This window comes from Monomorium pharaonis, chromosome 8, assembly GCF_013373865.1.
Source record: "Monomorium pharaonis isolate MP-MQ-018 chromosome 8, ASM1337386v2, whole genome shotgun sequence".
Lineage (NCBI taxonomy): Eukaryota > Metazoa > Arthropoda > Insecta > Hymenoptera > Formicidae > Monomorium > Monomorium pharaonis.
Genome location: NC_050474.1, coordinates 14,775,935 through 14,848,023, shown reverse-complemented (window position 1 = coordinate 14,848,023; position 72,089 = coordinate 14,775,935). Strand labels below are relative to the sequence as shown.

General features: G+C 32.5%; 2 protein-coding genes and 2 long non-coding RNA genes across 5 annotated transcripts; all 4 read left to right on the top strand.

The window, feature by feature from the left end:
- Window positions 1-9,190: 9,190 nt before the first annotated feature.
- Window positions 9,191-34,633, top strand: LOC105832840 (activin receptor type-1). Of its 2 annotated transcripts, XM_036291271.1 has the most exons (8): window positions 9,191-9,731; window positions 9,884-9,979; window positions 15,482-16,715; window positions 19,608-19,845; window positions 26,536-26,801; window positions 27,598-28,238; window positions 28,301-28,535; window positions 32,481-32,618. In XM_036291271.1, exons 3-8 carry the CDS (start codon window positions 16,710-16,712, stop codon window positions 32,616-32,618), a joined length of 1,524 nt encoding a protein of 507 aa, XP_036147164.1. In that variant the 5' UTR covers window positions 9,191-9,731; window positions 9,884-9,979; window positions 15,482-16,709. The 2 variants fall into 2 exon arrangements, with proteins under 2 accessions (XP_036147164.1, XP_036147163.1); XM_036291270.1 differs by lacking the exon at window positions 9,884-9,979 and having other exon boundaries at window positions 9,196-9,731; window positions 15,482-15,657; window positions 32,481-34,633.
- On the top strand, window positions 11,801-15,049 carry LOC114255622. The gene is made up of 2 exons (XR_003626849.2): window positions 11,801-13,194; window positions 13,641-15,049. It is a non-coding gene; the product is annotated as an uncharacterized LOC114255622 (long non-coding RNA).
- A 9,486-nt stretch (window positions 34,634-44,119) lies between the features above and the next one.
- Window positions 44,120-48,143, top strand: LOC118647076. The gene is made up of 3 exons (XR_004964384.1): window positions 44,120-44,505; window positions 47,327-47,694; window positions 47,820-48,143. It is a non-coding gene; the product is annotated as an uncharacterized LOC118647076 (long non-coding RNA).
- Window positions 48,144-48,277: 134 nt separating this feature from the next.
- LOC105829611 (transposon Tf2-1 polyprotein) lies at window positions 48,278-51,126 on the top strand. Its single transcript, XM_036290885.1, is given in 5 exon segments — window positions 48,278-48,343; window positions 49,261-49,402; window positions 49,448-49,786; window positions 50,201-50,945; window positions 50,947-51,126. Coding segments are annotated over 5 exon segments (1,452 nt in total). The 3' UTR covers window positions 51,107-51,126.
- Window positions 51,127-72,089: the final 20,963 nt, after the last annotated feature.

The window sequence follows — 72,089 nt, the reverse complement described above, 5'->3', positions numbered from 1 at the left end:
TTACATCGAATACGGTACAAGTATCAGTGGCCCCGAATGAAGGAAGATGTACTAGCATATATACGGGAATGCCGGGAATGTCAATTGAAGAAATTAGTGCGCCTGAAAACGCGTCAGCCGATGGTTTTAACTGACACGCCGGGGTCAGCTTTCGAAAAGGTCTCGATGGATGTAATGGGACCCCTCCCCACGACAAAAAACTTACACACGCACATCCTGACCATTCAAGACCTCTTGACCAAATACTCCCTTGCTATTCCGTTAAAACAAACAACAGCCGTGCATATCGCAGATGCATTCATAAATAACTTTATGTACATTCGGTGCCCCCAAGGTAATCCTTACGGATCAAGGCACAAATTTTGTTAGCTCACTAATGAGAAACGTTGCTAAGAAATTCCGATTTAAGCAATGTAAAACTACCGCTTATCGACCACAATCGAACGGATCGGTCGAAAGATCTCATCATGTATTATGGGAGTACCTAAAACAATTTGTAAATAAAAATGATTGGGATGAATACTTAAATCTTGCATCTTTTTCTTACATGAGGGTACATTGTTCACACCCTACAAACTTGTATTTGGAAAAATCGCGGAAGTTCCTGCGAGCGACCCTCCGATAACCGATGAATCCAACGCAACTTATTGCCACTACCTCACCACATTATTTAGTAAACTTAGAGACACGCAAGCGGCAGCGCGCAAAAATCTTATGAAAGCCAAAGCCGTATCAAAATATTATTATGACCGTAGAATAAGACCGCGTAATTTTAAGATAGGCAACCTAGTATATTTGTTGAAGGAGCCCTCGAAGGGCAAGCTTAGTAACCAATACGTAGGACCTTACAAAATAATTGAAATTTTGGAAAACAATAATGTTAAATTAGAGATTAGACGCGATAAGACTAGAATAGTACATACAGATAAGTTGAAGCTCGCACACCAAGCGCGAACCACAGCAGCCAGCACGGGCCCTACGCCCCACCACGCCGACGCCGACGCCGACGCCAACCCGGGTCCCTCGACTCTAGCAATGTGACACCAGTCGGTCGCACGCTACCCCCTAGTGCGGAACGAAAATGGTTGTAAACATCATCATCATCCTCCTTGCGCTACTTGCCTGGATAAATGGACTCACAGGCTACGATTGCGGAGGCGAGGGATTGAATATCACTACACTTTCCTTTCTGGACATTGGAACATGCAGCCTGGATGATATCGAACCCAACAACACCGAGGTCTATGTCCAGCTGTTGCAACTGTCCGATTATGACCGGACTTTCGCCACGCAGTGTCGTGTGGAGATTGACCGCACCATCTATCATTGTGGGATGCATTCACACGTATCCATTGTGAAGGACGGACGGAGAGGATATATACGAGAGCTTGGAGCGGATACCTGTCGTCGAGTTCACGAAGCCAGGTCACTTACTCTATCGGCAACTACTGTCGACAAATTATCTTTAAACGCCACTAACTGGCGCACTGCAACCTTGGCAGGAAGAGTCGATGCAACCGGAAATTGCCATGGTGCTGAATACTCTGATGATTATGGGACCTGGAATAATGTGATCGTACAGGCAAACGTTAAGATAGTCCTACGATCATTCGAAGCATCATTAAAGCGGTCGACCAGAGAAATCATCCTTCCCTCTGGAACCAGATGCTCCGCGACCGATCGAGTATGCATGAATGCCGACGGATCCGAGACCTACTGGACCGCAGTTCCTGTTGACAGCTGTCATCTAGATGAATACGACGTCTTGTACGAGGGCCTAGCTAACAAGTTGTCACCGAAGCCTGGCCAAATCTCTTCTACTGTTTATACAGTGACCGCTAAGGATACCACCTTTGCGCTCACGAAGACTGACGAAGTAAACATTTGCGGGTACACGTTATATCGCACGGAGCACCCGAAACTTCAGATACTGGAGACGCGGCGAGGACACACCTTTAAAACCCGCGCGAGGATAGCCGTGGACAACCTTGATATTTTCACATACGTAAATTCTAAGTTTGTGTATGTGGAAAAGCATATGAGGTATCAGCTTACTCGTCTCTACCGGGACCTTATGGAGCAAAAATGCGCACTGGAACGACAGATCCTGCAGAACGCGCTTTCACTCTCCAGCATCGCGCCGGACGAGATGGCCTTCCGAATCATCCCCTACAGCATGAAATATTGCTGCAACGTTGCAGAAATATTGCAATAGTGCATAATATAACCAATATTGCAGAAATATTGTAGCAATATTACAAATATAATATTCTTTAGCAAATGTTGCACAATATTGCAGCAATATTACAAATGTAATATTTCTTAGCAGATGTTGTGCAATATTGTAGCAATATTACAAATGTAATATTTCCTAACAGATATTGCACAATATTGTGGCAATATTATATTGCAACCTTGCAAAATTTATTTCCCTATAATCCGTATTTCTTAATCTAGAACTAACAATAAGTAATATTTTACATAGTTTTAAGGGACAAATAAAAAAATAGAGCAGGATATTTTTATTTTAAATTTTTATGTAAGATTAGAGCTAAAAGATACATAGATGTACAACAACTTCTGTAATCACGACAGCGTTGCGTCCCATACTAGATTGAGTGAAGCAAGTCCAAAAGATGTTCACTCTGACTTATATATATAATACATTAATTAAACATGTGTGAACCATACATGCATGTGTAATTCTAGCGTATAAATTGATCAGGATGGGCATTTTCTGGACTTGCTTCATTTTAATGCTTACCTAAATCTAGAATGGAACGATATTCGATATCCGTTGGTGTATGTTAATTTAATTAATTACTTTTTTAATTATTAATTTTTTAAATTATTGTGTCGTAACGATATGACAATAAATTCATTTCCCGTTTTTTGTATAATACACATCTTACATATTAATTGATTAATTTAACCACCTGCAACATTTTCTTCATATTGCGCATTAACGTTTCAGAAATATTACAGCAATCTTACAAGAAATATTGCAGCAATATTGCTGAAATATTACAGAAATCTTACGGGGAATATTGCTGAAATATTGCAGAAATATTGCACAATATTGTTTTGGAGCGGACATAGAAATATTGCTGCAATATTGCAGTAATATTTTCTGCAATATTCCAATCTTGCAAAATAATATTTCTGCAACGTTGCAGCAATATTTCATGCTGTAGGGGATGCGATCACCTGGTTATACCGCTGTTACCGCAGGAGAGGTCATCCATTTAATTAAGTGTATTCCGGTTGAATGCAAGATTCGACATACCGAACAATGCTTCCAAGAGCTTCCGGTCACGCATACCCACACAGCACGGGGAGCTCCCGGGGAGCTCCCGAGGAGCTCACAAAATTTTTCATAAGCTTCATTTAAGCTTCCAAAAAATTCGCACGGAGCTGCTATGTCCGCTTTTGAGAGCTCCTTGAGAGCTTCATTTGAGCTCGCAGAGAGTTTATAAATCATGTTTTAAGAGCTCCCTGCGAGCTTCAAAATAATTCTTGGGAAATTTCTATATAAGCTTCCCGGGAGCTCTTATGTCCGCTTTTGGGAGCTCCCTGAGAGCTTAGATGAAGCTATCAGGGAGCTTATATAGAAGCCTCACAGGAATTATTTTGAAGCTCGCAGGGAGTTCTTAAAACATTATTTCTGAACTCCCTGCCAGCTTAAATAAAGCTCTCAGAGAGCTCTCAAAAGCGGACATAGGAGCTGCCGTAAAAAATTTTATTTTTATAATTTCCCCCTTTTGCTCTCTCTGAGTTGCAAAGGCCCACGAACTCTCTTCGTGTAACAAAAACAATATATACTACACTTTGCTGCTAGTGAAGTACTAACTGTTAGGTAAGCCGTGAGTGATGGTTTTTTTTTATAAGCCTTTTGGAGTAAATTTTCTCACGAGAAGGAGCGCCGTGCCTTCGCCTAGTGGCGATCTTGGGAACTACTCGCGACTATATGACTATACATGCAGTACATTAATTTACCCGATATGTTCAATCTCTGGGAGTTTGTTTTGTCGAATTTTGTAAACTTCTTGAAAACTCAGCAAAACGAACTGCCTGGGAGCTTGTTTTGTCGAATTTTGTAAGCTCCCCGGGAGCTCAGCAAAATGAACTCCCTGGCAGCTTGTTTTGTCGAATTTTGTAAGCTCCCCAGGAGTTCAGAAAAATGAACTCCCTGGGAGCTTGTTTTGTCGAAATTTGTAAGCTTCTCGGAAACTCAATAAAACGAACTCTCTGGGAACTTGTTTTGTCGAATTTTGTAAGCTTCTCGGGAGCTCAGCAAAATGAACTCCCTGAGAGCTTGTTTTGTCGAATTTTGTAAGCTTCTCGGGAGCTCAGCAAAATGAACTCCCTGGGAGCTTGTTTTGTCGAATTTTGTAAGCTTCTCGGGAGCTCAGCAAAATGAACTCCCTGGTAGCTTGTTTTGTCGAATTTTGTAAAGTTCTCGGAAACTCAGCAAAACGAACTCCCTGGGAGCTTGTTTTGTCGAATTTTGTAAGCTTCTTGGGAGCTCAGCAAAATGAACTCCCTGGGAGCTTAATCGGAGCTTTGTGCTGTATGGGTAGAAACACTTCATATTTTCTACTCCCGCGCTCGCGCATCCTGACTCGAAAGGGAACGCCGAAGGATTGCAGCGATCTTCTTCCAACAATGTATAAGGTGCAATAAAATTGGTTCCGCATCAATAACAAGCCGGTTGAAGCATCGGCTCCGCCCAGCATTCAACCATTGACGCGGCCAACCTGGAAGTACATCAGCCCGGACTCTTTAGCAGTAAGCGGAATCTATACGGCAGAAGACCTCGATCGTTTGAGAAATCACATTATGTTTCCTGTGGAAAAACCATCAATGCTAAATACCATTGCACGAGGAGCGATGGGACAAACAATTCCGGCAGGAAGCATCTCAATGCTGAATCTACTGGACGAACAATCTCTCAACCGCATCGCTGAAAATGCTGGTCAGCGGATATGGCGCGGATTCATAACTTTTGGCTCAGAAAGCGCTGGGGTGCTTGCCATATTCATCATCGCCCGCTTAGTGAAGCTAATAATGGACACCCTAATTCACGGATATGCTTTGCACTCCGTTTATGGATGGAGCCTCCATCTACTTGGAGCCATCTGGAGTTCTGTTACAAACTTACTCCTCCATACGGGACAATCAACGAAACCCGAGACGACTCAGCAGGACAAGCAGTACATAATTCTGAACGCACGGGCAGCGACCGACAGTCAGCACATAAAGCTAGATTTTACGAGGGCACCAGAGCCAGCAGCAGCAGCAGCAGCGGATCAACGACCAACAGCGCCTGAGGAAGTGGAAACAACGGACGCGCGCCCCTATAGCGCGTTGCATAATCGACTCGATAAAACTGAAGAGCATTGCGTCATATAAGATACAATTTAAGAAAAAAAAAAAAAAAATCTATATATATATTTTTATTATATATGTATATCTTAATTTCATTTAAATAAGCATATATAACCCTGTACTATCCTATTCTACTATTTAGTAAACTTTAATGTTTAGAATATAACATCAATATGAATAGCCCTTAACTGCTATTAAACTAATATGATAAGGAGAAAAGCGTTCAAAGAATAACTTTTAGCGTAAAATAATAAACATGTAATAATTTTAAGGTACTTGCAACCATGTAAAAAAATGTTGAACAGTACGTCCAACATTTTTACCCTATGGGGGGAGGTGTCACGTCCTGACCATTTGTCCAAATTTATGGACATTTCTTTTTCCTCCCATTGACAAGTAAAATCACTTAAAAGCGCCAGGCACGACGCGCACAATGACACCCATCGACATATAGAATGGACTGAGCATTGCGATAGGCAAGCGCGCGCCTGCTTTAGAGTGAGAGGTACTACACCTGAGGCCTATGTTTGTCTCTCTTGCAAGCTTCTGATTTGTTATTTCGTCCTCCTCCGTGAATGGAGGGGGACGAAATAACAAATCAGAAGCTTGCAAAAGAGACAAACATAGGCCTCAGGTGTAGTACCTCTCACTCTAAAGCAGGCGCGCGCTAACCTATCGCAATGCTCAGTCCATTCTATATGTCGATGATGACACCAGACGCCACCCTCGAATAGGCCAATGTAACGCGACCCCGCGTATGGAAGTGGGGATATCTTAAGCGGCGTCCCCACGCCATGTCTTAGAATAAGGCGCGCAGTTAGAAGTAATCAGTTCTCGCGAGCGGTTCACTTTTCTAGTTCAAGTTCCAATTCCATTCCAAATCTAATTCTACTTCTAATTCTAATTCAAGTCTTAAATAATTAATTTAGTATAATTGTTTAGCTACTCAACTTTATATTCTAATTTAACCTTAAGTGTAATTGTAACCAATAATTTTACTTTTATAATAAACTGATAGATTCAGTGACTCGAATTCGTTATTCAATTTTAACATTCCTTAAATCACGTTCAACGTATATCACGCGAGTTCACCATAACTGTGAAGACCGTTTCCTGCGACCGTCCAATCACAGAAGGGTCTACACCGAGGGGTAGCCAGAACACGACGCCTCCTGAGCCGACCAAGCTGACAGCCAATCAAGAGAGTCACCTAAAGGTAGGATAACAACTCACACATTTCTAATAATAATAATTTCCCATTCGCGTTCGCAATGTTCCGTGAAAATGTGCCCTACTAATTCTATTAACTATTCGTCTCCCGGATTGGTCGGGCCGATGCCTATCACGCGCGGCTATTTTGATTGGATAAGCACTGCATGCTGCACCGCGTCATTGTTCTATCAACATCGTATTGATAAAACTTATTACTTGTGCGATAATTGCTACCTCCAAGCTCCCCCCGAGACCCACTTGCTTTACACATACAAACTGCGCCACTACATACATCGGGTTCGGTGACTGCCAAGAGTACTGCTCGGTTTGTAATGTATTATTAGCCACCCGCAGTATCTTACACGAGTGTCGCGCCTGTATTAGCATATTTGAGGGATTCCTGCGTTATCTTGAACAAAGCGACGATCTTCCAACTGACTTTACCGAAGCTACTATCGTCGCGATCTCTGAGGATCCGGTCTGTTAATTTTGTAAATTTGTCCAGTTCACGAGTCATAATCACCTCAGAGTGCAGGGCAGTAGCCGCGATTTCATCATTTGGCCGCGCGCTCGTCCTGCACGTAACAATGGGTGTTTACGATAATGGCTATCCGAGTAATTTTCTCTAGGACCGAAATATATGATAAGCACAACCATCTACTATCATCATGATTCGTGACAACTCAATGTCCGGTATAGCCAAATCATCACGAGCAAGTTGCGAGTTGCGAGTTCCGTGAGTTTGTAGCAGGTAACCTAAAAAGTACGACATAAATAATTTGATTATTACAATTAAAAATAATCTGTTTTTAATGTATGGTAAGATTATTAACTTCATTAAAATAGTAATTATATAACACAATCATGTATTTTTAAAGTATTGTCTAAAGTAATATTAAAGAGATTATTTTATTTACAGATATTTTATTTATTAATTTGTCTATCAAGTTTCTATATTATAACGTATATTTAACGCATATTTAACGTATATCTGTTTACAGTATATCTTAATTTACTATGCACTTGTATTACAAATTAAAAAAATTTATTGTAAACATTATTATTAGTTTCACATTAATGAAATATTCATGCATAATATTTATACATAAAGATATATGATTTTTTAAAATAATGATAATACCATGCAACTTATCATTAACAGTTGTTACAAGAAAGAAAAATATTTATACTTAAATTTTTATTTTACTTGTAATCTAAAAAATATTATTAATAATGATTTATTTAGTAATTTTACATAATTTATCTCATTTGTTTCAAAGTGTTAACACCATCCGTTTAATAAAAAATGACTTTTCTAATATATATGTTAGTTAATAATAAATAATAACATTTATTGAGAATCAATGTTTAATTAAAATATTATATTAGGTTTTGAAATAATACCGTTATGATAGAAACTTGATAGACAAAATAAATATTTGTAAATAAAATAAACTCTGATATTACTTTAGACAATACTTTAAAAATACATGATTGTGTTACATATAATTACTATTTTAAAGTTAATAATCTTATCATACATTAAAAACAGATTATTTTTAATTGTAATAATCAAATTATTTATGTCGTACTTTTTAGGTTACCTGCTACAAACTCACGGAACTCGCAACTTGCTCGTGATGATTTGGCTATACCGGACAGCATTGAGTTGTCATGAATCATGATGATAGTAGATGGTTGTGCTTATCATATATTTCGATCCTAGAGAAAATTACTCGGATAGCCATTGGCTTAGTTTACATCGTCAAAACCTTAGTACGCGTATTAAGTTTGGTGCGCACCAAAGCCTTAGTACGGGCGCGTTTACATCGAATGTACTAAGCATGTACTGTGAAAAATATAATACAAATTTAATTCATGTTGATGTCTCCTACTAAGACATTTTCACACCGGTTTTTAGATTTTAGCACTGAGGTTATGCTCAATTGCTAAATTCTCTCTAAAATGCGTTTTGTGCGTTTACATCGACATTTGTATCACTTGGTACGCGTATCAGTTTAGTACGATACTCCTACTTGATACGCTCGTACCAAATTGATCCGGCAGCGTTTACATCGTGCGTATTAAATATTTAGTACGAATTTGATACGAATATGGTACCTGATACGCGTATCAAATGGACGATGTAAACTAAGCCAGTATCGTAAACACCCACTGTAACAGAGATTCGCCAATGTGCCGTCTTGGGGTAAAACCGGATATCGGATATGACGTTTTCGATGGCGGTTTACTCTGTTTTCTTTTGACAGGTGACAGGTGACAGGTTAGATCGGCTAGGCTTTCTCTGTCAGTTATATCTATTTTTCTCTCTCATACTTCCGGTTATACCCCAAGCGACGGGAGCCAATCAGAAATCGTTAACGCATTGGCGAATCTCTGTTATATGGTTTGTTCGCGTCGCCATGCTCCGACATGCTCCTACTCACTCCAACGCATTCTAATAGGTTGGCGTCATCGGAATCAACGTATTGGAGTGCGTTGGGGTGAATAGGAGCATGTTGGGGCATGTGACGCGAACAGACCTATAGTATCTCTAGACCAGAACAGACAAAACGAACAAGGCTATAGTCTTATTACATATATGCTTCATGCCTGGTTCTAGTTTTCATCTTCATAATCCATTCTTTATGTCGATTCTAAACATTCGTGTATCATGATTCAAAATTGTCTGATATTTTAATATTTTTTTGTGTCGCTGTTGTATGTGTAAGCAATTAGACGCATGAGTTCAAAGAATAAACATTTATACAATATTAAGTGGGATAGATCTACTTTTTTCTCAAGGATGACCATACGACTCTATCTCTACTGCACGACGATATAACTCGAGCACACCGATGCTCCAAAAGCTATACGTCGAACATAAATAGAACCAACATTTGCGTTACTCGAATGACAAGTTTACTTAATTTCACACTTGAAAATATTTTACTGAATAGAAAGGAAAAATCACGAGAATGACGAGTGTGGCACGGAGGTTGCAAGAGATTTATTTTCCTGTAATTTCGCTTTGAATCGATTAATTGAGTGTATTTCGGCGCACATAGAAATGGCGGATACTATACTTATCATACATCTCGTATTCTTGTTGACATTGAGATTATGTGCAGGTATGAAGATAAAATGTTTGCAATTTATAGTGATATTCGATTCGATGTGTAGCTCCACACAAAAATATATTTCTATTTTAGTTAATTTAGTTAATTTTTTATAAAGTTGTGCATTTGTATCGCTTATAAGGGGAGACCCATGTATCTTGCAGATTGGGAAAATTCATTGTTCTGTCAAGAGACAGAATTTGATGTTTAAAAGTAACATTCAAGTGCTAATTAGGGTTGGAGTTATAAGTTATCAAAAGGTTAGAGTTATAAAGTTATATCTTTGTCTTTCTTGTTTAAGATTGAATGATTTTTTTCCCCGAGTATTTTTTTCCTATATTAATTTATTTTATGATTCTACACAATGTTTTTTAAATTTACTTATTTCAAAAATAATTGAATTACTTAAAAAAATAAAAATACATAGAATTGTTTTTAAATATATAATATTTAATAAACATTTGTGAACTCTTAAAAAGAGCACTTAGGCAGTAGACTAGACTATTAGACTAGACTGATTCTGTTTCTTTATGCTGTCTGAAATCGATTATTTGTTATAAAGTGTGTGATTATTTTAAAAGAGGATGGGTGAAATCATCAAAAAGAGGATGGAATTTTGATTCTACAAATGGAACCTTTTTTATGACTGTTTTATTATATTTTTGAATATATTGATTATATATCAAACATTATTTTCAAAATGGAATGATGGGAAAGTATTAAAAATTACATTTAAATTGTTCCATTTTTAGCACTAGTTGACCCAGGATCAACAATGTGGACATGGCAGATGTCTGATTTATTGTTGTTCTGGATATTTTCATGTGCTTGTGTATTGAATGTAAGTTTGATGAAAATGGGAAAGACTTTTAAAGTTCTATTTTGTAACTCTTGATAGCATTATATTATTATTGTACAAGTATTAAATATGATTAAACAAGTTACACAATAATGTAGCGTACAATGTCAAACATTATCATTAACAGCTAGGATAGAAGTACAGATTTTTGCACAATGCATAATTTATAACACATAAGAAAATAAACCAATCAGGGGCTTTTTCTATCCTAAGGAGAAAAATGGATGAGTCTAATTGATTGATTCTTTTATGTGTTGTGCATTATGCATTATACAAAAGTATGCCCCCAACATTGATCTGATGCTGTATGTGTGTATGCATGTGCGTGCGTGCATGTGTGTGTGTGTGTGTGTGTGTGTGTGTACATATAATAAATATATATATATATATAACAAAAAAAATTCTTGCATTATTCCTTTGTGTTTACATTTTAAAGTTAGTTGGACTCGATCTGTAATGTATAGATTTTCAGTACCAGCAATAAATATTAAATTTTAATAAAGACAATAAAGTAACAACAAAGTAACGAATCGTTACTTTTTTAGTAACCGTAACGAAATTTAATTACTTTTTTTAAAAACTAACGATAACGCTTTATGAAGTAACGTTTCTAACCCTGTTCGATTTTCTATTTTGTAGTTGCATTAATGACTGATAATAGCTGAAAAATCAGCAGAACTTTTATCAATAGGTATATAGGAAAAATATTTCACAGATTTTGAATGACTTAATTGGAGCCTTCAATAGAACATTATTAGTGTTGATATGTATTTCCAAGAAGTAAAAAACATTAAATCAATCATCTTTTAAAATATTGATTTTATATGGATTTTATGAACATTATAACATAATATTTTTATAAATGTTTTGAATTATTCTATAATATTCCTAAATATTATAATTATAGTGTGGAAATATTATTGTTAATGTTTTATTCAAACATTTTTCATAATAATACAATATTGATAATTACATATTTGGACGTTACATTATAAAATATTGTTATAATATTATATTAATGATATCTTGTTTACTGGGAAATTAGTACAAAAATTTAATATTATTAGTACACACACACACACATAATGTTTTTTATAGTAGTATTAATAATGTTTTCATCATGTGACATAATTTTAATTAGCATTATCACAAGAACAAAATAAAAACAGGTATTTTTCTAAATTTCCATGTTTTACATGTTATTTTGTATATGTAAAAATCAGTAAAAAACTAAATTTACATTTATAAAAATATTATTTAATTATACATGTTTTATCTTTTTATGGAACTGATTTGTAACAAATATGTATTCATAAACATCAAGTGTTCATTAATCATTATAAAGTGATAGTTCATGTACGATCCTTGAGGTCAAGTAACGTCAATGGCGGCTGACAATTAGATGGGTGATTGTTTTTCCAATTGTAAAAGTTAAGCAATGTTATAAATAAGGTGTAACTATTATAGGATTTAGGTGATTGCGGTATGTAGTACACCATTGTGGTGGAAGATTTTTGCAATGTGGATGCAAGTACTGAACGGCACTTGTATCCAAAAGATTTTCTAAAATATTTTTGTTTCTAATATTTTATATAGATATGTTTCAGAAATATTGTTGAAATCTTTCAGCAAGGTCGCATTTTGTTTGAAATAGTGGATATTGAAACATTACAGAAATGTTGTAGAAATGCAAAATTTCTGTGATATTATTGTAAAAGTAATATTTCAAATAAAATGTTTTAGAAATATTTACATGTCATGTTACATGTCAAGTGAGATTGGAGAAAGGAAGAAAAATGAGGAAAGAATAGTAGATTTTAGGCAGGTTTAAGTATGTTTGTTTGTATTGGGTTATATTATGTTTAATTAGGATAGGTAAAATTAGGTAAGATTAGTAAAGTTATCAAATATACAAAAAAGATAAGAATAATAAGAATTAGTGATGATGTAGTCCGAAGTGTCGACTTGACCCCAAAGTCTCCCCGCTGTGGGTCCAGTAGTTTCGGAGTTACGCCTTGAAGTAACTCCTTGTCAAAAACAAAAGTTACAAGGTTGCAGTTTGGAAGATACAGGGCAATCTGATGCAGAAAACGGCCAGGAAAAATTTGGAAATGGGCTGAATTGGTTCTGTGTCTTTTAGACTCTAAATCAGGATTGAAAAGAACTCTAAAGTTTAGAGTATCCCTAGTGCGTCCTGACACCCGCATCCCTTTTCAATCCTGATTCGCCACGTCTTCGTTCTAACAGTGGAGACAGTTTTGCATCGCGTCTGTTTATCCGAGGATAACTCTGTCACGCTTGGTTTTAAAACCGTTAAATGTCGAAGGTCTTATCCTTCTATGATCTTTACCACCCCGTGAGTGTGGATTGAACAACCACCCCTAACACCTTTTATAATCAGCCAGTCGCAGTTACGCCAAGCTATAGGTGATCGCTTCAAGGCACGACTTGCATTCGAGACTAAAAGATCCTTGTTCGAACACAAAGAGGCGATGAAAACAAGATGGCTGAAGAAAGAACAAGGATTTTTTTGGTTTCAAATGCAAGTCGTGCCCTGAAGCGATCACCTGTAACCTGGCGCAATTGCGACTTGTTGTCCGATTAAAGAAGTAGCAGGTAGAGGTTAAAAGGGGTAGATTTTGTGCGTGATCAGGAATACCAGAGGTAACCTGTACGGGTGCGGTTCGGTCTATTTCCGAATTTTTCGGACGCACTTGCGGGGGCTGATTAGTGTTAGCGGAGGTTGTTCAACTCACCCTCGCGGGATGGTAGAGGTCATAGAAGGATGGAACTTTCGACATTTAACGGTTTTAAAACCGAGCGGTGTTAGAAAGTTGTCCTCGGATAGACTGACGCAATGCAAAACACTGTCTCCACTGTTAGAACAAAGGGGTTGCGAATCAGGATTGAAAAGAAATGGGGGTGTCAGGGCGCACTAGGGACACTCTAAGGGACACTTACAGAATCTACTTAGTCCATTTCGGAATTTTTCCAGGCCGTTTTTAACATCAAATTGCCCTATACCTTCCAAACTGCAACCTTGTAACTTTTGTTTTTGACAGGGAATTACTTCGAAGGGCATAAATTCAAAACTACTGGACCCACAGCGGGGAGACTTTGCAGAAGTCAAGTTGACAATTCGGACTACGTCATATAAAAAAGTCAGATTTTTAGCTCAACTTTTACAAACTTGGCGCTATTTCAAACTTTTGTTTCTTTAATCTTGTCCAGTAGTTTATCTTAAGTTTTTATTCAAATTTTATCAAATATTTTGAAATTTAAATTTTTAATACTTTTCTATTATTCCATTTTGGAAATATTTGATTTAGATTTACCACATCCAAAAATATAAGAAAACATGCATTTAAAAAGGTTTTATCATTGGGATGATAGAAAATTCTATTATTTTACCCATCCTCCTTTTAAATCTTATAATTTCCACATTTTTATCCAGACTTTTAAAAATAGTATTATTACATAGTTTTATAAATTCAAACTCTATTAATAGTGAACTTTTCAAATTCGCAAGATTCCTAAATTTTAACTCTAGGCCGCAATTGAATTCACGTTGAAAACGTTATTGGCATTATTCTATCCTTGTTTACTAATTGCAAGATAGAACGATAAAAATGGAATGATACCAATAACGCTTTCAACATGAATCGAACCACAGCCCTCATATTCATACTTAAGATACAATATCCTTAAACTGTCATGATTTTGGTCAACAATTTTGATTAAAAATCACAATTTCTATACTATTATAATTTCTTAAAAAATAATAACTCTAATTTGGTGGATTTAACCTAACTGGCAATTTTTATTATGGGTATCGATTAAATTGTTGAGTACAATGTTTCGACCTCGATTAGGTCCTTTTTAAGTACAAATTGATAAAAATTTTCAAAGAAACATTGTAGTCAATGCACTTGTCGCCGCAAGTCATGGATTATACACTAGGTAAATGGATAAACAATTGAATAATAAACGAATAATTGAATAAAATATAATAGATTTGAAACTAAGTAAAGAACAATTAAAAATACACATGTTTCGTACATCGGATGTTAACAAGTCAAAATACAAAAAACAACATGTGAAAATTTGAATCAATATAAATTACAAATGTAAAAAAAACGAATATGGTGAGTCATTATATAAAATACAACGTATAAGAATTGGAGTCAATATAAATTAAAAGTGTAAAAAAAAGGGAAAAATATATTGATAGGTTTGCACAGTTCTGGATACAAAAAGAGACTGAGATGTAGCGGACGCGTGAAGGGTAAATAGACCAAGAATGATTATACAGATTTTATAATGTTATTGTATATGGGATTCAAGTTTTCTGTATTTTTTTGTAAGTTAAGATCATTAGTATTCTGTTTAATGAAAAACATTTCCGCTATTTTACGTTTTTTTTGTATGTTTCTCGTTATATAAGATCTTTGAAGAAGACCAATTAAATTGATCTGCTATACAAATCTATTATATTTTATTCAGGTATTCATTTATTATTCAATTGTTTGTCCATTTACGTAGTGCATGACTTGCGGCAACAAATGCATTGACCGCAATGTTTCTTTGAAAATTTTTATCAATTTATACTTGAAAAAGATCTAATCGAGATCGAAACGTTATACTTAACAATTTAATCCGTAATAAAAATTGTCAGTTGGGTTGAATCCACCAAATTGGAGTCATTACTTTTTTATTATTCATTACTGGCGACAACGAGTTTTACTTTTATTTTTTTTGTTGATCATAATTTCCATTATTTTTGTCAGTAAATACATTATGCTAAATTTTTGGGTTATTTTTATTTAATGCATTTTGGATTCTATTCACATATTTATACATATATAATTTTATATTACTTTTATATTAATTTTAATTTTTTTAGGTGAACGAGAGATTGCGTTACAGGACCAAGATATTTCTTTTGATGATGAGAAATTGGATTCACCTGAGCCTTTAGGTCATAATCTCGGTTTCAATACAATTGGTCAAAAACGTTTTAAGTGCCATTGTGACGATTCCGAATGTTCGCCGTCAAACGTTTGCAGCGGCGCAATCACTGTAAAAAAGTTTTTATATAAGAGTGTGCGAATCAAGTACTTACGACATCGAATTAAATAGAATCTTTAACAATAAATTTTAAAATCAAATCTGAACTTTTTATGAATCAAATCTCTTCGAATCTCGATTAAAACACAAATTAAATTTTGATCAAATTTTCTTAAATTTACATGTTTAATATTTAAAACTTTTATTAATGTTACACATTTTAATAAGTTGTAAATCGCCTATAACGGTCAAACATTGGATCTTAGTGATGGATATAATTCTTTTATTAAATTTAATTTTCTTAGCTTTTACAACTTATTGATATGTTTATAATATATTACGGTCGGTTAGAAGTAATGTATTAATATTGTTACACATTTTTTTAAATAAATAAAAGTTTAACTACTGCAAAACTTTTAGAAAGTAATGTTAAATGACAAAAAATGATATTTTATTTGCGCTTTGATTTCCGCGCTGATTCACATTACCCTTGTTTTCATCGATTTATATTTTTTTAAAATGATGAGTTAAGTGAAAATTTACAATAAATACTGGACAATAAGCAAGCAAGTATTAATCAGATATGTTAATAAATGTAAATAAGTGCGTGTGTAAAATTAATTCCCCAAATTAATAAATAAATTATAATTTTGTCTTGAATTTTTTAAATTTGAAACAAAAGAAAGTAATTGTTTTAAAAAATTCATTACAATAGTGAAAATTTTGAAAAATAGAGGGGAAACTAACTTCACGATTTTTGACACATTGAGATAAAATAGTTCTGATGACTGAGTAATTATGAAATAATTATGAAAATTTTGATACTCTTTAGCAAATCTTACGATTTTTATTTAAAAAATTTAAATTTTAAAGATTTTTTAAATTATGAATTCTGATTGAAAGCAATAGAAAGTTCCAAACGACAATCGATGAGACAAAAAAAAAGATGAAATGTGAACGTAGGTTTTGTAACCATTATTACAAAAATATAATGGAAGCGCGCAATTTCAAGTTTTGTTCTAAATTCCATAAATTCATGAAACCTGTGATATTAAAACAAATTTATGAAGGTAATTGTTTTCATATAAAGGGCCTAGCAGAATAAGCATGTAAAATTTATCCCCGCAGATATTGAATTTAAATTTATGCCATAAGTTCACATCAATGTGACATAAAATTTTCTTAAATAATAACTTAATATCTGCATTGTTTAGGAGATACGGAAGAGGAAAGAAAAACTTAAAAATTTTCAATTTTCTTGAAAACGGTCGATCGATTTTGATGAAAAAATATGTTATGAATATAAATGAGACAATTTTCCCCAATTTTTTTTAAATTTTGACAAAAAATAAGGATTAAAAAAATTTTTTAGAGGTTATGTTTTTGATTCACACCAACCATATTTAACATAAATTGACATATTTTTTCTCAATTTTTTAAAGTGATACAACCACTTGAATTTTTTCAACTAAAAATAAAGAAAAAAAATAAAAATTGCTCTAATGACGCTGCGCCATGATGCACTACTTTGGACACTCCCGTGAAGTTGGCACACCATATTTAAAAATTCAAAGTTTCTTTAGAGTTTTCGTATTCTTTCGAATAGTTCTAGAGTTCTTTGTAAGAATTTTCAAGAATTCCGTTGATTAAATATAAAAAAATTGAATTTAAAAATATGGTGCGCTAAGTTCACGCAGCGCACCGAATCGTAAAAATCAATTATTTCTTAGAAGTTCCGGCTTGGTTTACAATAATTCTACAATTCCTGATAGTTTATATCAATACTTCTACCGAATTAAATAAAAAAAATAATTAAAATATCTGAGGTGCTAATCTCTTGTGGCACTTAAAGTTAAAAAAAAGAACTTTTATTGTATTTTTCTGTCCTTGAGTATTTTGACGCATTTTGCGAAGAGTTCTGTTAAATAATTAATTAAAGTTAATTAATTGACGGAACTTTTTGCAAAATGCGTCAAAATAATCAGGAACTATAGAACTTTTTGAAAACTATAGAAAAATATAATAAAAGCTCTTTTTTTTTTTTAACTTGAAGTGCCACAGGAAGTTAACACTTTAGATTTTTTAATTATTATTTTTTAATAATTTGATAGAACTTTTGATATAAACTATCAGAAACTGTAGAACTATTGTAAACCAAGTTGGAATTTCTAAAAAATAGTTGATTTTTACGATTCGGTGCGCTGCGTGAGCATAGCGCACCATATCTTTAAATTCAATTTTTTAAATATTTAATCAACAAATTTCTTGAAATTTCTTACAGAGAACTCTAAAACTATTCAAAAGAATACTGGAACTCTAAAAATACTTTTGGATTTTTTAATATGGTGTGCCAAGTTTAAGGGAGTCCAAAGTAGTGCTCCAGAGCGATTTTTTTTTCACTGTTGTATTTTTGTTCATCACTTAAAAAATCGAAGAAAAATATATACAGAAGACATTTTAGGAAATATTTATGTTAAATATGGTTGGTGTGATTCAAAAACAAACCTCCAAAATTTTTTTGAAAAATTAAAATTTTATTTTTTGTCAAAAATTTATTTTAATTTTTTGGAAAATTATTTTATTAGTGTTTATAAAATTCTTTTCTTTCAAAATCAATCGATTAAGCCGTTTTCGAAAAAATTTAGATTTGACATTCGTCGTCACGCCCTCTAGGCGGCCGCCAGTAGAAGCAGAGGAAATAATTAAATTGTGTAGCTTGGATTGCAGCGATAGTTGTTTAAAAAATAATGGATGTTGGAACATTTTCTTCGCAGTCTAATCGATTGAATACACATAAGTGTATTGTTGAAGGTTGTAAAAGTAAATAAGGATTTAAATCTCTGGTTTTACGAAATTTCGAAGGCAAGAAAGAATGCTTTCTGGTGCACTTGTTTTTAAGAACGCTGATTATCTGTACACGATAAATTCTCTAATGCTGTTTTTCTGAAAATACAAATTTATTTCAATCTGATTTGAAATACTTATTCAATGTTTTTAAAATTTTTTTACATTTACCGGTAACAGCTAGTATAGCAGAGTAGCTATGATATGTTTATATTTTTTTGCTTAACTTGGCTTTACAAGTACACTGACAAGACAAAATTTTCGTCCACTTTTACATATTTTCTCATAAATTTTATGGGATTTCTCTCTCAATTGAGAGGTTTGTAAGCATAGAGCTTGTAAGCGCACAATGTTCTGTCGATTTTTCAGACATTCTTACATTTTATAATATTATTTCTAATATTATAAAATGTTTTATAGATTTTTTAAGACTCGTTTTCCTTCAACAAACCTTTTCTGGGAAGGATTTGTACTTGTCCAGTTGCAAATACTCAAAGCAATTAACATAATTGCTAATAACTGTATTGCTCTGTATAAACATAATGTGTTATAATACTTTGTCGGCGCAATGTTGGTTGTATATATATAGGCCACGTCTCAAATCCCAATTGACTTTTTTTCCCTCCATATCCTAAAACAATAGAGATATCAAGTTACTTATTTATTTAAGGAAATTTTATATTGATTTAAACTTATGGCATAAATTTGAACCCGATATCTGTCGGGGCAGGTTTTACATGCTTATTCCGCTAGGCCCTTTTTTAGTAGTTTTTAAGGTTTGGAAATAGTAGAAAAGTTTTAGAAATTAGCAAATGATAATGTCTGAGAAGTAGTACATACTTATACAAAATTGCAATAAATAAAACAATGATAAATTCGAATTGAACCATTTATGATTTCAAACTATCGAATCATTTGCACATCTCTTAGGGCAGATAGTTTCAATTTCTTAGTAAACTTATCAGTTAAGTAAGTATGTATCTATCTTTATTTTTTTTTAAATAAATAAAGACAGACACATATTTACTTGATAGGTTACCAAGAAGTTAAAACAACTAGCCTTTAAATTTACATTTATTTTTGTCACGTAAACAAATTTTTTTTTCTCTGTTTCAAAGTGTTGGAAGTCCAGAGTGAGAGAAACCGATGGCACAGAGTATGTCAATCGTGGTTGTTATGAAAAAGAAGAACACAAATTATTGATGTGTAATAGAGAAAACGGTCAAAATACAGAACAGCATAAAAAAAGAAATGTTAGAGAACTGTCAGGTGGTGCCCAGTTCTCTGTGGAATGTTGTCAAGCGGACCTTTGTAATGTTGGGCCATATCCGAAATTGGAAGATTATTATACAATTGGTAAGATAAAATAAATTATTTTTTTAACATGTTATCTAAAATAATTACAATTATTATATATTAAATAAGTATAATTAAATTATTTTAAATGTTATCTAAAAATCTATTTAAAAAATATTGTTTAAAATATCAAATAAATTTAATTTTAAAATAAACATTAAAGATGTAAAAAAGATTCATATGGAATTGTATAACACCGAAACGCATTACTAAAAAGAGTTTGTTAATAGTACATTGTGTAACAAGTCTGGAAAGTCAACTATTGCTCATGAGTGCGGAGAATGGATGCACGAACGGATAATAGCTAAACCGCATGAATTGCACATATATTTTTTGTTACAAGTGCATAGAAAATGATGAAAATGAGAACGGGGATAAAAGACGGAAAGTTTGAAATAAAAAAACTTTAGTTTTATAATAAATAAATTATTATACTTATTGTTAGATAGCAAATTGTGGAGAAGCGACAATTTACTCCATGAAGTGGAGAACAACATAAATGATCAATTTTTAATTAAATAAAACCTTATGAAAGGTAAAACACCAAACTAATTCTTAAATATTGATCAATAAATGAGATCTAAAATTGGAATTATCAATGATTAATTATTGACCTACAAGCGAACGTATCTCGAGCAAATATTGCTTTAAAACATAAAGCAGCTTTTCTTAAATATATACCAACTGTTGTACTCGTTAAATTGTCATTTTTACATCAATTGTATCCCTTTGCATTTAAAAGCTATTTTTCCATATTTACTCAATATTTGCTTAATTATATAGAATTTGTGATCACTAGACATCGGATTATATATATTTGCATATTTACATATGCAAAATGCATATAATAGGATGTTTGTAGCATTTTACATTTAATAATACTTTTTTCATTTAAAGTGCATATTTCTGTATAAAACGCTAAACTTTTACAAATATAGAAATTTAAAATGCGCACCGACTGGTGGGTATGACCAAGGTCTGTTGATGGATAAATGGTACACCAAAAAGAAAGAGTTAGCAAATTATTCGGTTTAGCAAATTGTATCTAAAGACAAACTTAAGACAATCAAAGCTATATCAGATTAGAGATGGAGATTGAATTAGAATTTGACCAATTAAAACAAAGTTAAAGAATATTGGTTTTGTTTCTAATTGGTTACATTTCAATTTAATCCCAATATCAATCTCTAGTCTGATACGGGCTTAATTAAAAATCAAACTATAAATGCCAGCCAAAGAATAATAATAAAAAAGTAGATGTTCTAATTCGTATAAACATCTACTTTATAGTTGGCGCATTTTGTATATATAATACCCGATAACCGTTTCTGCTGTGACAAATGTTGGCAACAGATTCTGTTGCCAAAAAGGCGACAAATGAGAAATATTTTGTCATTGCAAACACTGTTAGCAGATATTCAGCAAATATTTAGTAACGTCTGTCATCAGAATACATGACAAAATAATAGTGAACTGCGAGCAGATTTATATTAAAAGTATTGATGACAGATTGACGACAAACACCAAAGTGCAAACAATGTCAGCAAATTGCCTGTAGAAATACAACAACATTTGTGTGTCAAAGTACGCGACAGATTGATACCAAAAACGCAGCAGATCTGTCGAAATGTCAAATTGGCAATAAAAAGTGCGGTACCGTCGATAGACGGTCTATTCTCTCGGGAGTAAAATACAGTCAACTCGCTACATAAAGACCACTCGCGGCACGACTAAGGTAAGCAAAAATTTTCTTCCTTTATATCGCAGGTATATCATCTATTCTAGGTGCAATTAATTTTATTAAATTTCTTGTAATTAAATGTCACTCTAAAAGAATAAAAATGCTAACAGTTTTGTATCATAAAAGTATAATGTGGTGGTCCTCCGCCACATCGGACATCTTCATAGGCGCAGTGAAGGAAGGTAATTTTTGCTTACCTTAGTCGCGCTGCGAGTGGTCTTTATGTAGAGAGTTGGTTGCATTTTACTTCCGAGAGAGTAGGCCACCTATCGACGGTGCCGCGCTTTTTATTGCCAATTTGATATTCGACAGATCTGCTGCGTTTCTGGTAATCTGTCGCGTACTTTGATGCACAAATGTTGTTGCAGTTCTACAGGCAATTTGCTGATATTGTTTGCACTTTGGTGTTTGTCGTCAATCTGTCATCAATACTTTCAATAAATCTGCTCACAGTTCACTATTATTTTGTCATGTATTCTGATGACAGACGTTGCTAAATATTTACTGAATATCTGTTAACAGTGTTTGCAATGACAAGATATGTTTCTCATTTGTCGCCTTTTTGGCAACAGAATCTGTTGCCAACATTCGTCACAGTAGAAATGATTATCGGGGTATATATATATCATTACTTTTGTAGAGAAAAAAAAGTCTGATTTTATAGTTAAATCTAAATTGTTTTGTATTATATATGTATATTAATTAGTTTGAATTTGATAATATATATTACTTAGGTTAAACCATCCAAAGGTATATATCAGGTATTAGATTAAATTTGATCAAAAGTTTTATCTTGGATTTTTTTTCTTAAAGGAAAACCACACACTTGGCGCTTGTTTTTTTCCTTTTTTAAAATGGTAATTTAGTTTAAATATTACGCATTTTGTAGTGTTTATAGACCACTTAGGTTGAATTTTTCTGTAAAATATAGAAATATAAATATGAAAATGGCACAAAATAGAAATAAAATAACCTAACCTCTAAAGCAAATTGCATCTACATTGTAACAATCTTCCATCACAATGATGCAATATTTTGCAATTATTCTCCAAAATAGTACATTATTGTTCTATTTTAGATTGCAACAACAATAAAATGTTCACTTTTTCAAACACTGCAATGGCATATTATAGCAACATTGTAATACAATAGATTTTATAATAATAGTTTGCTGTATTTACTTAACAATATAAAAATAAATAATTAATGTATAACAAAAAATATTGCACACAAAATTAAAATTATATAATACAATTATAATAAATGCAAAATTTATTATAATATGTAACTAATCGATACATACAATCCATAAATTAATTGTTATAAACACATTTCATATACAAATATATGTGTGAGTGTGTGTGTGTGTGTGTGCGTGCGTGCGTGCGTGCGTGCGTGTGGGTATACTAGCTATGCCCTGCCACGCGTTGCTGTAGCTTTCTATGCTATTCTTATGCTGTTTTTTTCAAATTTTCTTTGCTTTCGTTGTTTAACTTTCAAGAGCCTTGCTTTACTGTTGCTTTTTTAATTTTATTTTTGAATAAGCATTTATCTATTTTTAATAAATCTAATATTCATTCATTCACGTACTTCTAACTTTTTTTTCTAAAAGCTGTCATGGATTTAGAAATCCATTCAAAAGACAGTTTTAAATAAGTTTTTTTTTCCAATAAAATAACAGCCATATTTATTTTTCTTATTATCTTAATTTAAACACAATAGAAACATTCTTCGCCTCTCCCGGTCTCTCCCCGTCTTTCCCGGTCTTTCCCCGTCTCTCCCGGTCTCTCCCGTCTCTCCCCGTCTCTCCTGGTCTCTCCCCGTCTCTCCCGGTCTCTCCTCGTCTCTCCCGATCTCTCCCCGCCTCTCCCGGTATCTCCCCGTTTCTCCCGGTCTCTCCCGTCTCCCGGTCTCTCCCCGTCTCTCCCGGTCTCTCCTCGTCTTCCCGGTCTCTTCCGGTCTCTCCCCGTCTCTCCTGATCTCTCCTCGCCTCTCCCGGTCTCTCCCTGTCTTTCCCGGTCTCTCCCCGTCTTTTTCGGTCTCTCCCCGTCTCAATGTGTTAAAATTTCAATAATATTAATGAAAAACTATTTTTTACACTTAAATTATGGCCATCATTTTTGAAACACCGATATATCCAAAATCAAACCCCATAAGAACACTCCGTTTTCGAATGCAACATTGTGTCAAAATTTCAAATCCTGCCATTGATTCTAAATTGTCATATACACGCTAAAAGAAACATTCTCAAATTAAAGGCCTGCATTTATGAAACGACCAGTAATAAATCTAACATTTATTTATTCACGTACTTCTAACTAAATTCAATACGTTGTGTCAAAATTACAAAAAAATCATTTAAAAAATATTGTTTAAAATTAAATTATGGCCATCATTTTTGAAACACGTATTTCCAAAATCAGACCCCATAAGAACACTCCCGGTTACAAATGCAACGTTGTGTCAAAATTTCAAAGCAATCGGTGAATAACTTACGGAGATCTTAGATGAGGAACAAACATTTTACATTTTTATTTATATAGAAGATATATATATATATATGTATATATATATATATATACATATATATATATACACAGGGTGTCTGGTATTTTTTTATGGGATGTTTATGAGCAGGTAGAGTGCATGAAACTGAATAGAAAAGTACCTTACCGTTTTTCCATTTTTGCAATAGTTAACAAGTTAGTGACTTGTAAAATTTTCTGTATTAGCCCGGCCTACCGGCAAATGCAAGCGCGCCGAGCGCCCGGCCGCCCCTTCCCAGCGCTTGAACCTTGAGATTGCTAGGCGCGCGGGGGTATTGTTACAACAAGCGACAATGGCTACGCACAAGCGACGCGTAACGCTAAATTCTCCCTTCGAGTTATGATAATTCCTTATCTTTTTTAATGAAAATAAAATTTTTTAACGACAAAAAGTATGTGTGTACGTGTACATACATGTGTACAAAAAATATCAGTTGTAATGTTTAAAGAAGTGATTACTAAATTTATTTTTTTAATAAATAACGATTATTTTTAATAAAAAATATTTTTTTGATGATAGTCTTAAACGTCGTAAACTGTCATTATAAATTTTAAAAGAAGCTGTTATCATATGCTCGAAACACAATTTATGCTTCTTCAAAAAACATTAGAAAATTTTATCGATTAAAATGGAAATGACAACCAAATAAAATGTTTGTTTCAACTTTATATTCTTAATTAAAAATTAAATAACCAGGATATTTATATTTTTAATAAAATTAATCCTTGTGATAGACTTACAATACACGGAAAAAAACTTTATGATAAAAATTACTATGGTAAGTAGTAAACGCGGGCCAAGGAGGAATTATGAAAGTTTTTATTATGTTTTTCATCAAATTACGACAATATTTACACTACTTATATGATATAATTCTCTGAAATTTTTTCTTACAGTTTGTGGTTACTATCATAAATAATAAATCATACATAATTTTACTATAAAATTTTCTTCGTGTAAATTTACGAATATATGAATTTATTAAATGTTTGAAATGATTCTAGTTAAAAAAAATCAATTATTCATTTTTAATATTTTTTTTAAATATTTATTTTATCTTTAATGATTGAAAAGAGTATTCTGTTGATAATAAACACCACACTTTACATAAAACAAATAATGTTTAACATTTTCGCGTATGTACACACACACACACACACACACACACACACACACACACACACACACACACACACAAATACCAAAAGTTTCTTGAATTAAGGAATAATCATTTTCCTGTTACAAAGTGATTATTCTTTAGCTCGTGTATGTATGTACCCCCCCCCCACACACACATTACATACTAAAATTTTCTTTAATTAAATAAATATTGTTTATAAGTTTTCAAACGTTTAATGAATTCATACATTTGTAAATTTACGGAGAAAATTTTATAGTAACATTATGTATGATTTATTATTTATGATAGTAACCACGAACTGTAAGAAGAAATTTCAGAGAATTATATCATATAAGTAGTGTAAATATTGTCGTAATTTGATGAAAAACATAATAAAAATTTTCATAATTTTTCCTTGGCCCGCGTTTACTACTTACCATAATAATTTTTATCATAAAGTTTTTTCCGTGTATTATAAGTCTCTCACAAGAATTAATTTTATTAAAAATATAAATATCCTAGTTATTTAATTTTTAATATAAAGTTGAAACAAACATTTTATTTGGTCGTCATTTCCATTTTAATCAATAAAATTTTCTAATGTTTTTTGAAGAAGCATAAATTTTGTTTTGAACATATGATAACAGCTTCTTTTAAAATTTATAATGACAGTTTACGACGTTTAAGACTATAATCAAAAAAATATTTTTTATTAAAAATAATCGTTATTTATTAAAAAAATAAATTTAGTAATCACTTCTTTAAGCATTACAACTAATATTTTTTGTACACGTACACATACTTTTTGTCGTTAAAAAATTTTATTTTCATTAAGAAAGGTAAGGGAACTATCATAACTCAAAGGGAGAATTTAGCGTCGTTTGTTCGTAGCCATTGTCGCTTGTTGTAACAATTCCGCCCGCGCGCCTAGCAATCTCAAGATTCAAGCGCTGAGGAGGAGCGGCCGCCGCGGTCGGGCGCTCGGCGCGCTTGCATTTGCCGGTAGGCCGGGCTAATACAGAAAATTTTACAAGTCACTAACTTGTTAACTATTGCGAAAATGAAAAAACGGTAAGGTTCCTGTTCAGTTTCATGCGCTCTACCTGCTCATAAACATCCCATAAAAAAATACCAGACACCCTGTATATATAATAAATTATTTGTATAAAAACTCTCATGTGAAAATAGTTAACTTTTTGCACAAAAAAGTGATACGAAAAGAAAAACTTTTGACTCATATCGAACAAAATAGTAATTTTTTTTACTTGTACAATGCTTTCAGATGCTGACAATGAATATTATGTAATAAAATTAACATTTGCGGTTCTTGGATTACTGATTGGTTTGCTCATTGTTGGGGGAATTATGCTTAGTCTACTATCGCATCTAATACGAAGAAAACCAATAATCCCACGTCGGAACAAACTTATTTTAGATTCCGAAGTTGAATCTTCCATGTTACATTTCTCTTTTTCCTCACCTATGTCGTCCGCTACTAATCATCCACACGAACTTAGAGCAACAGCTGCTGGTGATAGTACGCTTAAGGTACGTATTGTTACATATATGTTACATATTTATCACACAATAAGCAACACAAATACAAGGTATTCCTCTACTTCTGAATTTTTTAAAACTTTTTTTTAAACTTACGACCGACATACTATTGACTAAAAATAAATCAACAAATATATATCATAATAAAGCTTGATTATATACTTGTCAACTTGTGATTAATTACTAATAAATTAAATATTGATTTTATAATACTAAATTATAGAAGTTATATTTAAAAAAATTTACAGTAATATTCTGTAATACTGCATTATTTTTTAATCACTGAGGTTATTAAATCTGTGTTTAAGCTACACATTAATTTTATAATAGTAAATATTATATTAAAAATAATACAACTTACAACAATACATCTTAACTGTTCAGAAAAGTACTGTTAAATTTTTGAAACGATGCACTTACTCGTTTGAGTGAAATAATTGATAAGATAAAAAAAGTTTACAATAATCGAAGTAATACAGCACATAAGTGTGGTAAATGTGTGCTAGTGATATAACATGAATTTCAAATTGTGATATTTAGTTATCTAAGGGTGGTATAATAGTGAAAAATGTTTATTCTTAATTAAAAAAAAAAATTATTTTAGTAATGAAGATAGTACTTTATAGCCGAATTTTTTCTTTTATTCACCATTATTAACTTTAGAGTAGGCAACAAAATGGTCATTTGAATATTTTTTTTTACTTGAACTGCTGTACCACTTGTTGTGCCAGGTTAATTCGATTATTAACTTACTAACTATATTGTATAGTTACTTATAATTTTGTAGGAATACTTAGATGGGCGAAGTTTAACCAGTGGTTCTGGTTCTGGATTACCGTTGTTAGTACAAAGAACTTTAGCTAAACAAGTAGCTTTAGTAGAGTGTCTCGGTAATGGCAGCAGTGGAGGATTCGGTGGAGAAGTGTGGAGAGGAGTTTGGCATGGCGAAAATGTAGCTGTAAAAATCTATTTTTCGCGAGATGAGGCTGCATGGACTCGAGAAACCGAGGTCTATTCTCAACTGTTACCGTCCAGACACGACAATATTTTAGGTTATATCGGTAGCGACATGACTAGTAGAGCCAGTTGTACCCAACTTTGGCTGGTGATGCAATACCATCCTCTCGGTTCGCTCTTTGATCACCTCAATCGATCACCCCATCCATTGACACCTCATCAAACACTCAATATTTCTCTGAGTATTGCCAATGGCTTGCTTTATCTTCATACGGAAATTCATGGCACTAAGGGAAAACCAGCTATGGCCCATCGTAATATCAAATCGAAGAACATTCTGGTCAAAACCAATGGTGGTTGCGTAATTGCCGATTTTGCGTTGGCAGTTACACAAGATCGTTTATTAGCGGACAGAGTCGATTTACGACAAGGAACAAAACGCTATATGAGTCCTGAATTTCTTGAACAAACGTTAGTGCTTTCTTTAAAACAATATAAGTTGACGAAATCTACAATGGTTTTTGCATTTTCAGGGTAAACGTTGAATGTTTAGAAAGCTTTAGACGGGCTGATATCTACAGTATGGGACTGATTCTATGGGAAGTCTGTCGCAGATGCATAAGTAATGGTGTAGCCTTAGAATACGCAATGCCATACAGCGAATGGTTATCGAGCAGCAATCAAGAACCTTCCATAGAAGAAATGCGTAAATTGGTTTCATTAGACCAGCGGAGGCCGCCACTTCCTAATAGGTGGCATTCTGATCCGGTAAATTTTTTTTTTTTTTTTTTTTTTTTTTATTTCCTATCAAGGCGAAAAACATTTTCCAGTCGTATCACATAATGTAAGAACCAACACACAGGCGCACGCACACGCGCGCGCACGCACGCACGCACGCACGCATACACACACACACACACACACACACACACACACACACACACACACAAATCATAAACGTATTCTTATGGCGTTTTCGACTGTAGCTAGGTTAATCTCAGGTTCTTTTGCTCTAGAACTGGCCAATCACACTTATTCCATTTCTTCAGAAAAATGGCTGTGATTGGCCTTATGACGTCATTAATCGCTCCCAGTAGGCCTATTCTCTAACTTCTTAACGACAATATTACTAGCTAGAGGTATCGTTGCGCAGATATTTTATATGGTAAAAAAGCTGCGCAACGACAGTATAACGATACCGACAGCTCTTAACGAGTTACAGAATAGGCCTACAGGGGTGCTATTCCGTAACCACTTACCGACAACTATCGATGTCGTTAAGTGTCTTCGCGCACGTATTTTGATATATGAAAAAATATGCGCAACGACACTTAACGACATCGATAGTTGTCGGTAAATGGTTATGGAATAGCAGCCAGTAGGCCTATTCTGTAACTCGTTAAGAGCTGTCGGTATCGTTATACTGTCGTTGCGCAGCTTTTTTATCATATAAAATATCTGCGCAACGATACCTCTAGCTAGTAATATTGTCGTTAAGAAGTTAGAGAATAGGCCTACAGTAGTGCGATTCTGTAACTCGTTAAGAGGTATCGGTATGGTTATACAGTTGTCGTGCAGATATTTTATATGGTAAAAAAGCTGCGCAACGACAATATAACGATACCGACACCTCTTAACGAGTTACAGAATCGCACTACAGAGCGATTAACCCAGGCCGATCGAAAAACGATATTAGACAAGATATATCAAATTTTACATATAAATAAGATAAATATTTATTTATATCAAATTTTAAGAATAAATTTATGATTAATATATAGGTTTTTCTAAATTTTTTCAATTTTTAACCATATAGTTTTTTAAAATCTTTGTTCCTGGTAAAACATGATTTGATCTATCAAAAATTTATTTGCAAAAAGATTTCTTTCTGGCCTATTTTGGAGATGAAGAATAGGATTCTTCACAAAAAATCAACACGTTTGTTAAGTTTTTTCTCTTAATACAAATCATCCAATAAAATGAAAATATATACATTATCTTCCACAAAAATTAAGATAGCAAGTTTTTTCTGAGTTTATTTTGAAAGTCAACATAAAAGTTATATTTAAAAAATTATTACACAAAATACCAGACTTAAATGAGATGACTTAGAATTTTATTGATATTCAGGAAAATTTTTAGAATTTTATTTTTATTATTTATATATATTTAATTTATATTTAAATTTTTCTTTCTGACAAAATTGTTTATTTTTTCTTGGTTGTTTTTTTAAAATCATTTTTTCTTAATTATTTTTCTGTATCATTTTAAGGGGATCTTAAAGTGCTTGTCAAACTTGATCGAAGTCAATAATGTAAAGTCATTCGTGTATATAATTAACAAGATTTTGTATGTATTTCTTTTGCAGATTCAAAAATCCTTTTCCAGAATTAAAGTATCCGTATTAATATCATCATATGAACTGGATTTTATACCGAGAATAAAATATTTTTCAGACTGCTCTTTTTCTAACCTATATCTGAATTATAAAAAGTTCATCTTTTTTTTAGACTTTTAATCTTAATTTGAATTGCACGATATTGTTCGTATATGTTATCCCTAGAGGAATACGGTTTCATTTTGTACATATATATCGTAGATTTTGTATACTAAGCAAATGTTGTCATCAAGTGACAGCTCTACGTACCAAAAAAAATTTTTTTTGTTTTTGATATTAAATCTATTATATTCTCCTAGATTTTGGTGCGTACTTTAATTTTGTAAAAGTTTTGCAATTCTATAAAGCCAATTAAAAGATTAGTTTAATGAAAAAAATGACTTTAAGATTTCTTTAAGGGGGGAAATACTTTTAGGTGGATAAAAATGAGTCAATTTTTATGAATTTTTTAAAAGAGAGAACAGTTTGTCTTACATTTTTGAAACTTCAGATATTATTTATTGTTACTTTTAACTATCAAATTTTTTTATTATGAAATATTAAAAAATGACGGAGATATGATACTAGTCGGGAAGGTTGTGACGCGAGTTGTCAAACAATGGAACTTCTAGTCTCTGCTGTATTGGTCTGAAACAAAAGACGTAAAAACTTTTTTATTATTAACATTTATACGGTGTGCGTGAATCTAAAACGTGAAAAAAATTGAAAATTGAAGAAAGCGTACGCTTAACAAAAATTTGAATTTTATAGAAAATTTTGAAATCAAAATTTTTTTTTAACGCGTCCGCTCTCTTCAATTTTCAATTTTTTTTCATTTTTTTAAGTTTACGCACACCATATGAATATTAATAATAAAAAATTTTTTACATCTTGTCTTTCAAATCAATACAGCAGAGCCTAAAAGTTCTATCGTTTAACAACTCGCGTCACAACCTTTTCGACAAACAGTGCCATATCTCTGCTTATATTTGCTTAATATTTCATAATAAAAAATGTGATAATTATAAATAACAATAAATAATACTTAAAATTTCAAAAATGTATGACAAACCGTACTCTTTCAAAAAAAATCATAAAAATTTACTCATTTTCACTCGCCTAAAGGTATTTTCCCACTTAAGCTGATGTTATGTGTTTAATCCGTTTAAATTCTGTACTTCCGATAAACTAAATCCATATATTGTAATGAAGAGATCATTATATGCCATTCAGAGTTATTCTCTTTTAAGACTTTTCCAAATTCAAGTAAAGGTTTTCTTTGTGATTACATGATTATATAAAGAAACATAAAAAAATATAATAAAATAAATTAATATTAAAGCTGCATAAAAAATTTTCTAATCTTGCTTAAAATTTAGAATAAAATTCTTAGAATATCCGAGAATTCTCAGGGAATTCTTTTACAGAATTTGAGTGAAAGACCATTAAAAGATATAAATCAATGAAGTTATATGATTCCTGTTTACTTTTTTATGCTGGATTATCTACTAAGGAGATATGATCAAAAAATCAAAGAATGCTTTTATCTAGTCCATTTATTTCTAAAAATTGTATAAAATATTATTTAAAACAAAACTGATATTGTATTAAAACTTTAAACCAATTAACTGTATTTATTTCTAAGTTTCTAAATTTCTAAGGAAATAAAAGTTTAAGTTAGTGTTTTACACATGTCAATTCAACAATATATCTCATATTACAATACTTTTTAAAATACTTTAATATACATAAAAAGTATATGAATAATTATGAAGCAAACCTTTTTGTATGATCTTGTAAAAATTTAACTTTATTCACTGTGTAGTTTTTCATATAAAAGTACCTAAAAACTGATGACAGTACATTTATGAATTAAAGAAATATAACGGAAAATATAGTACTATATCATTGAAAAAAAAAAAAGATTTAAAATGATTACAAAGATATTAATAAAAGAACTGTTATTGTAAGGTCCCAGGTGTAAGTAAACATTAAAATATGCAACGATATGTAAACATTGAAACATCGTAGATTGTCTATCTAATAGTCACGTCCGATATTTTTAAAATTACGAATATGCACAACAATGTATAAAATATTATTAACAATTATAAAAAAGAAATTCATTATTTTTACGCAGTTAAAATCCATTAGTAATGTCATATAAATTCAAATATATGCTAAAATTTTAATAATTGTTATGTTCTCAATAACATGAGTTATTTTTTTATTGAAATCTGTATTGATCATATCATCATTAAGAGATACAATTAATTAGACCAAGTTCAAATTGTTTACTGCATATTACATTATGAATAATTGAATGCTTCTTTCAGACATTGGCTGGAATGGGAAAGCTAATGCGTGAGTGTTGGCATGGGAAACCAGCAGCCAGGCTCCCTATTCTTAGGGTAAAGAAAACTCTCATTAAATTAGCAGCTAGTGATTCACGTGTTCATTTACCCCTTGACTGACCAGTATTCATCTTACCAAGCTCTCTTTTATTCATCTATTTATTACTATGGTTGCTACACTAACTTGTCATATACATTATAAATTTCATTATCATTATCATCATTCATGCGTTATCAGATAGTTATATCATGAAAATAAAGAAATATCGTATATTGACATATCGAAGTAACGATGGTAATAACTTTGTTAACGTAATTTGGCATATGAAATTTATTGCCTTATGTTCCATTATCTCATTCTGGAACAATAGTAATATTAAGTATATAATTTCGTAGCATAAAGTCGAATTAAGGAATACTTTTATTTCAACAGAATTTGAATATTTTGATTATTCAAAATTTATTAAAAAATGGCTATCACAAAGAACGTAATTAAACATTGACAATTTAATAGAATTGTGAAAATAATAGTATAATTTTTCTAAGCGATTAATTTTAGACATTTTATTTAATAAGAGATACTTTACTACACAATATTAAATTATTTCATTACTTTAGATGCTTTTTAAAATGACTGGTTCGGTTTAGTCTTAGCTAGTACATGTACAAAAAAATTAACAATCGAATCGGTGATAATATAAAAAATATAATGTTTCCAGTAAATTCCTTCTAAAAATGCCAGATACTGAAACATTCGTTTAAGGATTCCTTAAGTATTGACTGCTTGAACAAATAATCAAAAAAGATTTATAAATAGATAGTATATTTCTATTATTAGAATTATCATAAATATCACATGTCTTTCTCATAAAATTATAATATCGGCGCAAGTTACAGATAAAAGTAATTGATAAGAAAAGATAAAGAGCATGTAAGAGATTATCACAAACGTCCTGTATAATACTTAGAATATAAATATTAAGAATTGCTTTTTTGTTCGATGTTTATGTACAAAGATAATTATGTATGAAATAATTGAGGATTAATTGTTAAAGAATGCACAAAGGATGTGTAATTCATGCGGCATATAATGTAATCAGATGTAATACAATCATTATATGTACAAAGATCGATATCTAACGCATACTGTATATTGACTCAACACAAATTACGACGTCGCAATGTAAAAAATACACTACTTTATTAATTATTCTTTAGAGGTAATAACAATAACTTTTCTAACAAAGCGCTATTACTTGAACTTTAATTACCAATGCATTGTTTGAAAAATTGCTGGAGATGCGACGGATCGTTGGTATGCAGTAAAATTATAAATGTATATCTTTGTATTAATGGTTCTAATTCGACAGGATATTCGAGAAGTCGGGAAAATAAATTTAATGCATACTTCCAATATTAACGGACGATATAAGATTGTATCTCCGACAATCTAAACTCTTTGAGACTCCTACAACTGACGTCCTATTTTTTCTATTGCTTTGAAACTTCTTGCAATAATGGGTAACTTTATGATCGTTTGTATCTTCTTCCTTTTTGTCTTTTTCTTTCCATGTTGTGTTTCATTGTGAGTTTTAAAGCCTTGTCTTATAAAAAAATGTGATTGTGACAATTAACCATGTAATTCAGAATATTCAAAATGTTATCACAGTTCTCTGGTAGTATTTTAAAGAAAACATTTTAATGAAAATTTAAAATAAGTTGAGTATGTTTTATTCAATCAGAGCTAATTTTAGTGCTTAAAAATATTTTTGCATAAATTTTATAATTTTTAACAGTAAAATATTACAAAATACTAAAAGACAAAATACTTTAGAAAATTCTTGAAAGGACAACAATATAATGGATAATATTCTCGAATATCATAGTTTAAGATAAAACAATTCTCATTGTTTTTAATATCTTTATTTTTTATAACGTTTATTTTTTTAACAAAAACTATTAGAGATAAAAGCATTATCATTTTATTAATAAGAATAAAACATTAATATGTTTGTAAAACTGAACAATAATTTATACTGAATGTAAAATAGCTTTTGTACTAATTTTAATACTTTATCGACAAAGTAATTAAATATTTTTTAAGGTCAGAATTAGCAGCTTAAAAACTAAAAAAACTATCATTCCTATTTGCCATTTCAAGAGCTAAAATCAATCCCATTTTCTTCATTCTTTATGAATAAATATTACAAAATGTGATTTTACAAAAATCAAAAAAAGAGTAAAAAATTTAAAACTAGTAAGTAAATTAAGCTAAGTGTGCGCGCGAAATCGTTTGCCGACGGTAACCGTGTGCGCTAGAGGCCGGAACCGCTCAGAATTGAGCGCGGAGAACGTGTTGCGCGAATCCGCGGACTCGCTGGAGGAGGCACAAACACAAATGAACGAAGGCAGGAATTTTCTGTTTCACACTTGTAAGCACCATTTATTTTTCAAATACACTTTACTATAAATTTCTCGCGAATCACGGAGAACGCGAGCATGCGGGAGCGACGGGCCAATCCCAAACGAACGGAAATCTTCGTTTCGAACGGTCGTCTTTTCTGCCTTTAAATTGCGCGACGGATATCTTGCCGGGCGCGTGTCAGGGCGCCCCAACGGGACGGATATCTTGAGCGCGAACGAGACCGCAGGGCTGATCGCGAGGCAGACGTTCGATCGCGAACGCGAGATCACCGTCGGTTCCCGCAAAGTCGCAATGAACACCGCGCACTCGCGAGTCGCGAGACTTCCACAATACAATGAACGATGTCGTTTGATAATTGAGACGAGGGATACTCCGAGTAATGAACGTTAGGTTTTCCGAAAATGCAAGAAAACCTAGAGAGAACTGAAAGAGGCTTGGCGGGCAAGAGCAGGCGCAAGACTGACTCAACTTCGCGCCGAAAATTGGTAACGCGCCTTACTCTCCCTTGATATTCGTTGTTAGGAGGAGAATATCGGGGAAGAGCAAGCAGCCGATCGGCCCGGTACTTCACGCGATCACGGCGTGTACGGGTGACGTCCACGGGTCCACGCTCCGGCTCGGCGAGATGAGATGATGAATTCCCGACAACATCTCACGACGGGAAACAAGAAATATTTATGTATTGTTAACAGTCGAATCTCAAACACTAAGGAAAATTTTATACTAGGAAAGAAGAAGAGCATTTATCTCCACTTCATTCTTTAAAACATCGTCGAAAAGCTAAAACTATTGCTTCCTTTTCATAAAACATGTCTTCGTTGACACAATCATTTTGTCAAAAATTGATGGAAAGAGAGTAAACATTATCTTTGTTTACAAAATTGCAGCTTTTTATGCTCAAATTTTACATAGGTGCTTAAATGTTATGTACAATCTATGAAATTGTTACATTTTTAGCAATATTTTATTTGATACGACTTCTGCATTCTGAGACATTCAGATATTTTATTCCTTGTTTAACATTTGATGAACAATAAGGTTAAAATGATATTGGGTCACCAATGTAATGTTTCTGAATGCATCTTAGAAATACTTAGAATTACCCTTTTGTCCATATTTTTATTTTCATTTTAATTCCATACCATCGGTCTGGAGACTGCTCCTATATTTTAACAGTTTAACCGTTATTGTTAATATATATAAACAGAGACGCCTGATTGTATCGATAGGTATTAGTCGGTTGTTGATTTATTATGTAGGATAAAAAATTTTTAATATTAAATTTTTTTTAACTAAAAATTTAAACTTTAAGAGGACGTTAAACTGCCCAGTAAACAATATTATATAATTGTTATATAACTAATGAAACCAAATGTAACAGGTAATATTACAAAAACTTATTGGTAACCGGTATTCCGGTTTACTGTAAGTTCCTACTTATGAACATAACGTATAATGTTACATTGTAATATTACAGTTACATATTTAAAAATTGTTCCTGTTGCCTTATTAGAAGGTTAGTATATAATATTGATTTAGTATTTAAATGATACACAAAAAATAATGTAACAATTTATTGTAATATTTTGTTTATTGCAGTCTTTATAACTAACAATTAAGTTAAAATTACAATATACATTTATACAAATTAGGCATGAAAGTATCACAATATATTGCATTACATTGACTACATAATGTTTAACGTAGTTTGCAACATAAATATTTTGAATATTTTTATATATTAAAAATTTGTGAAATACATTTATATTATGCAAATAAAAGTTATATGTATATAATTATATATAAACATTTAAAGAAAAATAGAAGCAAGAATTAGTATTACTTTTTTCAACTTAACTTAATTTTTTGTACTTTTTTTACTCTATTAACCCTTCGTATACACACTTATTAGTGGTATACTTTGTATACACACTCGTATACACATTTACCACCCATAATTTTTTGAGCCCTAAAAATTCAGCGCGCCTTTTAAGTACCGTAATAAATAAGAAAAAACTCAAAAACTGCAAAAAAATTATTTTTTTAATCACAAAATGTAATTTTTTTAAATATAAAATTTCTTAAATTTTAATATCGAAAGTATGTAAATACTTTCTATAAATATTAAATTTTATCCATAAATTTTTTTAAAATTTTAGTACAATTATTTTAAAAGATACAGCTGTTTAAAAATTGCCATGGGTAGCAACCACCCACTGTGTATGTGAAAGTTGAAAAATAAGTGTGTATATGAAGGGTCAATTGTTTGGTTTAAAACTAAATAACGTTCCTAGAGAATAAACAAATGGAGAGGAATGATGGAAAGCATAGCAAATAGCTTATTCTTTTCCGCTGCACTGTTGCAATAAGTTAGAATTAGAAAAAATATAATTGTCTTACTTGAACTTATCACACCAATGCAATAGTGCACCCAAAAAGAACAAGCTAATTGCCAGGCTTCTTATTATTGCTCTATTTTTTTCACTAGAAACGTTATTGTTTAGCCACAATACAAACAATTATAAAGGGCTCGTTAGTGCTAAGCAAAAATAATACAATAAACAGGTCAATATATCGAGCCAAGTCTTGGCTCGATGTATTGACCTGTTCATTGTATTGTTATTGTTTAGTATTAGTATTGTATTCGTATCAATAGAAAAATAAAAATGAACATTAAAAATTCAAGTAATAGAAAAAAATAAAAATAAACAATTATTTTGAATTTCATATTTTTATATATTGTATACATTTTATATGTATTTGTATTATAGTCAAATCAATATTACAAATTTATTGAATAATTTTTTTACTATAATATGTATCAATATGCAATGTATTTTGATTAATATTTTTAAAGTTATTACATGTTTCGTAACATTTTCATAATGTTTATTTAAAATTGTTATATAGCATTGAAATAATGTTATATTGCAGTAATGTTGAGTGTAATAACAGTTTAATATTGCATTTATTATACGCACGTTATGTTGTAATTATATAACATACGAATAACAAGTGTTATATTACTTGTTACTTCCATATTATATTGCTGTAATGAATGATGTTCACTGGGCAAGTCATTACATTTCGTCGGTATGACAGGTTTCCTAACCTTGAATGGTTAATTTCAACAATTAATATCTCACGAACCAGAGCGACGATTTTTACTTACAGATTCGTGTTCTACGAACAAAAACAATATTGTGAAGTGTTAACTAAATTGGTGAGGTGAGGCGTCTCCTTCAATATTATCTAAAATATAAACATAATTACCTAGCTGTGTTTGTACACTTAATCCATTTGTACGATAACGTTGTAAAGAAGGTTGAAGGACACAACACAAATAATGTATTGCTTCTTTGAATAAGCGGAAAACTTTTACAAATTGATACTCTGTTAAATTAAATGGATCAAGAGTCTCTTAATGTTTTTATTAGAGCAGTTGTTTTTTTCATTGCTACTTCCTCTTTTTCATCATTTAAAATATTGAGTAGCATTCTAACCGAAAACATTCTTCTAAATTGCAATCCATTTTAATCCATCCAGTCGAATATCTTGAAAACCAAGCCCGGAAGAGAAAAATGTTTCAAACAAAAGTTGTTTGGTTTCGAGGGGGCGATAAGATGGCACCATTGGTTTGACTTTGAAGAATTATTTGAAGGTCACATGAAGGTTATCTCAATTTTTTTTAATGGCATTCCATATTTTTTATTACATATTCTTGTAGCTGACCTCGAGAGCTTTCCAAAACACTATAATTAAATGTTTCTTTATTGAGTACTTTTCGAGTTATAAAGCTCCAAAGTTGCAGTTTGAAAAAATTCAAAATATCTCGTAAAGAGTATTCACTTTCCGATAATCTTATCTTACATGATTCAACTAGTCAAAGCAAGATTTGGACTTGATCTAACCGGTCAAGGCAAGACCGGAACATGATCCAGCCAGTCAAGACAAGATCTGGACATGATTCAACCAGTAAAGGTAAGATCCGAGTATGATCCAGCCGGTCAAGGCAAGATCTTTATCGAAGGAACTGTTCAAAATTACCTCCATTGGCTTGAATACATAATTCTAACCTATTTTCGAAGTGCCTGACCATTTTGAGTAAGATAGCTCGCGGTATATTTGCGCAAGCTACTCTTATTCTCGCTATCATATCTTCTCTAGTTGTAGGTGCATGCTCATAAACCACATTTTTAATATACCCCCATAAATAAAAATCAAGTGAAGTCAGATTAGGTGATCGTGGAGGCTATGCGATGGCAAGATTATTAAACTGTACAGGTTGTCTCATCCGGATACTTAACGCTGATTGGTCGTGACGTCAGTGGTGGTGTTATTTATCTTTGTCATACTCATTGCTATTCCTCTCTGTTTTACCAGCGCGTTTTCCTCTCTGCTCAGCTACACTTGTGTAGCTGCACTTGTATCAGCTACACCTGGAATCATTTGAACAGAGAGAGAGAGACTTACACTTTCTAAGTGTGAGACAACTAAACTCCAATGACGTCACAATATCCCCTCTTGCCGCGAGACCCCGCGTCTAAAAGGTCTTCCATGAGACAACCTGTACGGTTTAGTAATCTTGATGCGATGGCCCCTCGTCGCCCAATCCATCTGCCATTGTATTCTCGATCTAGATAAACTCTCACTATTGCCGCATAATGAGGTGGCGCCCCGTCCATTTGTATATAGGAACTCTTCTATACTATAGTGTAAAGGAGTTCCTATATTTTTGTCCTGTATTTGGTGATGCTTTTATAAATATAATGCTTTTATAAATATAAAAATTTTTTTTGCAACTTTTATTATTATTTACAATAGATCTCATCCATCCTTTCCTATTATGAATCCTCTGCTGTTGATCCATAACGTAACGTTCATTAATCGTCTATCAAGGCTCCACGAATTCTCTAGTAATGATCCACGAAACGTTGGTTAAGTCGTCCATCAAGGCTCCTTGAAGCCTTTATTAATTATGCGCTTAAGTTATAATTACTACAAAAACTTGGCGCCGCTAAACCGAATAATTTGATTTAATACAAAATCACTTTCTTACAATCTAACTTATGTACTAAAATAATAATTACTTAATTACAAATAATTACTAAAATTACAATTTTTCTACAATCAGAATCGTAATGAAATCATATACGTGTAACATTATACACGCATGAGAGAAAAAGAAAGATTTGAACGTACGCACGCATAAGAAACCAAGATATTAAAAATAGTTTTTTAATAAACGAAGTTGTATATTACACAACACGCACGCACACATTCAGATGCACACCTAAAAGAAAAAGGAAGAACTGGCAAATTATTCGATTTAGCGGCGCCAAATTTTTGTAGTAAAATATTTATTTGCAATATTTGTATAAATAATTATTTGTAAAAGTAGATGTTTATATGAACATTCATTTTTATAGTTTGCGCATTTTCTTTATGTAGAAAAAATACATTTTTGTTCCTTTTGGGGAAAAGATTATTTTATTAAAATTTCATACAGTAGTGCCAAATTAAAATTATTTTGTATAAGAATTTTGACTGAAGTTTCGAATCGGGCCCCCCATTTTTTTCAACTATGAATTCTTACGTATATTGGCGTGCTGATTATGAAAATAATAGTGAAAATTGGTGCAAGTTTGATTTTCATGGCGGAAACCATGAAAAAACCATAAAAATCAAGGTTTTTTCCATTTATCTCCGTAAATAATGGAAATTTCGAAAAATTATACTTTATAAACAAAAGTTGTAGATCTCAACGAACCCAGTGAGAAATAGTACATCGGATCGACATCGATTCGACATCGAAATGATGATTTCGATGTCGGGTCGACGTCGAATTGATGTCGAATTCATTACCGTTTTTTGCTGGGAAATACATATTTTATATCGTATTAATTTTTGTCATAAAGACAATAGTTTTTGAGGAAAACGACATTAAATGTTCAAAACTTCATATAACTCATCTAACACAATTCGAGTTTCATTAATTAATTTTATTAGTTAACATCGGAAGGGAGTTTGGGGAAGCGACAAAGTCCCTCCCCCGTCCACGTGTTTTCTGTATCATTGGGTTTTATATTTTTTATGCGAAGCATAATAATACACCTATACCTTAGCTGCGGTGTAAGTTTTGGGCCGTCAACACTGAAATGGTTTCGATAGTGAAGAGGGGAGGGAGTCCGCATACACGACTCTTAACTTGTGTGCGTGTTCCCACAGTAACAAACGGACACAATGCGAAACGGACACAGACCAAATGTGCACAGACCAAACGGACACAGTAAAGGCTCTGGCAGACCAGCGCGATTTTGTCGCGCGCGACGCGCGATGTCCAACGAGCGACCACTTTTCCACTCATCTGTGTACACCCATTGGATATCGCGCGTCGCGCGCGACGGAAATCGCGCTGGTCTGTTGGAGCCATAACAAATGCGCACGGACCAAATGCGCACAGTGCGAAACAGACACAGTCGCAAACCCATGTGGTGCAGAGAATGCTTTGCGCGCGCGCGCACGCATGCACACACACACACACACACACACACGGGGGGGGGTACAAGAGGAGGCTTTGCCCCCTCCTTTTGCACCCACCTTGTTGGTAAGGGTGGGCCTGAGAAGTTGCAACCCATGGTCAGTGCGTGCGCATTTGGTCTGTGCGCACTGCAACTTTTGTTTGAAGTATTTTTCGAAATTCCCATTATTTACGAAGATAAATCAAAAAAATCGTGATTTTTATGGTTTTTTCATGGTTTCCGCCATGAAAATTAAATTTGCGCCAATTTTCACATCATTTTCGTAATCAGCACGCCAAAATACGTAAGAATACGTAGTTGAAAAAAAAATCAGGCCTATTCGGAATTTTATCCAGAATTTTTTAGGGCGTTTCTTGCGCGTGTATACTTGGCGTTTCTTTATACCTTTTTTTAAAAAGGTAATTTTGTTATGATTTCACTCATTTTGTAGTGACAGGTATCTTTTTTCTTTTTATAATAAACATAAAGGTTCATAAGACAATTTTGAAGTCCACATCATGTCAAATTAAAGGTCAAAACTGACAAGGGGACTTTACGGGTCATGGGTCATCGATTCTTTTCATACTTATAGGATTTGAAGATCAGTACCCGGACTTCAATTTCCTAAAGCAGTACGATGCGCTTCTCAAAAATACTCGAGAAAATCGATTTTGAAGATTTCCGATATCTTTACCCAGTGAACACATTTTATAGCGGCAATATAACATGGAAGTTACATGTAATTTAACATTGTTATTCTTGTGATATGTAGGTGCTATATGACATGGAAATAACCTGTTACGTAAAATTTGTTATACGCAAGTAATCTAGCTGTTATACATCGTTTTGGCGTTACAGTTATTCAACAAAAATTGTATAATCGTAACATAACACGTTCGTATCAATGTTATTACGGAACGATGCGTCGTAGTTGACTTAGAAATCAGACAACATTATAACATCCTGAATGACAGATCTATTTCATAATAAAAAAAATTATTATAAAGATGTTTTCAAAAATAACGGTTTGTCTACAATTATTGCGCACAAAAAATGTACAAAATCTAAATTTATCATGTGCTGAACAAAAACAGAATAATAAATGTATACTATTCAATTTTTCTTAGAATTATGATCTATATAGTTAACCATCTAATTAATCATTTAAACGCTTCAAAGATTGGTGCTAAATAAATCGCAATTTCCATCAAATTATTAAGGTTATGGAAAAAGATAAATTTAACAATGAAATTAATAAGTAAATAAATTAATGCTATTTATTTTTAATATGTTTTGCAAAATTTAATTGCTTTTATAAAAAATAATATAGTCGCGTCAGAGTACATATAGGTATATGTAGACAATAACAAGTACCCATATCGATGAGTCAAATTGGCGTAGCAGGTAGAGTACAAGGTTCGTAATCCTAAGGTCCCGGGTTCAAACCTAGCAGCGGCAAGTAAGAATAAAATAAAAAATAACATAATTTAAATTTAATTAATTAATAAAAATTTATTCTAAATGTAGTATGTGCTGTTGATAAAAATAATTTCAAAAAAATGAAATTTTTATTTTATTTTTCTTTGTAACTGTTGTGTAACGGTTAGATAACATGTAATTATAACATGTTATATTGCTGAGTCGAAAATTGTAACTTACATGTAAGTTACGTGTAATTTTAGAGTAACGTAACCTGTTATATTCGGTTACATTGCTGTTACACTGCTGCTATATTACTGTGTTCACTGGGTAAGTACAAAAAATTTTGACCTATCGTCAGAGCCGCTCGTAGCCGAGTGCACAGAGCTCTAATTTCGTAAGCGCGGAGTCGCTGGTTCGATTCTCGCTCTATCCCCAATTTTTTTTTAATAAGTCAATGGAATTTTTTTTAAATCCTGTATCTTAACATTTATCAAATTAAAATGCTAATTAATTATTAAATATTTATTTGTTATTTTTTAAATAAAAATTAATATCTTTTTATTTTTAATTACCACTTACTTAAAAATGCGAATATTTATAATAAATTAAAATTTGGTACAAAAATGGAAAAGGTCTTATTGTTAAATGCAAAAATAATATGAATAAATAATATTCAGTTATTTTATCGCTTACATTTTACGCTGTATCTTTAACACGTTAGTCGAAGTTTACAAGTCGAGTTTATTGTAAGTCGATCCTGGTCGATCCCCATTCTCTCGCATCTAATCGTGAACAAAGAACAGCCTTGCAAAAAGTGGGAGAAGTAAGGGTTCCGAGAGAGCAGATGCTGTGCTATTCGTATTTTACCGTTAAATAAAAATAAAAAAATGTTAATTTTTATTTAAAAAATAACGAATAAATATTTAATAATTAATTAGCATTTCAATTTGATAAATGTTACGATATAGGATTAATAAAAAACTCCATTGACTTATTAAAAAAAAATTGGGGCCAGAGCGAGAATTGAACCAGCGACTCCGCGCTTACGAAACTAAAGCTCTGTGCGCTCGGCTATAAGCGGCTCTGACAATAGGTCAAAATTTTCTGTACTTAAAAATATCGGAAATCTTTAAAATCAATTTTCTCGAGTATTTTTGAGAAGCGCATCGTACTGCTTTAGGAAATTGAAGTCCGGATACTGATCTTCAAATCCTATAAATATGAAAAAAATCGATGATCCATGACCCGTAAGGTCCCCTTGTGAGATTGAATTAAAATGACAAAACAAAGTTACATTGGTTTCGTTTTTTTTTTCTGATTATATTTTAATTTATTTTTATAATATGCTTATTACATCGTGGAGGAAAAAACAGCTATGACTAATTTGAAAATTAGTATAACATTATGCGTTGTACAATCAGAACACAAAATTTTCATTCTTTTTAATGAAAATAAATATTCTGAGATAAGTTACAACTTTGTATTAATACTTGTGTTTATTTTTAGTTATTATATTGAAAGAAAGAGAAGAACTTTAATTGAACCTAAAGTAGAAAGATAGAAACATAAAAATGAGTGGACAAGTAAGAAAAGAGAGAGAAGGAGAATTAGAAGTAGTTAAGAAATAATAAGAAAAAAGGTAACATAAAGTAAGTTATTTGAGTGAGGCCCGATTGCGCACATGAGATTGGACACAGTAGTATTTCTTGATTGGACACAGACTCGATTGGACACGGACTCGATTGGACACAAACTCGATTGGACACAGACCCAATTGCACACGGATCCGATTGCACACCGACCCGATTGCACACGACCCGTTTGTACACGAATCCGATTGCACACGGACCCGATTGCGTACCGATCCGATTGCACACCGACCCGATTGCGCACCGATCCGTTTGCACACAGACCCGATTGCACACAATACTATTCCGCATCGCAGAATAATGCGTGCGTGCGTGCGTGCGTGCGTGCGTGCTTGCGTGCGTGCGTGCGTGCGTGCGTGCGTGCGTGCGTGCGTGCGTGCGTGCGTGCGTATGTGTGTGTATTTGTATTTGTTTTTTTGCGTTAGCAGAGATAAGGACCCCATGCCTTATCTTCTTTCTATTGTCGTCGTGGGCTCTCGCTATCGCAAAATCTCAATAGAAATGTTCAAATGATCATAACACGGCGTAAAAGAATCATGAACACCTTAGCGATCTCGCGTTGTTTTCGTCTCGGAAAGCCTTTTCAAATGAGCCCATACTTAACCCCACGTGCCATTTAAGATGTTTTTGTTCCCCCTTCCCCCGGTCCAGCGGGAGTGTAGAAATAGGTGTTTTTGTGGTTAAATAATTGACTTTGTGATCCAATTATTTGTGTATCCCTATAAATTTCAATTCTATATTACAAACCATTCAAAAATTATTTATGTGGCCCGGAACTTTTGGTAGGCACTGTATATAGATTTTGAAAATATCCTGCATATGTTAAAGACAAATCCCTAATTTTAATTCGAAAGTAATTTAACAAAATGAGACCATTTGCATGCGGATTGAACGAAAATTATTGCGGACATACAGACATACACACAGCCGTACTTATATATATATATAAATTTTTGAAAAACTCTGTATATGTAAATAACAACATTTTACATTGATTATTTATTCATTTCCATATATAGGTTGTTCCATAAATGTTGGGCGTAATTTTAAGAAATGTTAGTCCTTAAATGAAACACCCTGTATATGCTAAAAATCCAATCCCAGGGCAAGCATCCTCAAATAATTTGGAATTAAGTGAGACCATTTGCTAGTGGTTGATGTCACAAATGACGAAGTAGTTCGCGGTCATACAAACAAATGAAAGACCCTGTATATTGAAAATCCAAACCCATATTAGTAATCCTCGTAAAATTTAGAATAAAATGAGACCTTTTGCATTAGAATCGGGCCACAAATGACGATAGAGTGCGCAAAAATTAAAAAAATAAAAGACAAACAGACATCCGGTTTTTATTAAAAAAATTTTTTAAAAACCCTGTATATCGAAAAACCAAACCCATAAGAGCAATCCTCACACAATTTGGAACAAAATGAGACCTTTTGCATTGGAATCGGGCCACAAATGACGAAGGAGTTCGGGAACATCCGGACATACAGACTCCCGGTACTTATATATATAGATAGATTATAAAGACAACGATAGAAAACGATTATTTTTCCATAACATATATTTGATAGAAACGTATAGGGACAATTTCAGATTAATTTGTATAGACTTTAAATCGTAATTTTTCTATTCAATAAGATAATTAGATAAGATCATATAGGAAAGTATCCATATTCAGATAAAGTTTTAATCGTTTAAGGGCCAATTTCACCAAATATCTTGTAATCAGCGACCCAGATAGCCAAATGAAGGCAACGTGTTGTCATTTTGCTGTCACTTATTCCCTATTAATTTCATCAAACTAAAGTCAAGGTGTTTCCTCAAACTGTCTGTTGTTCTGATATTATATAAAATTCTTCGTTAGAATTCAACAAACTGATGGCAAGTTGTCAACATGCATGCACAATTGCTGTCAATGTGATAAGTTTATTATTCCTCAATGCATGCACTTACAATTTCATAAACTCATGAAGGTTATTTGCCCTCCTGATGTTAACTTTGTTCCACGTTAAATTACAATGACAGCAAATTGTAGGCAAGTTCACAACATACATGCAGTGCATTAATTTGCTCAATCTCGCTTGGCTATCTGGGGATTAATAAAACTTTGTTTTACATTATAAACAAAGATTTTAATCTCGTTTATGATCGTTCGAGTTTCACCGGTTTTACAGTAACGCAATTAACTCTAGTTTAGTTAATCGAAGTTTAAAGTTAAACGAACACCGGCAACGTCGCAAATATATAGACATAACCTAATATTTGCCTGCATTTTGTGAGATAGTGAAAGTGAATACCTTTACCGGAAAAAAATGTCTAGTTCAATTTCTAGTGTCAAGCGTAAAAGAGATCCAACATTTCAACCTGCGAAAAAAAAAATTTAATTGACATAGTTTTTAAGGGAGCGTCCCAGATGCGCACAGTAATAAACGGACACAGCAGGCTGAGTGAAACGGACACAGTAATAAACGGACACAGACCAAACGGACACAGTAATAAACGGACACAGCAAGCTGAGTGAAACGGACACAGTAACAAACGGACACAGACCAAACGGACACAGTAACAAACGGACACAGACCAAATGCGCACAGAGCGAAACGGACACAGACCAAATGCGCACACTGCACATGCGCACAGACCAAATGCATACACGGAAAGTCGCAAACCCATGTGATGCAGTGAATGCTTTGCACGCACACACACACACACACACACACACACACACACACTGTGCGCATCTGGGACTCACTCGTTTTTAAGCACTACAGTATTGTAGAATGTAAAAAGACTGATGCTCTCAGCACTCGTGCCAAAAACGAAGAGTGGATGAAAATTACTTCAGAATTCAAGGCAAGTTCTACGTTCATAAACAGGGAATCGCAGGTGCTTAAAAATCTGTGGGAAAATAACTAAAAAAAAAAAGCTAAATTTGTTAGGACGCAACAGAATAAAAACATTTTTGCCACAGGTAGGTTGCATATTAAAATCACAAATTCTAAATGCATTTCAGCATGATTAAACTTCTTCTAATCACCAATTCTTAATCTAGGAGACGTAGCACCAAAGAAATTTAAAGAAGATCCAACTCTGGAAAGAGTCATTACATTGATTTGACCCAATGTTCAAGGTTTTGTGAATACCTTTGACAATGATGGACCTATTATCTCAGGTAAAAATTTACGACATTACTTATTATTCTTGTCTACATTCTGCAATTTGCAGGATATCTCTCACACTTTTATAAATAGAAGTATTAATCTAAATCTCTCCCAAATCGTATTCATTTCTTTACAGTCTTTAAAAAAAATGATAAGGATACTGATTGTTCGGAAATAAGTCTCACCGCAAGCAAAATAAAGTTTGGCTCAAGGGGGCAGCGCAAATAGAGCACTCTTTGGCGTCCCAGCACCTAGGCGCATGCGTGACACCAATTCTCCTTAGGGATTGGTTAGCGTGAACGGCCAATGAGAAGGAAGAGAAAGGTTCCATTTTTAATAAGTTGGCACTACTTACAGAGCCAGATCTTACTTACTACAGATATGACACGTGTTTTATAAGTTCCTTGGCTTTGTAGAAATTGTTAAGAAAATATACAGATATATTTTTGTCGTAAACAAATACTTTATTTCATTTCCAACCCAAGAGTGGTCAGTCGCAGGATTGGGGAGAGAAACGTTCGAGCACGCGTGGCTATCCGCCACATATTAAATAAATTGGTGACACCGACGTTCGAGAAGTTTCGAGGAACAATCATGCCGGTCGACCACTCGCCGATGAAAGCCCCACCGGGCACTGTAACCGACGCGACGAATGACGAAGTAAGCCAATAACCTGGTGATGCACCACCACCGAGCACGATGTCAGCAGAATATGCAGTTTGTTATACGAAAATCCAGGCCAACCCTTACAGAAAAAACACTAAAAATAACACTTAAAAAAATACTCAAGTTGAGTATAATTTGGGACAAGGGGTAAACACTCAATTCAGTGTAAACACTCAACTTAAGTGTTCGCTCTTTAATTTACTTTTAATTAGTGTGTTATTATATATTCTCAACTTAAATGTTCGCCATCTAATTGAGTGTTAATTTTAATATTAATCCTAAATTTAAGAATAACACTGAAATTAACACTCAATTAGATGGCAAACATCCAAGTTGAAAGTAATACTCAAATTAATACTCAAAGCCAACTGAACACTCTATAGTTGAATGTTTATTTTAGATATTCGTTTTATGTCCGTTTCTACCAATGCAGATTAATTTTAATCTCGGTTGAACTTGCTTTTCTTGCTTTTGTTTTTATTTAACATTTTCTAATCCAATGTTTGAGAGTGCACATTCAATATTAAGTGTATACCTTCAACCGATAGATGTTGAGTGTACATCCCCAACGTTTCAGTGTTCACACTTTATGTTGAAAGTATACACTCATTTATTGAGTGACATATTCAAATGTTGAGAGTATAGTTTCAAATATTCAATATTTAAATCCAAACTTAGGTATAAACACTCAATCATTGGGTATACACACTCAATGTTCGAGTATTAACACTCAATCTTTAGTTTAAATACTTAAGATTTGAGCGTATACACCTAAATTTGGGAGTAAACTCCCAAAATCTAGTATTAACACTCAATTTTGAGTGTAAACTCTCAAAATTAAAGTGTTTTTTCCGTAAGGGAACGAATTCCGAAATGTGAAACTAACCACTTTCTGGCGCAATCGTCCAAAGCTTTGGTTTGCATCCTTGGAAAGCGAATTTACAGCTTATCGTGTACGTTCTGACGACATAAAATACAGCGCTGTTGTGCGACATTTGGACGAACATACGATGCTTGCTGTCGCAGACGTCCTTGAGCAACCGCCGAGCACAGGTAAATATGATAAAATTAAAAGCGTGCTAATTGAAAGGTTCTCAGATTCTCTGGAAAAGCAATTGCGAACATTATTGGACGGAATGGAATTGGGCGACAAAACACCGTCAGTACTACTAAGGAAAATGCGGACCTTAGCCGGGGCGAATGTCACGGACAATATGCTTTGCACGTTATGGTTACAACGGCTTCCTACACGGATACATGAGGTATTATCCGTCCTGGATGATGTGAGTCTAGACAAACTAGCTGCATGCGCAGATAAGGCACATGAACGAGGCTCAGGTAACAATACAATTACGTTGGTTAAGGAATCACAGAGCGATGATTTGCAAACATTGAAAAGTCAAGTCGAGCAATTAACAAAAGCAGTTGCAGCTATTGGTAGGAGCAGAGGGCGGTCCAGATCAAGAAGCAGGCGGCTGAGATCTTGCAGCAGAAGCAAATTTATCATTGACGAACAATCTGAAATTTGTTATTATCACAGGAAGTTCAATGATAAAGCCTGGAAGTGCCTTCAGCCATGCAAATCCGAATATCCTTTAGTACCCCAGGGAAACCAAACCAGCCATCGGCAGTAGGAGCTTTCGTCGATGGTAGTAAACAACGCAGGCTCCACGTCACTGATAACAAAAGCGGACTGCGATTTCTAATTGATACCGGAGCCGATGTTTCTCTAATCCCTAAAAAATCTGATAAAATAATAAAACAGTCACCGATACAGTTATTTACAGCAAATGATACACCAATCAAAACCTATGGAGAAAGATTGTGTACTTTAGATTTGGGACTAAGAAGACCATTTAGCTGGATATTTTGCGTCGCCGACGTCTCAACTCCCATCATTGGCGCAGATTTTTTTATACAATTTTAATTTGTCGGTAGATTTGCGGAGAAGATGTTTACAGGACAATCAGACTGGGATAGAAAGAAGAAGACAACTAATCTCAAAAACACACGTGTCAGTACATGCAGTAGTAAAGCCTGGTGCACCTTATTATAAATTATTGACTGAATTTAAGAATCTGACAAAACCTTCACAGCCCCATGCGCTAAGGCAACATGGCGTGTACCATCATATCCAGACTAAAGGACCTCCAGTCGCACAGGCATTTCGTCGTTTGCCACCGGAGAAATTACGGATTGCAAAAACTTAATTTTCATATTTGATAGAGAAAGGAATATGCAGACCATCTAATAGCCCATGGGCCTCCCCACTACACTTAGTGCCCAAAAAGATGCCAGGTGTTTGGAGACCATGTGGAGATTTTAGAAAATTGAACGCCGTAACGGTACCAGACCGTTACCCGTTACCACATATACACGATTTTTCACACGGACTATACGGAAAGCGAATCTTTTCATCCATCGATCTAGAAAAGGCAAATTATCACATACCAGTAGCCGAAGAAGATGTACCTAAAACTGCAGTCATCACTTCTTTTGGCCTTTTCGAATTTTTGGCCATGCCGTTTGGTTTAAAAAATGCCGCGCAAACGTTTCAGCGTTTTATGAATTCTATTTTCCAGGATCTCGATTATGTGCTATATTGACGATATCCTGGGGGCATCCGAATCTCCGGAGCAACATGTGGAACACCTGCGCATAGTATTCCAAAGATTATTAACCGCAGGCGTCTCAATAAATGCATCTAACAAGAGGACCTTACGGGTCATGGGTCATCGATTCTTTTCATACTTATAGGATTTGAAGATCAGTACCCGGACTTCAATTTCCTAAAGCAGTACGATGCGCTTCTCAAAAATATTCGAGAAAATCGATTTTGAAGATTTCCGATATCTTTAAGTACAGAAAATTTTGACCTATTGTCAGAGCCGCTCGTAGCCGAGCGCACAGAGCTCTAGTTTCGTAAGCGTGGAGTCGCTGGTTCGATTCTCGCTCTGTCCTCAATTTTTTTTTAATAAGTCAATGGAGTTTTTTTTTTAATCCTATATCTTAACATTTATCAAATTGAAATGCTAATTAATTATTAAATATTTATTCGTTATTTTTTTAATGAAAATTAACATTTTTTTATTTTTATTTAACGGTAAAATATGAATAGCACAGCATCTGCTCTCTCGGAACCCTTACTTCTCCCACTTTTTGCAAGGCTGTTCTTTGTTTACGACTATGCAAGTGGGGATCGACCAGGATCGACTTACAATAAACTCGACTTGTAAACTCCGACTAACGTGTTAAAGATACAGCGTAAAATGTAAGCAATAAAATAACTGAATATTATTTATTCATATTATTTTTGCATTTAACAATAAGACCTTTTTCGTTTTTGTACCAAATTTTAATTTATTATAAATATTTGCATTTTCAAACAAGTGGTAATTAAAAATAAAAAGATGTTAATTTTTATTTAAAAAATAACGAATAAATATTTAATAATTAATTAGCATTTCAATTTGATAAATGCTAAGATATAGTATTTAAAAAAAACTCCATTGACTTATTTAAAAAAAATTGGGGACAGAGCGAGAATCGAACCAGCGACTCCGCGCTTACGAAACTAGAGCTCTGTGCGCTCGGCTACGAGCGGCTCTGACGATAGGTCAAAATTTTCTGTACTTAAAGATATCGGAAATCTTCAAAATCGATTTTCTCGAGTATTTTTGAGAAGCGCATCGTACTGCTTTAGGAAATTGAAGTCCGGGTATTGATCTTCAAATCCTATAAGTATGAAAAGAATCGATGACCCATGACCCGTAAGGTCCCCTTGTAAGTGCATCTTTGGAGCGGAATTCTTAGGATATCTGGTTTCGAGTCAAGGCATCCAACCTCTACCAGAAAAGGTAAGGGCTATCTTAGAATATCCAAAACCAAAAACAGTTGTCGAGTTGCGCAGATTCCTCGGTATGATTAATTTTTATCGAAAATGTATTAAAAATGCCGCACAAAAAATCAAGCTATTTTAAATAAATATCTAAAAGATAGCAAAAAGAATGACACCAGACCGATACAATGGACAGCAGAAGCCAATAAGGCCTTCGCAAATTGCTTGGACAGTTTGGCAATCGCCACCCTATTAACTCACCCTTGCGAGACAGCACCTCTGATACTGACTACAGACGCGTCGGATATCGCCATTGGAACAACTCTAGAAAAAATAGTAGATGGAGAGACAAAACCACTTGCATTTTTCTCTAAAAAACTTAATAGCGCACAACGCAATTATAGTACGTACGGTAAAGAACTCTTAGCAATTTACGAAGCTATTAAATATAATAGAGATTTCGTGGACGGAAGACAATTATTAATTAGAACAGACCACAAACCTCTTACTTTCGCTTTCCAGCAAAAGTAAGGAAAAGCGTCGCCGAGACAAATCAGACAGTTGGATCTCATTAGCCAGTTTACTACTGAAATCGTTCATGTTAGCGGCCAAGAGAATGTTGTCGCAGATGCATTATCTCGTATTGCAGCTATAGACTGCCCAGTAATTATCAGCACCGAAGAACTAGCAGAAGAACAGCAACAGGACAAAGAATTACAAGAAATACTCCATGGAAAAACGTCTCTTAAACTTAGACCTTTCACTCTCACCGGTTCAACTTACCCGTTGTATTGCGAAAGTTCAGAAGAAGCCATTAAACCTTACATTCCGAAAGCTATACGTAGAAGAATTTTTGATTCAGTCCACGGATTAGCAGTAGGTCAACTCGTCACCAAATACGACAGAAGTTTATATGGCCGGATATGAACAAGGATATAACTCACTGGACAAAAATGTGTTTACCATGTCAAAGAGCTATAATTAACAAGCACATTAAATTAATATCCGATAAAATTACCATCCCTGATGAAAGATTCTATCAAGTACACTTAGACATCATCGGACCTTTACCGGTTAATAAAAATTATAGATACTGTCTAACAATGATAGATAGATATTCCAGATGGCCGGAAGCAGCACCTTTAACAGAAATGACGGCAGAAGCAGTAGTCACAGCCTTTTACGAAACATGGATTGCAAGATTCGGTGCGCCGCAAATAGTAACCACCGACCAAGGAACACAATTTGAAGCAGAGCTGTTCAGGAGGCTGATCGACCTGTTAGGATGCAATCGCATGCGGACATCACTATATCATTCGTCCTCCAACGGAATGATAAAGCGTTCGCATAGAACGCTTAAAACGGCGCTCATGTGCCAGTTAAAAGGAGATACCAATTGGATAACATGGTTACCCACAGTATTATTAGGATTGCGAACTGCATACAAAGAAGATATCAAATGCTCGGTCGCAGAATTGTTATACGGAACTACCTTGAGAATATCAGGTGAATTTTTTGAAGATGTGGATCAGCCAGTCAAACCAGAGATCTTCGTACAAGACCTACGGGAACGGATGCGCAAAATCCGCGCAAAACCAACCGCCCATCACTGTAAAAAAAGTTCCTTTGTTCACAGAGATTTGCAGCAAGCCTCCCACGTTTTCTTGAGGGATGACTCAGTACGGAGACCGTTACAACCCCCGTATAAAGGACCCTACGAAGTCTTAGGACGAGTCAATGAGAGACTGTACACCATATTAGTCAACGGGAAAACGTGCAACATATCAACCGAAAGACTGAAGCCGGCCTACATCCCAGCGGATGAAGGTGACAGAATACCTGAAAACATAAAGGAACCTCCACCGTTAAGCATGTACCCTAGACCCAAAGCCGCAGGAAAACGAGTAACATTCCAGAAAGATTAAGGGGGGGATGCTTTGGCGTCCCAGCACCTAGGCGCATGCGTGACACCAATTCTCCTTAGGGATTGGTTAGCGTGAACGGCCAATAAGAAGGAAGAAAAAGATTTTATTTTTAATAAGTTGGCACTACTTACAGAGCCAGATCTTACTTACTACAGACATGACACGTGTTTTACAAGTTCCTTGTCTTTGTAGAAATTGTTAAGAAAATATACAGATTATAAATATATAAAGAAAATAAATATATATATATAGAAAATAAATATATATAGAAAATAAATATATAAAGAAAATATATAGATATATTTTTATCGTAAACAAATACTTTATTTCATTTCCAACCCAAGAGTGGTCAGTTGCAGGACTGGAGAGAGAAACGTTCGAGCACGCGTGGCTATCCGCCACAACTCGTTGCGCCTCTAGCCATAATTCAGTTCGACAGGAATCGCTCGCGGCAGCACCTGCCGGACCTACCCGGATCGAGCGTGAAAATCGACGAAGCGCCCGGTGGCGTTCGCGGAACTACCGAAATCGCGAAACCCAATCAACAAGCGTCGCGTCACATTTCGACACGTGACACGATCCAATCGGAAATCGATTCTGCTCCGACATCCTGCTGACGCAAGCAGGACGAGAATTTCCGTCTTCTTCACGACTGATAAGGGAACCTCGCAAATCCGAAAATTCTGATTTTAATGAAACTTGGCATAAATGTAAAGGGGGTAAATACATGAATTTAGAAATTTTTAGTTGGTGTTTATAAACGGTTTGAAGGAGTGAAACCACCCTTAAAAGTTGAGACATTTTGGGGATTTCTCGATATATTTCGCAAACTACACAAAATATTAAAAAATTGTTTCATACAAAAATTTTACAGTATAAATACCTTTGTTTAACTATGCTATCTATTTAAAAAAAAAAATTTTTTTTTCAAAAAAAACTCTTTAAAAAGTTTTTCTGAAAAAATAAATAGCATAGTTAAATAAAGGTATTTATGTTGTAAAACTTTTGTATGAAACATTTTTTTTATATTTTGTTTAGTTTGCGAGATATATCGAGAAAACGCAAAAACGTCTCTGTGCACAATTCTATGAGCAGTAGAAGTGCTGAAACCACATAACTGCAGCAGTTGTTTGATGGTAACATCCAGTGGCATAGAAACGGAGGGCACACAGTAGTTGATTAATAGGAGACACACAATTATTTCTGAAAAAAGATATTTTTAATAATACGTTTGCAACTTGAAACAAAACTTTGTTTGCTAAAAGAAATTAGTTAAATAAAGTAAAGCAAAGCAAAGATAAAAGCCAAAATCAAAGGTAACTATCCACATACGTAATCTCCAAATACAAGTATCTTGTATTTTTTACTGTGAGGAAAATGGCTTTTACTTACTTGTCTGTTTGAAATTCGAGTTGATCTTCAATCTTCTCCAAAACAGACAGCACTGTTCGTTTTGATAATCGAAACCTCACTACAAAATATGTATCATCTAGGCTGTGGAAGTGATCTGCTCTGTCTCGTATCTACCTCGGTCGACGAACAACAAATTCATCCTCATTATCACTATCTTCAAAAGCACGTTCGCTCTTTGCATCCTTATTTCTTGTATTTAAAATATATCACTGGGATTTTTTATATATATTAAATATATCACTATCACGATATTACGATGTTTGCAGTCGCAATCGCGGTTTAAGTTCGTTAACCGACCAAAATTGGTCAGTTAATTCTCAAACGTCGATTATTTTTAAACTTGATTAATTGCTCTTAGTGAAATCCAATATCAAGGATTAAAAGCGTAATCAAAGTTTAATTTCAACTAATCGCGGTTTGTGTTGTTGGTGAAATTGGCCCTAATTGAGATACAATAAAGAATAATAGAATTTTATAACCTTTTCTATCAAATTTCTAGTACGCGGCGCCGCCGATAGGCTGGTAGGCGATTGAATACTCTCGGGAGTCAGATGCAGCCGACCCGCTGTATAAAGACCACTCGCAACACGATTAAGACAAGCAATAATCAGTTTCTTTCGATACGAGAGGACAATGTGGAAGACGACTGCCACATATTACCCACATAGAAATAAAACCTCTAGTAGATGTCTGCCATGAAAGTTTAAACTTTCAGTGGACGTCCATTAGACGTCCAATATAGAACCATTAGAAATCCACAGTTCCGCATTATGGACGTCCATTAGACCTCCATTAGAGGTCGTCAAAGAAGTCTATTAGACGTTGTGTGGATTATTAATAGAGGCTTCACGGAGCCTTGATGGATGACTGACGGACGTTTCGTGGATCATTAGTACAGGCTTCATGGAGCCTCGATAGATGATTTACAAAATAAAAATTTAAAATAAACATTTTATTTCTTTTAAATTATTTTTATCAACAGTACATACTAAATTTAGGACAAATTTTTATAATTAATTAAATTTAAATTATATTATTCTATGTTATTCTTACTTGCCTCTGGTAGGTTTTGACCCTGGGACCTTAGGATGACAAACCTTGTACTCTACCTGCTACGCCAATTTGACTCATCGATATGGGTACTTGTTATTGTCTACATATACCTATATATGTTATAAACTGACGCAATTATATTATTTTTTATAAAGCAATTAAATTTTGCAAAACATATTAAAAATAAATAGCATTAATTTATTTACTTATTAATTTCATTGTTAAATTTATCTTTTTCCATAACCTTAATAATTTGATAAAAATTGCGATCTATTTAGCATTAATACTTTGAAGCGTTCAAATAGTTAATTAGATGGTTTTAACTATATTAATCATATATTCTAAGAAAAATTGAATAGTATATTTATTATTCTGTTTTTGTTCAGTACATGATAAATTTAGATTTTGTGCATTTTTTGTGCGCAGTAATTGTAGACAAACCGTTATTTTTGGAAACATTATCTTTATGATAATTTTTTTTAATATCAAATGGATCTCTCATTCAGGATGTTATAGTGTTGTCCGATTTCTGAGTCAATTACGACGCGCATGGACGGCTCAAAAATCGGACAGCATTGTGATATCTTTTATGAGATATTAAGCTGATATCGTTTAGCTGTGATATCATAATGATAACATTTTCAAGAAACTTAAATAAAACTCTTCCATGAGATATCTCAAAGACCTCTCTTAGTAGACGTCTCTGATAAATGTTACCATTTGGACATTATTTCCAAGATATCTAAATGTTTCCTTAAAAAAGTTCTCTTAAAGTTTTCATTCTGACAAGCGTGTTGTCTGGGTAACTTCTACCATGAAAATAAATGTTCCATACAGCTATGGAAGTTTAATGGATACCTAATAAACGTCTATCTAACTTCCATCATGGAAGTAAATGTTCCATAGAGCTATAAAAGTTTAATGGATCCTTAATGGACGTCTGTCTAACTTCCATCATGGAAATAATGTTTTATAGAGCTATGGAAGTTTAGTGGATCCCTAATAGACGTCCGCCATGGAGGTAAACCTTTAATGGAGCCATGGAAGTTTACTGGATTCCTAATGGACGTCTATTTAATTTCCGCCATGGAGGTAAACCTCCAATGGAGCCATGGAAGTTTACTGGATCTTTAATGGACGTCTATCTAACTTCCGCCATGGAGGTAAACCTCCAATGGAGCTAAGGAAGTTTACTAGATCTCTAATGGACGTCCATCTGACTTCCACCATGGACATAAACGTCTCATGAATCTATGAAGGTTTAATGAACGTCCATTGGATATCCACTGGATGCCAATTTCTATGTGAATACTTTTATAATTTACTCATTTTAATTGAGTAAATGATTCTGTACAAGAAAAGTAAAACGTTTACATTTTTTTAACTAGATTTACGATAGGTAATCTATACAAAAAATACGACACAGAAAGATAGAAAGTCTATCATAAGTTTCAGATAAACAATCTAATATTTACGAACTAAAAACACGATAGAATACGATTAATTTCTATAAAACATGACTAGATAGAAATTGATTAAAAACGATAGGTAATCTGTACAAAAAATGGGAGCGTCCCAGATGCGCACAGTAACAAACGGACACCACCAATCAGATTGCTGGGTTGGTTAGGATTAGGATGAATTTATAAAATTTGATTGATGGTGTCTGTTTGTTACTGTGCGCATCTGCGACTCACTCTTTGTAGGTATGAGACAGAACTAGTTTTCTGTCTCACTTCTTGGACACACTTGTACGGGTTCTTTTCCTTTTCCATAATAAGTACAATAAGTCCATTGGTACAATAAGTTCTGTGGTCATAATATCAATACGATCTTTTTAATCAGATAGTATATGCGCTAAATGCATTCTTGAAATAAACCAGTAATTCGATTTCATATTTAATATTAACTTAAGATCATCTTTAAATATACCTTGTAGCCAACAAAATGATCCATATATTTGAAAATAAACTCAAGATAACTTTAAATATAAGATCAGATTATAAATATCGATTTAAATCCTATATCTCATCCACAGATTACCAAAGTGTGTTGTCAAACTTTTATTCCTACTAAGAATATGTTATTCCGATTTAATTCGTCCATGTATACTTTATACCATAGTAAGGCTGAGATTCCAAATAGTTTTTTATCTATCCACTGAAGATGACATTGAAAATGAGGATTATATCGCACTCGCTAATTTTGATGGTAATAAAACAGAGGAGTACATATTATTTTTTATGCTAGACCTACCTATTGAGTCATTGTGAAGTATGTTGTATTATACTAATATATGCATACATACGTATTATAAGCTGTGAATATATATATTATATAAATTCAGATTTAGTCCAAATCTAAAATAAATATGTTTACATATGTTAAGAAAAAAACATATTTTATTTTAGTTATTTCAAAAAAATAATAAATATTTATTCATTTGATTAAAAAAGATTTCTTTTACACTCTATAGCCAGTATATTAGGGTGCATTCAGAAACAACCGCTCACTGTGCACTTAGGGTGCGTTCGGAAAGACACTATATTAGCGCTACCAGCATCAGTCCATCTTCATTACTCATTAAAAGTAGAACAAGGATAAACTGATGCTGATAGCGCTAATAGCGTCTCTTCGAACACACCCTTAGTAAACGATTATGCTTTTGGATGCAACCATAGTTGATTTTTATTAAGATCACTTAACAATTAAACACCCGCGTGTTTTTTGACATAATCTAATAACAATAAAATATACTTGAAAGTGTTTTGCATTTTAATAACTAAATAGGCTAATTAAAGAATAAATTCTGTTTTTATTACATATAATAATAATAGGGAAAAAATCCATATTTTAGGCTATATCGCTAGAGAATATGCGGATTTTGGGCTATCTTAGCTCACTCTAGTGGCGGTTTTTACTGCGCATAATCTGGCAACTCTGCGTCCGTGATGGGCTGCTGCAGTTAATGAAAAACAGTTTCTGTGGGATCTTAAGATAATTTTCCAGATAGCCAAGCGAGATTGAGCATATCGGGTAAATTAATGCACTGCATGTATGTTGTGAACTTGCCTACAATTTGCTGTCATTGTAATTTAACGTGAAACAAAGTTAGCATCAGGAGGGCAAATAACCTTCATGAGTTTAATGAAATTGTAAGTGCATGCATTGAGGAATAATAAACTTGTCACATTGACAGAAAATTGTGCATGCATGTTGACAACTTGCCATCAGTTTGTTGAATTCTAATAAAGAATTTTACATGATGTCAGAACAATAGAGTTTGAGGAAACACCTTGGCTTTAGTTTGATGAAATTAATAGGGAATAAGTGACAGCAAAATAACAACACATTACCTTTATTTGGCTATCTGAGTTACTTCTTGTAAAAGTGCCGAGTCGCATTAATCGCGATTTAATAGCCCTCGATAGGGCTGCTAAGAAGGCACCAGCATATTGCTGCAAAAGTGGGTAAAGATAAAGAAGCATGCATAAGTAAGAATACAAGAGACAGAGGTTAAGAAGGCCTTCATGCCTAAGCATGGTGCAAGCACAATAAAGAAGCATGTTCAGCCAGCAAGCAGTTTGAAAGTGAAACAAAGGTGCGGTGCTTCATGCGAATTGGATAGTTTTGAGGAACTTTATCACGTTATAGAAGAAATACAAGCAGTGCATGACGCATTAAATATGACAAAAAATAAAGCAACATCCAAGAGAAAGAGACAGGAGAAAGAAGTGGACCAAGAGATAAAGAAGAAGGAATACGGCACGACCATCGACAACACGCCAGAAAGTATGATACTCGATACCGAGGAAAACGAAGTGATTGAGCAACTCAGAAAAGGAAAAGAAAACAACTATAACATGCATATCACAGAGGCAGAACACCTTCCAGTGCCTGAGGAACGTTCCACTTCCACTGCTGCGCCCATCGTAAATACAGGCTCATCAATAGTTCAATCAATGTCGTCACACCAGTCACGCGAGGGAGACAGCAAAGAAGATGTATACTTAATTCAAGCTAGGACGGTAAGGCCATACCCAATTAAGAGGAGCATAATAAGGTAGGAGTCAAGGATTGTAAAACTTCCACAACAGGTCACAAAGGAAATTACATTATCTCGGTAAGACTGACACAAGAAGAGACTGAAAGGCGGGGCACACGTAATCATTTTAAACTATTAAACTTAATTTTAAGAGCAGGGACAAAACCAGATGAGTATTTGAAAACTGGTTTTCACACCGCTGATCTGCAATACTGTGATATAGAACGGGCTAATAGAGCTATTAGTGTATTAGATAAGAGCAACCATACCCAGATAGCCAAACCGAGAGCACGAACTGAAAAATTTTGACACATATTATGCTGGCAAAAGTTGGACAGCAAGCAATTACAGTTTGCCGTTTCAACTAACATTAACAGAAACACGACAAAAATCGAGTAGACTTTGCGTCACAATGTACCCTCAAAAATGCAGCAAAAGTACAACAAAATTTAAAGACATTAACAAAATAAAAATGACATTGTGTGTTGACACAATATATGACTAAAAATTAAATAAAAAAACAGATATGTCATGATGTCACATTAAATTAATAAAATGTAGCTAGAAATTTGACATATTTGCTATCACGCTGCGATACCAGAAACTTGGCGAAAATACAGCACAATGTATCACATGAGTACTGACAGCAAAAATGCAGCAGAAATCGAGCAGAGCCTGCCGTCATGACATGACGGCGAAAACGCGGCAGGTATAGAACGCGAGTTTGCTACATCAGATGTGTGATGACTTCTGCACACAGGACGCGGCAAAGCGGCATCGCGGTGGCCAATCACCGTCTTGCTTTTCTGATAATACATATATGTATTTAATAAAAAAGCAAGACGGTGATTGGCCACCGCGATGCCGCTTTGCCGCGTCCTGTGTGCAGGAGCCATGAATCCTCTATAATAGATGATTTTAGTGAGTAGGCGATAGTAAGGTTGATCGCCCGACGTGTCTCCCGTCGAATCCCACACTTCCCGGACCTGATCCTCCCAGAAGTCTTCTCAAAGATTTCCACCTTCATATAAAAAAAAATTCAAATTGGACGGTTCTTGCATGTGATATCATCTTGGGTTTAATTAACTCTCTGCAGTCAGTCGAAAACGCCACATTTAAATTTAAGTATTATATAATAAAATATATAATTCGTAATGTATATGTAAATTAAATATCATCAAATTTATAAAATTATATAATGTAAATTAAATGTAATAATAATATTAATAAACATATGTACATTGCATACATTGATTATTTATTTTACTAATTAAAAATTATTAATAATACGTCATATCGTGTTAAATTTTTCCTATATTTTTCCGATTACTTGTGACGACGGTGCTCGATTTCTGCTATGTTTTTGCCGTCACAACCGATAAAGCAGATCGCGTTCTATATCTGCTGCGTTTTCGCCGGCATGTCATGACGGCAGGCTCTGCTCGATTTCTGCTGCATTTTTGCTGTCAGTACTTCATATGACACATCGTGCTGTATCTTCGCCGCGTTTCTGGTGTCGCAGCGTGATGATAGCATTTCATGCTTCGTTTTTGCTGTCTTTCTGCGTTTAGAGTTTAATTTGTCAGATTGTGTTCGATATTTACTATGAATTTGCTGTCATGTTATGGTAGCAGATGATATTCGATTTTTGCTGTATTTCTATCAATATTTTCTGTTGATAATCTGTGCTGTTAGAAATTAAGCTAATGAGGAAGCAGCAGATTGAAATCTGCTGCTATATCATGCTCGAGTTTGCTGGCATATTGCCGGCAAGCTGCTAGCATTTTGCTTGCTGGGATATAGAGTACAGCTTACTTGAACGTAATATGGCGGTTAAAGGTGTAATTACAGACTGGGTATATAGCGTCGAGGAACTTGCGTTGGCCATTGACCAAAATGAGAACATCCAAAAGATGGAACGACTCACCATTAGAAGATTCAATAAAGAGACGAAAAGCATGGAATCCAAAACGACAGGAAACATCTTGATTACTTTCAAAGGAAATATTATGCCTACTAATATATGTCTTATTCGTATTAAATGGAGGTCTTATTCGTATTAAAGTAAGACCATATGTCATGGAAGTTAAACAGTGCTTTCACTGTTACAGATTTGGACATATTAAGGCTGTCTGCAGGAATAAGGATAGAATGTGCTTGGTTTGCGGGGACCCATTCCACGGTACATGTAATAAAACACCAAGGTGCCTAAATTGTGGAGGCCCACACCGAGCCAATGATAAACAATGCTCAAAATACGTCATACAAAAGGACATTTTAAGGTATGCTGCAGTGAAAATGATTCCTATAACCACTGCCAAAAAAGAACTCTCAAGCCAAAGAACAGACTACAACCCAGATAGCACACGGACGTCCTTAGGACGTCCAGGACGGACTTCGTGGATATCTTGAGGACATCCTGATTTTATCCCGGGACGTCCTCAAGACATCCTGAGGAATAGCAAACGAGCGCCACTTTTTAGTCCTCAGGACATCCTGAGGACAGTCCATTGGACATCCTGAGAACAGTCCATCGGATGTTCTGAGGATACCATAGGATTTCCTCAGGACATCCTCAGGAATAGCAAACAATGACCACTTTTTGTCAGATTTTTTAGATTTTTTTTTAGGATTTTTGATAAATGTATCGATTTTTTATAAGAACTAGAACACTACATTGCGCGCGCTTCGCGCGCGCCATTTAGCTTTTTTATACTGAACATTGTAGTTTTTCATTTTCTGTATTTATATTCAGTTTATTTACACTACATTTTTTTCTCTAATGTTGTACTTCACTCCCTACATTTTATCTGTATATTTGAGTATTACAGTTTTACAATACAATTAATATTCCAAATATTCTATTTTATTCTTTTTTAAACGTTTTTCCTCTCGTTTTTTAAAAATATTCTTATTTTTAAGGTATGTACTTTTCTTTACTCTTTTCCTTTTTTTTCTATATTCTAATTTATCTTATTTAATTTTTCTAATCTTTATTATTCTTAATTTGTAGTTTCTCTTTCTTACATTTTTATAATGTCTAATTTTGATTCGGTTGATATTCCATCTGTCGCTTCTTGTTCTTATGTTGGTTCTTCGCGTTGTTCTTCTCCGACACCTTCTTCTCCTCGTCAAAATTCTTCAGGTATTTGTAATTAATTTCTTTTTAATAAATTTCTTTTTTTTCTTTTTCTTACATTTTTAGTTTTGTCTTTTTTAATTTCAATTTTATTTGTCTAGCTCAAATGGATCCATCTTTGATTAATCCTTCTGTAAATCCTTTGAAATTGTTATCACCCAATGAATTATTTGATTCCTTACAAAATTTTGATTCTGCAGTGTAAGTTTTTTCTTTAACGTTTTCATAATTTTTCCTTCCTTTTTTAGCTTTTTTTTTATTCTGTCTTTTTTCCTGTTTTTATTCTTTCAATATAATTTCTCTAATATAAACTCGTTCTTTCATTTATATTATCCCTTTCTATTTTTTAGACTCTTTTTTTAGTCAGTATTAAAATGTAATTTCCATTTTTCAATTTAAATATGTGCTCAAATATTATTGATTTCGTCTCGTAGATTCAATAATATTTGAACTTTTTTTAAAATTAATTATCTTCAATACAGTGAAATTGTCGAATACGTTGATGGTTTAGAGTCTCCCCGATTTATTGGTGATAAAAAACAATTCAAATTTTTTAAATTTTACCTTAATAATGGTAAAGGTAAACGTATTCAAGTAGTGGCTTGGAATGATGATATTTCTCTAATTGAACATGAAATCTTATCGAATAATGTAAGTTTACTTTTTCTTTCTGTAATTTCTGTAAATTTTAAAAGAAAAGTTTAATATTCTAATTTACTTTTTGCTTTTAATATAAATATTTTTTTTTATTTTTCCTAAATTCTTTTTTTTAAATTTCTTTAATTTTTAAAAAATTTATTTTATTTTATTTATTTTCAAATAATCTTGTTATACTTCTTTACAATTGAATTTTCTAGATTATCCATTTAGATGGCGTTCAAGCTAGGCTTCCGAAAAATTCCAAATATAATAATGGGAATGTGCCTTTCGAATTGTTAATACGGCACAATACTTTAATTACCACTCTTGGTAAATTTTATCCTAAAAATGCCGAGATTCAGGCTATAAAATGTTCCATTAAAGATATTTTAAATATATCCGAACAGTTTGTTAGTAAGTTATTTTAAATCTTTTTTTAATTTAATTAAAATAATTTTTTTTCCCAACATGTTTTTTCTTAATTTTAATGTAACTTTTTTTTTATTTTAAAAATTGTTTTCCTTTTCTTTCCATTACTAAAAAAAATTTTTTTTTTAATTTTTAAATTTTATTTTATTTTTAATCATTTAAATCTTAAACTTATGGCTCATTACTATTTTATATTTAAAATTATTTAAAAGATGAAAATTAATCTTTTTGTTCTTATTTTTACATTTATATTTGTTTTCAATTTAATATTATAATCTTTTTTTTTAATTTTTTATTGTTTATTTTTAAATTTTTCTTTTTTTTGCATTTATATAATGTATATTTTTGGTTTATGGTTGGTTAAATTTTATTCTCTAATTTGTTTTTTTCCCAAATATCTATTAAACTAAAATTAATGTTTTATAAATTCTTTAAACTTTTTGATTTCTTTTTACTTTAAAAAATTGTTATTTTTTCCTTTCAGAATTGGAAGGATTTATTAAAACAAATTTTACTTCCACTTTTAATGTTAAATTAAATAAAATAATTGGTATGGGTGCAATTACAGATGGTTATTATAAATTAGAAGTTCATATATTAAATTTTTTGACTGATGATTATTCAAAATTAAATTTTAAAAAGGCGGATAAAATCGTATTTATTGCTTCTGTACAATTTACAGGTAATAATTTAATTTAATTTAATTTTTTCTATAAAACTTTTATTTTTATTTATGCTTTTTTTAAATTTGATGATTAATTTTAATCATCTAATTTGCAATTCTATATTTTACCCTTTTTTAAACTATTTTTTCTAAATTTCTCTTTTTGAAAATTTTTTAAAAATTTTACAGTTCTTTTTTTTACATGAGTAATTTTTTTTAACGTTATTTAGTATGCGATCATATTTATTACTATTGTTTATTAAATTTTTATTTAATTTTTAAAATATATTTTCTAATAAATTTTGATCCAAAATTAAATTTTTTAGATTTTTTTTTCTTATTTAACTTGCGTAGTTCTCCTTTAATTTAAATAATTTAAACGTAATTTAACAATTTATACTTTAAAAGGAGTTAACCTGTTTGGGTATTTAATTTAATTTAAATAATCTCATTATAAAACACTTTTGTAAATTTTAATTTTATTGATTTTTCAGCAAATCCACCTTATGTTGTTATTAATAATCTAAATGATATTAAAAAAATAGAAGGTTTTATGCCGTTACCATTATTACTAAAAGGCATTTACTTGCCTCAAAAAAGAACTATTGATGAAGTATCATCTGAACAAGTAAAATCTTTAAATAAAATTATCTTTTTATTTTAAAATACATATTTATTTTCTTTTTATTATCATTACGGCTAAATATAATTTAAAATTTCTCACAGAAATAATACATTTATCGTTATTGTTTATTACAGTTCTAATCTTATAATTATATACGATCTTTTTTTTATTTTATATTTTTTCTATTTTTAAATTTTCTTTCTTTTTCAAAAATTACATAATAGTACAAACGTCTTCTAAACATTAATCTTTTAAATTATAAACACATTTATGTTTAAATATATTTGCCGTATATATTTATTATAAACTTTAATTTTATGGTCTTTTTAATATATATTTTTTCAGATACAAAATAAAAGGTTAACAACTTAAATTACTGCTACATTAATTTTATTATTTAATGTAAAATAAATTTATTATTTAATTAATTACTCTAATATTATTATTATATTCTAATATTATTATAATACTTTAATACGTTCTTAATTATAACAAAAGTGTATAATTATTTGTGTATAATTATAAGTGCATTATCATTTATTCTCAATAAAAGTAGAATTATAAATTCAAATCAATTTTTTTTCATTACAATATATTCATTACAATATAATATTAATTTTTTTAAAGTGTAAAATCTTAATTATATCTTATTTTTATTTTTGAAACTTTTTTTTGTCCTTTTAAAAATTTTTTATATAATCTTTGTTATTTTTTTTTAAGAATTTTTTTCTGGTTTTTCAAAATTAGATTTTTAATTCAATTCATTTATTTAATTTTATATAAATTTTTTTTCTATATTTTTATCAATTTTAAAAAAATATTACGTTTTTATATTAACAATACCAACTTAAGATAATTGAATTGTCATTTTAATATTCTTTTTTATGTAATAAATAATAGAATATTTTTTAATTTATGTCTTTTACTAAGTTAAAATTTTTAATAATGTACATTTTTAATAATGTAAATAAATGATAATTAGTTTAATATTTCTTTATACACATAATTTTTAACATTTTTACTTTCTCGTTGATTTCCAAGATAAACTTTTATTGCTTGCCAAGACCGTACCCTTGAGAAAGCAACATAAAGTTGACCATGGTTAAAAACATCTTTGCGTAAATCAATACCTATTCTTTCAAACGTCTGTCCCTGTGCTTTATTAATCGTCATTGCAAAAGCAATTTTAATCGGAAACTGTCTTCTTTTAAACGTAAATGGATACACATTTTCACAATATAATGTAATACGATTAATAAATACAGTTTCTCCCATTTTATCACCTGACAAAATTTTACATTTTAATAAATGATTAGTTAATTCTATAACCATTAATCTTGTACCATTGCATAGTCCTTCGTTAATACTAAGATTTCTAATTAACATAATAATACAATTAGGTCTTAATCGTAATTCATGTGGCGGAAGTGATGCTGGTGTTAAACTATTTAAATATTCAGGAAGTAAAGATTGAACAATGTCCCCATTATCACCGCAATTTTCAGTACTATCTACACTTGTATATATTCGTTCTTCTGTTATATTCAATAATTCAACTACTTGTTTATTAATTTCATCAACATCTATATTTCTTGAAGATAGTATTGCACATTTAGCTAATCTATTGAAATTTTTATTACGTATTAAATCACCGTATATATCCGTAACAATATTTGACTCAGCAGGTGCTATACAACAATCAGGAATTTGTATATAATTATTTGTTAAATTTAATTTTCCTTCTCCCATGTCTAATAAAAATTTTGCAAATTCAATTTCATCAGCTTGAACTCTCATATTTTGAGTTAATGAATAATTTTTAAAATATTTCCAAGAAGAACTAAACTTAATTGATAAATTTATAATTTCATTTCTTGTACCTTGTACTTTAATAGGAAGAAGTTGTCTAAAATCTCCGCCTAATATCACAATTTTTCCTCCAAAAGGTAAATTATTATTCATAATATCCCGTAACGTTCGATCCATAATATCTAAAGCATATCGTGGTGTCATTGGTGCTTCATCCCAAATAAAGATATCTATTTTTTTAAAATATTGTGCTTCTTTAGATTGCATTTTTATTGTAGACGACGAATCTGCAAACAATGGAACAGGTAATCCTAAAGTTTTATGTACTGTTTTTCCAGAAGGTAGTAACGTTGCTGCAATACCTGTATAAGCCATTGTACAAATACGTTTCTTACGAATTATAGATAAATAATAAATAGTTGTGTATAAAAATGTTTTACCAGATCCACCTGGACCATCGATATAAAAACAACAATTATTATAAATATTATTATCTAAACAGTTTATTATTAAATCAACAATTTCTTTTTGCTTTGCATTTAATAAATTATATTGTCTATTTCCAATTTCCATGGCTTGTTCCAATGACACATAATCTACCTCATCATTATTTATTATTAATTGTTCCATTTGTGGATAATCTGCCAAACTTTTTCCTTCTGCTGTAAGCATTACACTTATTTGTTCATAAGCTTTTTTGAGACCTTGTATTTTACCAAAATTTCTAACATAATCTTCCGAGATTTCTTTTTTAAATTTTTCCCAAAGTTCTTCAGGATGTAACGGTTGACAATGAACTAAAATACGTACAAATAATTTTCGAAGTTGTCTTGGCATCATCCATTTGACAGCTTCATGCATAGCACGTATCCATTCATCATCATCTTCGATTAAACCTAATGCTAAACATGTTTCTGTAAATGATTGATAAATTACTCCATTTACTGTTCTTAAATCAATATAACTTGTAGCTCCTTTTATAGTCAGTAATAATAATCTTAAGTGAAATAATTCTGTTTGTGTTGGACTAACAGAATACATTCGACCTATACAATTAAAATAATTATTACGTTTGACCCAATGGGATATATTTCTACCATTAACTTTTTCCTTTTTAAAAGTATAATAATGTGGTATTTCTATATACAAATATTTTCGCGCCTCAATATCACGTAAATTCAATGAAAAATAGTCTATTAACATTGTGACTTGATTTAAAGCCAACGTTATTGCATCTTCAATATACTCGTTTTCAATGATTACATTCTGTTCATTGGGTAGATGTACAGGTAAACGCATTATAGCATGACTTTTATCTTGCAATTTTTTACCAAGAATACGCCAACTTGCTTCAACTGGTCCTACATAACGGGCTTCAATATATTCACGTATCTCATCATGATCAATAATTACATTTTCATTAACAGGTTCAACTGTCATAATTGCAGCATCATGACCTTTATAAACATATTTATATAAATATTTAACAGATTTAATACTGGAAACTATTTCAACATTAATATGACAATTAAATATCATTGATAATGTCGGACAATACGGAACAACATGACGATTATCAACTATATATCTGCCTGGTCGTTCATAAGTTTTGCCAGTTTCACGACGACGATAATATGGATAAGAATCTTCATTCATTACCGTTTCCTCTTGAAAAAATTTAGGAAATTTTTTAGAACATTTTCCATCTATCAAGCACCAATTGCCACAAGGGCCATGAATCATATTTTTAATAACTATGTCATGTAAAAGACTATTTTCTCTGGGATCAGGAATTTCAGCAGAAATAAATTTATCGACAATTTCTGGTGTTGTTATTTTAAAATTATGTTTTAAAGTTATTAACATATGAATATGTGGTAAACCACGTTTCTGAAATTCAATTACATAGACATAGGCTGCTACCTCCCCAAAAAAGTTTTGGTGGGTAATCAAATCTATTAAATATTCTTTTTTAATATTAAACACACGAGCACAAATATTAGGTCTATCGGAAGCTTGTTGACCTGCCAAAATATTTTCTTCAATTTCACGCCATTTTGGATTACAAGTCATGATTACAAAAAGATCTGGTTTACCAAATTTAGTAACAATTGCCATGGCATCTTGGTAATTTTGTAACATGTTGCGAGGTGAACCAATAAACGTTGAAGGTAGAATAACCATTTTTTCAATACGTCCATTTAAATTATTAGCCATATTTTGAACATAATCTATTAAGCCTTGATATGTCTCTGTACGTAATTCTTTTTGGTGATTTTTACAATAATCCATTCTATCTTTTTCAATTTTAACATAATTATCTACAAGCCATTGTTGAAATAAACGTCTTCCGAATAAGAAAATATTAAAATCATTACGAATAGCCATGCGATACTTTATATATTGTCCTCTAGTAATTCGTTTATCACTATTTATTTTTTTTAAATCACGATGCCATCCTTGAGTACCATATGGATAAAATAATGGATATATCCAAGGTTCTACATTAGGATCCATAGTACTGACATTTTGTAATTTGTTTTCATTTTTATTACGTATAGTAACGTATGATTCTGGAATTTCTCCATCCGCAGTTGTATAGAAAATTGCCGCAACTTCGTTTGTTTTTTGAGCATTATATCGACGTCGATCAATACCAGGTTTTGATGTAAAGACTAATTGTAATTCTGGAAAACTTTCACCAGACTGACTTTCCAAAAGCCGTTGATTTTCTAATTCCTCGCACATCATTTGATAAGATTGTGCAAAAACATTATTTTGTCGCATTATATGTTCAAGTTCGTGTACAATTTCCAAATCTAAATCTACATTATGATTTAGTCTATTTTCTATCGCTTCATTAAAATCAAGAATAAAAAGTTGCCCATGAGTAGGACTTTCATTTGGTGCTGCATGTAAAGCTGTATTAATTTGGTAATAAATTTGACCTTGTATTTTAAAGCAATAGGGACCAGTTCGTCTACCCTGAAAATTCTTTAAATTAGCGTTAAAAAACGCAAAAGAAAAACAACTATTATAACTACGAATATGTTTAAAAAAAATTTTTAGATTTTATATAATTACCATCGAATAAACTACGAAGTAAATGAGGAAATTCTGGTAATGGTTGTAAATATACTGCACCATGATTACAACAATCATGAAACGAATTTCCTCTATTAGAAATTTTTTCAGCCGCAAAATGTCTGGCATTACAATGAATACATATAATATCCATAGAACCAATATAATGTTCAACAACATTATTAATATTTAAACGTGGATATTTTTTTAACCGTGCTCGATATCGAGATTGATTTCCTGCAATATTTTGAGTAAATCTAGCTACATTATTAAAATTTAAATTACTATTATTAATCAAATAATTTATATTTTCACGACGCCGACGTTGATTTTCTGTATTCCTTTCACGACGACGACGTTGAAATTCTACTTCTTCGTCTGCAGTACGTATAATTCTTCGTCTTGGCATTTTTATTAATTAATTTAAGCAAATTTAAATAAAATTATTATATAAAATAACTTTTTGAAACAATTAATTAAATAATTAATTTTTAAAATATATTTTTGAGAACGACCGCAACATTAAAAACAAACTTTGTCTTAAATTTATAATTAATTTTTGAAAATTTAAAATTTAATAAATTAAAATTAGAAAGATTTTATAATAACAGTATTAAAATAATCTTTTAAAAAATATTAATTAATTTAATTTTTAAATTTATTTTTGTTATCAACTACCACTATAAAAACATTAATACCTATTCAATAATCAGTATCTTTTACAACAAATTATTGTTATTAACGTCAACATCAGCTAAAGCATAAACATTAATATTTAATTCAACATATAAATCAATAATGTCTTTCACACCCTCAATATAATAACATAAATTAAAATGTTTTTTTAAAACTCTAAATAAAATAATTTATTTTTGTATTATTTTTTGTTATCAACCAAACATTAAAAACTTTAATTATTTTTATATTTTTTTATTAACAAACACAACATAAAAAACATTAATATTTCAATTTCTTTATATTTTTATTTTTATATTTATTTTGGATAATAACCACAATGCATAAAAAACATTACTATTCATTCCATTATTATCATCTTTATCATCATCATTATCATTA

Coding starts and splice junctions, on each gene's coding strand:
- LOC105832840 (XM_036291270.1), top strand. CDS start 9,671: ATGGCGGATACTATACTTATCATACATCTCGTATTCTTGTTGACATTG. Junction 9,732..15,481: donor GACATTGAGATTATGTGCAG/GTATGAAGATAA, acceptor TAATTTTTTTAG/GTGAACGAGAGATTGCGTTA. Junction 19,846..26,535: donor GGAAGATTATTATACAATTG/GTAAGATAAAAT, acceptor CAATGCTTTCAG/ATGCTGACAATGAATATTAT.